The 72,089-nt window shown below is 47.0% G+C and overlaps 1 protein-coding gene across 2 annotated transcripts; it reads left to right on the top strand.

The window, feature by feature from the left end:
• The first annotated feature begins 25,796 nt into the window (after nucleotides 1-25,796).
• Nucleotides 25,797-69,907, top strand: LOC138248896 (zinc finger protein 850-like). Of its 2 annotated transcripts, XM_069202873.1 has the most exons (3): nucleotides 25,816-25,885; nucleotides 39,128-39,253; nucleotides 64,507-69,907. In XM_069202873.1, the coding sequence occupies exon 3, from the start codon at nucleotides 65,179-65,181 to the stop codon at nucleotides 67,681-67,683; it is 2,505 nt and encodes an 834-aa protein (XP_069058974.1). In that variant the 5' UTR covers nucleotides 25,816-25,885; nucleotides 39,128-39,253; nucleotides 64,507-65,178; the 3' UTR covers nucleotides 67,684-69,907. The 2 variants fall into 2 exon arrangements, with proteins under 2 accessions (XP_069058973.1, XP_069058974.1); XM_069202872.1 differs by lacking the exon at nucleotides 39,128-39,253 and having other exon boundaries at nucleotides 25,797-25,885.
• Nucleotides 69,908-72,089: the final 2,182 nt, after the last annotated feature.

Genomic DNA, 72,089 nt, shown 5'->3' with positions numbered 1-72,089 from the left:
ACTTCATAAACACATCAGTACTTGGACTTTATTCCTGTCTTGGTTATCATTTCTTTTGCACTGTTTAGGTTCGCTATTATATACCAGCACACAAAGATATATATTACACCCAGTGTTTTTCGATCAATATTTTTAAACTATAAAGTAGTTCATGCAACATATTTTACTGCAAACACCCTTGTTTGTATAACCAAAACACAAAAACAAGCATTGGCAATGCCAGTAGGTGTGGCTTTAAAAGAATGGTATATGGTGATGTGAAGCATTACAAGTAGATTACATAGGATTGGTGTAGAAGCAAAGAATTGTAGAATAATATTGGTGTAGGTTAAAAAGGTCAGGTAACAGTCAAACTGTCAAGCCAGACCTAAAAATCCATGTAATTTAAGGACTGCTCCCCTCCCATCTCTGCTGCTGTCAGAGAAAAACACCATAAAGCAGTGGTTCCCAACCTGTGGTCCCGGGTCCCCTGGGGGTCCACAAAGCCTCCGCGACTGCTCAGAAAATTAAGTAATATTAACAGATTAGGTCCCCAGCTTTCAGTAATGCCTCAGTAGGGGGGGCCCGGGTTTCCAGTAAGGATAAAGTGGGGGTCCACGGAAGTCAAAAGGTTGGGAACCACTGCCATAAAGTATCTAGGACCAGATGTATCAAAGTATTTTGCATTCGCAAACAGTGTGAATCACAAAATTCCACTGCTTGCAAATGCAAAATAGCCTTTCCAAATTTATGAAAGGCATTTCCAGGGCAATTTTAAGGAATTGCAAATTGCTATTCGCACATAGGTAACCGCAAAATCAATGTATGTACCATTTGCAGTTTCGAGGATTTTGGATGTGCAATTATCACCAACTCAAATCAGGTGGTAAACAGGTGCAACCTATATAAAGAGGCCCAGAGTGCATCAGCCCTTTTCAACAATGGCTACACTCTATGTCATGGCGAGGAGGATGAGGATCCTGGCAGGTTTGAAGAGAGGGAGGAGGAGACAGAAGTGCATTTTCAGAGTGCGCATAACATTGTTTGACCAAATAGAGGAGAAGATATATGAGAAGTATAGGTTGAATTCTGCCATGATACTAGATCTAATAGCAGATTTGCAACCACAACTGCAGCGACACACACACACACACACAGAACAAATGCCATACCCACTCATGTTTAGGTGTTATGCTCCCTGCACCTCTTAGCCTCAGGAAGCTCTCAGGGGGTAGTAGCAGCAGCTGGAGGTGTGTCCCAAAGTGCACACTCACGCTTCTTCCATGCATTCCTGAATACAATGTTAACTAAAATCAATGAGCACATCAAATTCCCAAAACCCCACAGGACTTGCAGCTCACAAAATTAAAATTCTATTAGGTAGCCCAATTCCCACATGTGATTGGCTGCATTGATGGGACACATGTCACAATCTGTCCACCATCTGACAATGAGTACATCTACAGAAATAGGTAATCTAGCAATTCTATGAATATACAGGTCATATGTGTAACGAAATGCCTCCTTGGCATGGTTACCCCCTGACTTTTTGCCTTTGCTGATGCCAAGTTATGATTTGAAAGTGTGCTGAGGCCTGCTAACCAGGCCCCAGCACCAGTGTTCTTTCCCTAAAACTGTAACTTTGTTTCCACAATTGCCACACCCTGGCATCCTGGTAAGTCCCTTGTAACTGGTACCCCTGGTACCAAGGGCCCTGATGCCAGGGAAGGTCTCTAAGGGCTGCAGCATGTCTTATGCCACCCTGGGGACCCCTCACTCAGCACAGACACACTGCTTGCCAGCTTCTGTGTGTTGGTGGGGAGAAAATGACTAAGTCAACATGGCACTCCCCTCAGGGTGCCATGCCAACCTCACAATGCCAATGGTATAGATAAGTCATCCCTCTAGCAGGCCTTACAGCCCTAAGGCAGGGTGCACTATACCTTAGGTGAGGGCATAGGTGCATGAGTACTATGCCCCTACAGTGTCTAAGCAAAACCGTAGACATTGTAAGTGCAGGGTAGCCATAAGAGTATATGGTCTGGGAGTCTGTCATACACGAACTCCACAGCACCATAATGGCTACACTGAAAACTGGGAAGTTTGGTATCAAACTTCTCAGCACAATAAATGCACACTGATGCCAGTGTACATTTTATTGTGAAATACACCCCAGAGGGCATCTTAGAGATGCCCCCTGAAAACATACCCGACTCCCAGTGTGGGCTGACTAGTTTTGCCAGCCTGCCACACACCAGACAGGTTGCTGGCCACATGGGGAGAGTGCCTTTGTCACTCTGTGGCTAGTAACAAAGCCTGTACTGGGTGGAGGCGCTTCTCATCTCCCCCTGCAGGAACTGTAACACCTGGCGGTGAGCCTCAAAGGCTCACCCCCTTTGTTACAGTGCCACAGGGCATTCCAGCTAGTGGAGATGCCCGCCCCCTCCGGCCACGGCCCCACTTTTGGCGGCAAGGCTGGAGGAGATAATGAGAAAAACAAGGAGGAGTCACTGGCCAGTCAGGACAACCCCTAAGGTGTCCTGAGCTGACGTGACTCTGACTTTAAGAAATCCTCCATCTTGCAGATGGAGGATTCCCCCAATAGGATTAGGGATGTGCCCCCCTCCCCTCAGGGAGGAGGCACAAAGAGGATGTAGCCACCCTCAGGGCTAGTAGCCATTGGCTACTAACCCCCCAGACCTAAACACACCCCTAAATTGAGTATTTAGGGCCCCCCAGAACCTAGGAAAACAGATTCCTGCAACCTAAGACGAAGAAGGACTGCTGACCTGAAGCCCTGCAGAGAAGACGGAGACACCAACTGCTTTGGCCTCATCCCTACCGGCCTGTCTCCCCACTTCGAGAAAAACTGCAACAGCGACGCGTCCCCCAGGGTCCAGCGACCTCTGAAGCCTCGGAGGACTACCCTGCATCTAAAAGGACCAAGAACTCCTGCGGACAGCGGCCCTGTTCCAAAGAAACTGCAACTTTGCAACAAAGAAGCAACTTTTAAAGACCACACGTTTCCCGCAGGAAGCGTGAGACTTTCCACTCTGCACCCGACGCCCCCGGCTCGACCTGCGGAGAACCAACACTACAGGGAGGACTCCCCGGCAACTGCGACCCTGTGAGTAGCCAGAGTTGACCCCCCTGAACCACCCCAGGGACGCCTGCAGAGGGAATCCGAGGCTCCCCCTGACCGCGACTGCCTGCTTCAAAGAACCCGACGCCTGGGAAAGACACTGCACCCGCAGCCCCCAGGACCTGAAGGATCCGACCTCCAGTGCAGAAGCGACCCCCAGGTGGCCCTCTCCCTTGCCCAGGTGGTGGCTACCCCGAAGAGCCCCCCCCTCCTTGCCTGCCTGCTTTGCTGAAGATTAAAACCTATTGCAAACCCGACGCCTGTTTGCACTCTGCACCCGGCCGCCCCCGTGCCGCTGAGGGTGTACTTTTTGTGCTGACTTGTGTCCCCCCCGGAGCCCTACAAAACCCCCCTGGTCTGCCCTCCGAGGACGCAGGTACTTACCTTCTGGCAGACTGGAACCGGGGCACCCCCTTCTCCATTGAAGCCTATGCATTTTGGGCACCACTCTGACCTCTGCACCTGACCGGCCCTGAGCTGCTGGTGTGGTAACTTTGGGGTTGCCCTGAACCACCAACGGTGGGCTACCTTGGACCCAACTTTGAACCCTGTAGGTGGTTTACTTACCTGCAAAACTAACCAATACTTACCTCCCCCAGGAACTGTTGAAAGTTGCACTGTCTAGTTTTAAAGTAGCTTATTGCCATTTTTGCCAAAACTGTACATGCTATTTTGCTGATTCGAAGTTCCTATGATACCTGAGTGAAGTACCTTTCATTTAAAGTATTGATTGTAAAATTTGAACCTGTGGTTCTTAAAATAAACTAAGAAAATATATTTTTCTATATAAAAACCTATTGGCCTGGAATTGTCTTTGAGTGTGTGTTCCTCATGTATTGCCTGTGTGTGTACAACAAATGCTTAACACTACCCTCTGATAAGCCTACTGCTCGACCACACTACCACAAAATAGAGCATTAGAATTATCTCTTTTTGCCACTATCTTACTTCTAACGGGAACCCTTGGACTCTGTGCATGCTATTTCTTACTTTGAAATAGTACATACAGAGCCAACTTCCTACATTGGCGGATCAGCGGTGGGGTACAAGACTTTGCATTTGCTGGACTACTCAGCCAATACCTGATCACACGACTAAATTCCAAAAATTGTCATTAGAAACTGATTTTTGAAATTTGAGCTATTTTTCTACATTTTTAAAAGTCCTGCTAGGGCCTTGTGTTAGTCCCTGTTAGCATTTATTTTAGAGTTTAAAAGTTTTGTAAAAGTTTGAATTAAGTTCTAGAGATAGTTTTAGATTCTTAAAAAGTATTCCAACTTTTAGAAACATAATGTCTGCTGCAGAAGAGATAGTGATGGAACTCAACCTCACCCCTTACCTGCATCTTAGGATGTCAGAGTTAAGGTCTCTCTGCAAAATCAAAAAGATAAAAACTGGTTCAAACCCTACCAAAGTACAGCTCCAGGAGCTTTTGGCAGAGTTTGCTAAAAACAACCCCTCTGATGAGGGCCTCACAGAGGGGGACACTAGTGAGTTGGAGGAAATCCCACCTCCAGTCCTAGATAGGGAGACCAGGGTTTCTCCAACCCTGACTCCAAATGTGATAGTCAGAGATGCCGCTTCTCTCACAGGAGAGTCCAGCAACTCTGGAAGCATTGAGGAAAGCCTCAATGAAGATGACCTCCTGCTAGCCAGGTTGGCCAAAAGATTGGCTTTGGAAAGACAGATCCTAGCCATAGAAAGGGAAAGACAAGAGATGGGCTTAGGTCCCATCAATGGTGGCAGCAACATAAATAGGGTCAGATATTCTCCTGACATGGTAAAAATCCCTAAAGGGATTGTAACTAAATATGAGGATGATGATGACATCACCAAATGGTTCACAGCTTTTGAGAGGGCTTGTGCAACCAGAAAAGTAAACAAGTCTCAATGGGGTACTCTCCTTTGGGAAATGTTCACTGGAAAGTGTAGGGATAGACTCCTCACACTCTCTGGAAAAGATGCAGAATCCTATGACCTCATGAAAGCTACCCTGATTGAGGGCTTTGGATTCTCAATTGAGTAGTACAGGATTAGGTTCAGGGGGGCTCAAAAATCCTCGAGCCAGACCTGGGTTGATTTTGTTGACTACGCAGTTAAAACACTGGATGGTTGGATTCATGGCAGTGGTGTAAATGATTATGACGGGCTGTACAATTTATTTGTGAAAGAAAACCTGTTAAGTAATTGTTTCAGTGATAAACTGCATCAGCATCTGTTAGACCTAGGACCAATTTTTCCCCAAGAATTGGGAAAGAAGGCGGACCATTGGGTCAAGACTAGGGTGACCAAGACATCCACAGGGGGTGACCAAAAGAAAGGGGTCACAAAAACTCCCCAGGGGAAGAGTGTTGAGACATCCAAGGGAAAAAGTAAAGAGTCTTCTATAGGGCCCCAAAAACCTGCTCAGGAGGGAGGGTACAAAGCCTCTTCACAATCCAATTTTGGGTACAAGGGTAAAAATATTGATCCCAAAAAGGCCTGGTGTCGTAGCTGTAATCAGCAGGGACGCCAAACTGGAGACAAGGCCTGTCCCAAGAAAGGTTCCACTTCTAACTCTACTCCAGCTAACCCTGGAATGGCCAGTCTCCAAGTGGGATCAACAGTGTGCCCAGAGCAAATCAGGGTTCACACTGAAACTACATTAGTTTCTAAGGGTGGGGTGGACTTAGCCACACTGGCTGCCTGGCCCCCTAATATGCAAAAATACAGGCAGCAACTCTTAATAAATGGGACTAGTGTAGAAGGCCTGAGGGATACAGGTGCCAGTGTCACCTTGGTGACAGAGAAACTGGTTTCCCCTGGTCAATACCTGGCTGGACAAACTTATCCAGTCACCAACGCTGACAATCAGACTAAAGTACATCCCATGGCTATAGTAACTTTAGAGTTGGGAGGGGTCAATGGCCTGAAACAGGTGGTGGTCTCCTCAAATATCCCTGTAGACTGTTTGCTTGGAAACGACCTGGAGTCCTCAGCATGGGCTGAGGTAGAACTCAAAACCCATGCAGCCATGCTGGGTATCCCTGAACTGGTGTGTGTCAAGACAAGGGCACAGTGCAAGGCTCAGGGTGAAAAAGTGGTGTTGGAGCCTGGAAAAAGGGCCCAACCCTTCAAGAGAAAAGGAAAGAAGGCTTGGGAACCAGCTTCAACACAACAAGAGAAAGAGAACCTCTCTTCACAGGAAGAAGTTCTGCCCTCTGAGGGAACTGAGCCCATGGAGTTGGAACCTTATCAGGTTGAACTCTTCGGCCCCCGGGTGGACCCACAAGGGAACAGTTGTGTAAGGGGCAAGAAACATGTCCCTCTCTTGAAGGCATTAGGCAGCAAGCTGCTGAAGAGACCAAAGGAAAAATCACTGGAACACATAGAGTCTATTGGGAAGATGGACTCCTCTACACTGAGGCAAGAGATCCCCACCCTGGTATCACTAGGAGAGTGGTAGTGCCTCAGGAGTTTAGGGAGTTCATTCTAACCTTAGCTCATGATATTCCACTTGCCGGGCATTTGGGACAAACCAAGACTTGGGAAAGGTTAGTTAACCATTTCTATTGGCCCAACATGTCCCAGAAGGTAAAGGAGTTTTGTGTCTCCTGTGCCACCTGTCAAGCCAGTGGTAAGACAGGTAGACACCCAAAGGCCCCCCTCATTACACTTCCAGTGGTGGGGGTCCCCTTTGAAAGAGTGGGTGTGGACATAGTGGGTCCACTTGAACCTCCCACAGCCTCAGGGAACCAGTATATCCTAGTGGTAGTGGATCATGCCACTAGGTACCCTGAAGCAATTCCCCTTAGGTCCACTACTGCCCCTGCAGTAGCTAAAGCACTAATTGGTATCTTTACCAGAGTGGGATTTTCTAAGGAGGTGGTGTCTGACAGAGGTACCAACTTCATGCCAGCATACCTGAAGCATATGTGGAATGAGTGTGGGGTGACTTACAAATTCCACACCATACCATCCACAAACCAATGGTCTCGTAGAAAGATTTAACAAGACAATGAAAGGCATGATCATGGGGCTCCCTGAAAAGCCCAAAAGGAGATGGGATGTCCTCTTGCCATGTCTGCTTTTCGCCTATAGAGAGGTGCCTCAGAAGGGAGTAGGGTTTTCCCCCTTTTAACTTCTGTTTGGCCATCCATCCTGTCAGGGGACCACTAGCTCTTGTAAAAGAAGGCTGGGAGAGACCTCTTCATGAGCCTAAACAAGATATAGTGGACTATGTACTAGGCCTACGTTCCAGGATGGCAGAGTACATGGAAAAGGCAAGTAAAAACCTTGAGGCCAGCCACCAACTCCAGAAGATGTGGTATGACCAAAAGGCTGCTATGGTTGAGTTTCAGCCAGGGCAGAAAGTCTGGGTTCTAAAGCCTGTGGCTCCCAGGGCACTTCAGGACAGATGGAGTGGCCCTTACCCAGAGCTAGAGAGAAAGAGTCAGGTCACCTACCTGGTAGACCTAGGCATTAGCAGGACCCCCAAAAGGGTGATCCATGTGAACCGTCTCAAACTCTTTCATGACAGGGCAGATGTGAATCTGTTGATGGTAACAGATGAGGAACAGGAAGCTGAGAGTGAAGCTCTCCCTGATCACCTCTCCACAGACCCTAAATATGGCTCAGTAGATGGAGTGATCTATTCACACACTCTCTCTGGCCAACAGCAATCTGACTGTAAGAAAGTCTTGCAATAGTTTGCTGAGCTCTTTCCCCTAACCCCTGGTCAGACACACCTGTGTAACCATGATGTGGACACAGGAGACAGCATGCCTATCAAAAACACAATTTTCAGACAGTCTGACCAAGTTAAGGAAAGCATCAAAGTGGAAGTTCACTAGATGCTGGAATTAGGAGTCATTGAGCACTCTGACAGCCCCTGGGCTAGCCCAGTGGTCTTAGTCCCCAAACCTCAAACCAAAGATGGAAAGAGAGAGATGAGGTTTTGTGTGGACTACAGAGGACTTAATTCTGTCACCAAGACAGATGCCCATCCCATTCCAAGGGCAGATGAATTAATTGACCTACTAGGTGCTGCCAGATACTTAAGTACCTTTGACTTGACAGCAGGGTACTGGCAAATCAAAATGGCACCCGGAGCAAAAGAAAAGACAGCGTTTTCCACACCTGATGGGCACTATCAGTTTACTCTTTTGCCCTTTGGTTTAAAGAATGCCCCTGCCACCTTCCAAAGGTTGGTGAATCAAGTCCTTGCTGGCCTGGAGTCCTTTAGTGCAGCTTATCTTGACAATATTGCTGTCTTTAGCTCCAGCTGGCAGGATCACCTGGTCCACCTGAAGAAGGTTTTGAAGGCACTGCAGGCAGCAGACCTCTCTATCAAGGCATCCAAATGTCAGATAGGGCAGGGAACTGTGGTTTACTTGGGACATCTTGTAGGTGGAGGCCAAGTTCAGCCACTCCAAACCAAGATCCGGACTATTCTGGATTGGGTAGCTCCAAAAACCCAGACTCAAGTCAGGGCATTCCTTGGCTTGACTGGGTACAACAGGAGGTTTGTGAAGGGATATGGATCAATAGTGACACCCCTTACAGAACTTACCTCCAAGAAAATGCCAAAGAAGGTAAACTGGACTGTAGAATGCCAACAGGCCTTTGACACCCTGAAACAAGCTATGTGCACAGCACCAGTTCTAAAAGCTCCAGATTACTCCAAGCAGTTCATTGTGCAGACTGATGCCTCTGAACATGGGATATGGGCAGTTTTGTCCCAAACAAATGATGATGGCCTTGACCAGCCTGTTGCTTTCATTAGCAGGAGGTTACTCCCCAGGGAGCAGCGTTGGAGTGCCATTGAGAGGGAGGCCTTTGCTGTGGTTTGGTCCCTGAAGAAGACCATACCTCTTTGGTACTCACTTTGTAGTTCAAACTGACCACATACCTCTCAGATGGCTAATGCAAATGAAAAGTGAAAATCCAAAACTGTTGAGGTGGTCCATCTCCCTACAGGGAATGGACTTTATAGTGAAACACAGACCTGGGACTGCACATGCCAATGCAGATGGCCTTTCCAGGTTCTTCCACTTAGAAAATGAAGACTCTCTTGGGAAAGGTTAGTCTCATCCTCTTTCGTTTGGGGGGGTGGGGTGGTTGTGTAAGGAAATGCCTCCTTGGCATGGTTACCCCCTGACTTTTTGCCTTTGCTGATGCCAAGTTATGATTTGAAAGTGTGCTGAGGCGTGCTAACCAGGCCCCAGCACCAGTGTTCTTTCCCTAAAACTGTACCTTTGTTTTGACAATTGGCACACCCTGGCATCCAGGTAAGTCCCTTGTAACTGGTACCCCTGGTACCAAGGGCCCTGATGCCAGGGAAGGTCTCCAAGGGCTGCAGCATGTCTTATGTCACCCTGGGAACCCCTCACTCAGCACAAACACACTGCTTGCCAGCTTGTGTGTGCTGGTGGGGAGAAAATGACAAAGTCGACATGGCACTCCCCTCAGGGTGCCATGCCAACCTCACACTGCCCATGGTATAGATAAGTCACCCCTCTAGCAGGCCTTACAGCCCTAAGGCAGGGTGCACTATACCATAGGAGAGGGCATAGGTGCATGAGCACTATGCCCCTATAGTGTCTAAGCAAAACCTTAGACATTGTAAGTGCAGGGTAGCCATAAGAGTATATGGTCTGGGAGTCTGTCATACACAAACTCCACAGCACCATAGTGGCTACACTGAAAACTGGGAAGTTTGGTATCAAACTTCTCAGCACAATAAATACACACTGATGCCAGTGTACATTTTATTGTGAAATACACCCGAAAGGGCATCTTAGAGATGCCCCCTGAAAACATACCCGACTCCCAGTGTGGGCTGACTAGTTTGCCAACCTGCCACACACCAGACAGGTTGCTGGCCACATGGGGAGAGTGCCTTTGTCACTCTGTGGCTGGTAACAAAGCCTGTACTGGGTGGAGGTGCTTCTCACGTCCCCCTGCAGGAACTGTAACACCTGGCGGTGAGCCTCAAAGGCTCACCCCCTTTGTTACAACGCCACAGGGCATTCCAGCTAGTGGAGATGCCCGCCCCCTCCGGCCACGGCTCCACTTTTGGCGGCAAGGGCGGAGGAGATAATGAGAAAAACAAAGAGGAGTCACTGGCCAGTCAGGACAACCCCTAAGGTGTCCTGAGCTGAGGTGACTCTGAATTTTAGAAATCCTCCATCTTGCAGATGGAGGATTCCCCCAATAGGATTAGGGATGTTCCCCCCTCCCCTCAGGGAGGAGGCACAAAGAGGGTGTAGCCACCCTCAGGGCTAGTAGCCATTGGCTACTAACCCCCCAGACCTAAACACACCCCTAAATTGAGTATTTAGGGGCCCCCAGAACCTGGAAAAACAGATTCCTGCAACCTAAGACGAAGAAGGACTGCTGATCTGGAGCCCTGCAGAGAAGACGGAGACACCAACTGCTTTGGCCCCATCCCTACCGGCCTGTCTCCCCACTTCGAGAAAAACTGCAACAGCGACGCGTCCCCCAGGGTCCAGTGACCTCTGAAGCCTCAGAGGACTACCCTGCATCTAAAAGGACCAAGAATTCCTGAGGACAGCGGCCCTGTTCCAAAGAAACTGCAACTTTGCAACAAAGAAGCAACTTTTAAAGACCACACGTTTCCCGCCGGAGGCGTGAGACTTTCCACTCTGCACCCGACGCCCCCTGCTCGACCTGCGGAGAACCGACACTCCCCGGCGACTGGGAACCTGTGAGTAGCCAGAGTTGACCCCCCTCCGCTCCCCCAGCGACGCCTGCAGAGGGAATCCAGAGGCTCCCCCTGACTGCGACTGCCTGCTTCAAAGAACCCGATGCCTGGTAAAGACACTGCACCCGCAGCCCCCAGGACCTGAAGGATCCGACCTCCAGTGCAGAAGCGACCCCCCAGGTGGCCCTCTCCCTTGCCCAGGTGGTGGCTACCCCGAGGAGCCCCCCCCTTGTCTGCCTGCTTCGCTGAAGAGACCCCTGGGTCTCCCATTAAAACCTATTGCAAACCCGACGCCTGTTTGCACTCTGCACCCGGCCGCCCCCGTGCTGCTGAGGGTGTACTTTTTGTGCTGACTTGTGTCCCCCCGGTGCCCTACAAAAACCCCCCTGGTCTGCCCTCCGAACACGCGGGTACTTACCTGCTGGCCGACTGGAACCGGGGCATCCCCTTCTCCATTGAAGCCTATGCGTTTTGGGCACCACTTTGACCTCTGCACCTGACCGACCCTGAGCTGCTGGTGTGGTAACTTTGGGGTTGCCCTGAACCCCCAATGGTGGGCTACCTTGGACCCAACTTTGAACCCTGTAGGTGGTTTACTTACCTGCAAAACTAACCAATACTTACCTCCCCCAGGAACTGTTGAAATTTGCACTGTCTAGTTTTAAAATAGCTTTTTGCCATTTTTGCCAAAACTGTACATGTTATTTTGATGATTCAAAGTTCCTATGAAACCTGAGTGAAGTACCTTTCATTTAAAGTATTGATTGTAAATTTTGCACCTGTGGTTCTTAAAATTAACTAAGAAAATATATTTTTCTATATAAAAACCTATTGGCCTGGAATTGTCTTTGAGTGAGTGTTCCTCATTTATTGCCTGTGTGTGTACAACAAATGCTTAACAGTACCCTCTGATAAGCCTACTGCTAGACCACACTACCACAAAATAGAGCATTAGAATTATCTCTTTTTGCCACTATCTTACCTCTAAGGGGAACCCTTGGACTCTGTGCATGCTATTTCTTACTTTGAAATAGTACATACAGAGCCAACTTCCTACAATATGCAATGCCTCACACATCATCACAGATTTAGTGGCCAGATTCCCTGGTAGCACACATGACTCCTACATATTCAGGCAAAGTGGAATCTACACACAACTACTTTGTGGAGAGTTTGGAGAAGGATACCTACTTGGTAATTTAACACAGAACAATGTAGCATAGTGTACAGGTGTGGTGTAGTGATGATAATGACTCAAAATTCACTTCTGTCATTGTAGGAGACGGTGCATATGCAGTGCGGTCCTTCATCCTCACACCATACCTCAATCCAACTACACCAAGTGAACGGCGTTACAGTGATGCACATAGGTGGATGCAAAGTGTTATTCAGAGGACCTTTGGTCTACTGAATAGTCGCTTTTGATGCCTGCACAAAAGTAGCGGGCACTACAATACAGTCCAGATTTTGGCTACATGTGCTATGTTAGACAACATTGCAACATCAAGAGGCATACCTCTGGAACCCTCAAATACAGAGTCTGGTGAGAATGACGACCCATTCGCACCCCGTCACCCAGCAGATCGATCAAGAGCAGCAGAAGGCAGACAAAGACGTGCAGAGATTACGCAGAATTATTTTTACTGTATGTAATGAAGAGACCATGTATTGTTCCTTATTGCTACAGGTATCACATTTATTGCCTTAACTTCAGGTCAAATATGTGGCCTTACAACATAGGTAGTACAAAAGCACTATCTGTACTTAAATCAAATGCTTCACCATAAACATGATATGAGTAGTGCAATGTCACAAAATAACAAGCCCAGGGACATGTACCCATTACTTTTTGCGTCCACACACTCCACTGGAACGGTCACTGGGCTCAGCAGAATCTCTTGTAGAGGCTTCTGAGACAGCACTGTGTCTGGAACTGCAATGCCCATACTCCATTATAGGGGCAGTCACACTACTGAGGTTAGAGAGCTCCTCACTATCCCCGCCATCTATGTCACTGTTCCCAGCGATACAGGCTGTATGTTCTCCAATGCATTTGTAACCTGCACCAATCCCCGTGCAACATCTCCATTTCAATGTGCCATCTCCACTTGCATGCCCGTGGCACGTTGTGACAGTAAAGCAGTTGCATTTGTGAGGCAATGGACAAATCTGCTAAACCCATCCAATCTACCCATCAGTTGGTGATGGCGCCTACTGTGGATGACATGGTCCTGCTGCATTACTGTGCAAAGTTCCTTAATGGCATTCATCATCGGCCTTAAGTTTTCTGCTGTTGCTTTCTGTCCTTCCAACACTGTTGCATTCAGCTGGCACATGTTGTGATTGAGAGACACCAACTGCCTGTGCATTGATTTCATGTGCTTACATTGTAGGCGCTGAACCTTCAACATTGATGCTTCCAGACCTCCAAACATAGATGAGCCTGCACCTTCCTCTGAGCTCTGTCTGACATTTGCTCTACATCTCCTGAGGGGAGTGTATTGGCTCTGGGAAAGGGACTGGTGTCTGTGGGTGTGTCTATCCTCGGAAAGTGGTGTATGCACATTTTCTGTCAAGTCATCTGACTCCAGATTAAACTCGGGGAGTGGTTCCACTGTTGCCCTGCCTCTGGGATATGGACACAACGTTGTCGACCTTAACTATGGCTGGCTTTCCTCATTCCCCCCAGTTTCTGTTTCTGCTGCATGAGGTGCAGGGGCATCTGCAACATCAATATGCAGTATTTCAGTCACATATTACTTTTGCATGTCTCAGTTCACAGTTTAACTTTTAAGTAAACAGTTCCCTTGACATAGTGTTTCTGCTTGTCATTTGTCTTGTCTATCTTTGTGGTGATGCACAATGCTACAATGTTTGTTTTGGGTTCACAGAGTGTGAACTACCACTCCCATAAGGCACTGTTGGGCTGAATGGAATGTCTGGCATGGACTATTTTGATCAGTGAGTGCTAACATTGATTTTCTCTAGGGGACAATTTTGCCTGCACATATGGTAATTCAAATAGTTGTTGTCCTTACCTTTGCTGGTGCCTGGTGTGGCTGAGGTGTCAATGTCGGTGACCCCAACTATGGCTTCAGGCTGCAGAGTTGCCTCCACCATGTCCTCCAAGGGGGTGGATGGTGCCTGGGTGGATCGTCCTCTGCCAGTGCTCCTTGCCTTCTTAAGCCTGGTTGCTACCAATCAATCAATCAATCAATCAGTGTATTTGTAGAGCGCACTACCACCTGTGAGGGTCTCAAGGCGCTGAGGGGAGAGGTGGTACTGCTACTGCTCAAATAGCCAGGTTTTGAGCCGCTTCCTGAAAGTCAGCAGGTCTTCGGTCTGTCATAGGGGCAAGGGAAGGGTGTTCCAGGTCTTGGCGGCGAGGTGGGAGAAGGATCTGCCTCCGGTAGTCGCTCTTTGGATGCGGGGGACGGTGGCGAGGGCGAGGGCGGCTGAGCGAAGTTGGCGGGACGGGGTGTTGAAGGTGAGTCGTCTGTTGAGGTAGGCTGGACCGGTGTTGTGGAGCACCTTGTGTGCGTGGGTAAGGAGCTTGAAGGTTATCCTTTTATTGACAGGGAGCCAGTGTAGGTTTCTCAGAAGCGGGGTGATGTGGCTGTGGCGGAGTGCGTAGAGGATCAGGCGTGCGGAGGTGTTTTGTATGCGTTGCAGTCATTTGAGGAGTTTGGCTGGGGCTCTGGCGTAGAGGGCGTTTCCGTAGTCAAGTTTGCTGCTGACGAGGGCATGGGTTACTGTCCTTCTTGTCTCTCCTTTGCACGTTTACTTACATCGTACCAGCACTTGCATATCTCCACAATGGAGCACTGCGCCACACCCACTGCGCTGATCTTCTCCTGGATGTCACACCATAATTTGTGCATCTCACTCTCCGGGACATGGAGTGAGGTTTTTACTGGAGAGCTTGAAGGTGAGCTTCTCCTTTCTGCCTCCAGTATCCTTGGCATTTCCCTCAGTGGCCATGGTGTATTTGGGTCCTGCCTGACACTCCTGACTGGCCCTCTGATGCTCATCTCACTGTGTCTGCCTCTTCCTGTGGCTCAGGCTTCTGGCAACAGCATGGACTGACCCACTTCCTGGTTGTGAGGTCATCAAGCTGCTCCAGAATGCAAAAATCGCAAATTGCGATTCGCTATTTTACTGAATTGCTATTAGATAATCTTCATTTGGGATTGTAAATTTTAGGTCATCGCAACATATTTTGCGATTACGTTGTTACATCGCATTTAGCAAATTCTAAATAGCGATTCGGTAAAAATCATTATTTGGTCATCGTTAATGAGGTGCTTCATTCCTATGGCCTTTAGTTATCTAAGACAATTTAATAGCATGTGTGTGCCCTTGAAAGTTCAACCTCAGGCAGCTGGATAAATAAACAAAATGAACATAGCTGTATGGAGAGCAAGCTTTTTTTTGTGGAAGTGCACAAATGTTGCCTAATGAAAACATGTACTCCTGGCTCCCAACATGTGTGCAGAGCCAAAGCCCCTCTCCTGGAGTTCTCACATAATTATCTGGCGACAGCTGCATTGTCAAGCCAAACTATAAAAAATAGGCAGGATTTGAGACACTGCTGTTTAAAGCAACTCTCGTGCTGGCATTCTTTGTGGTATTCCGAGTTAGTGAGCTAGTGTCACCATTTACACAAGCTGATAAGAAGGCCTGTTTGCAGGACGTAGATGTGTGCAAATAGCCGTCGCCAGCTTATTTAAAAGACCCACGGTACTGCTTGAGTCACTTATTCACAGCTTTAGTTGACATGAGCCCAGATGGAAGTCAAACATTCCTGAGACATGCAGGTGGATCACCTTTAATTAGGTTCCAGTTTCAGGTTGTTCTGTGCAAGAGACTATACAGGCTTGAGGCCACTCGCTAAGGACTATATTTAAGATTGGGAAGCACCAACCGGTGCCCTAGAAGAGGTGCATTAGTGGGACATCATGAGAAAAATGGGAGTGAAATAATAACAGAATTTGTGCTTGTCATAATTTCAGGTCCATGCAGTGAGAATTCTGACAATGAAGACTGTCTTTTAACTTATTGGGGAACACCATGGGCCATTTACATAAATTGCCCCAGGGGCGCAACGGGCATTTGCGCCTGCTTTGCTTGCCCCCGGGGCACTGTGATATTACAGAAGGGGCAGCAGACACCTGTGCGCCCTTTCTGTAATACCGATGCTGCTGGCACACATATACTGCCGGCGTTCTCACCAGAGGGTGTTCCTTCATTTGCATGGGGGTGTGGCCTTTGGGGGACGGGGAGAAAAAGGGTCCCATGGCTTCCTCGGACGTCCCCTTGCACGTGGGTGCAGTCACTCACTGCACCTGCATGTAAGGGGATCTCTAATCCCCCTTAAACCTGCAGGTGGGGTGCCGCCTGCACAGAGAAACACAGAGCAGCTTTTGAACAGCTGCTCTATATTTCTCTTAATTTGCACTGCCCCCAGGACAGCACATTCACTATAATATGGCACATTCTCCTTGTTTGCACTGGGTGCACCTTTTAAAAGGTGTGCCCGGCGCAAACAAGAAGAGTGCACCGTATTCTGTAATACAGCCCCAGGTGGCATTGATGTCAGCAATACCTTCCTGGCAAGGACATGGCAGAGGGTGAACTTACCTGATTTTTTTCTTATGAGCATGTCACCCTGCAAGGTTTTCCAGGTCCATGCATGACTAGCTGTCCTAGTCTAGGTATTTTGTTTGCAATATTGGACTGGTAGTCTTTTTATATCTTTATAAAACCAGAACTACAATCCTCGGACAAGAAAGAAGCTATGAGAGCTGATCTCACAGTGACATCAGAAACTTGGCAGCTATACAGGGTGGTGAGTTGGGAAGCCCCTGATTATCTGCGAACAGTTTCTCCAACAGTAATGCGGTTACTTACAGCATAGCCAGACAAATTAACGAATAATCTCAAGGGCAACAACTTCACTATTGGACTGTGGAACAGCCATACATGGATATGACAAAGGCATCCATAACCATGGCACGATTACTGGTCCCAGCATGAATACTAATGCCTGGACTCGTTGAACTGCAAAATTTGGTGGTGTTGGAGTAGAGTTGTTACATGATGGGGGTGAATAAAAGGGACAGCTTGTACGGGTTTTGCCTGCATGTGTGCTGCTTTTCTGAGTGTCCAGTGCTCTTGTGGGGCACCTCTCATGATCAGGGCTTTTAAGGCAAGAATGGGGAAGCTATTTGTGTCCTGTTCACCTTCATGTTGTGAATTCCTGCACACACCTAACAGTTTGTTTGCGCTCAGAGTAGGCAGTCCAGAAGGAAAAAATGCTTTCTTCTCTGAAAGAAAGCTGGAGATGAGCTCTGAGGGTTAATGCACATGGCATAAAGATTTGTGTCTGACCTACAAGACATAAGGTCAACTCCCTCTAAGATAGTCTTGTTGTTTTTAACTTGGTTGTAACATCTTGTGTGGGCACATATCTCAAATCACCCTCAGTGGCATAATAAAACTAAAGGGCCCGCCTCCAGGCTTACTGAGGAGCTCTCAGGCCAGTGTGCTGTGCTGAGGGGGCCTCCTGGAGCTCCCTCTGCCCCGCACCACAGGGGCTGTCGGAGCCTTTGGTACGCCACTGCTCACCCTCATTTGGTTGCTGATACCCTCCGTTTCCACTTATTTCCACCTTCCAAACAAGTGAAATGCCTCCCATAGACTTAAGTGGAATCACTACATTAGTTTTCAAAGATTTAGCCTCCAGGACCTCTCAAACTTGTCCACCTTAGGGACTAAAGAGTGCTATCAGTGGCTTGTACTTTGGTACTTCACATCTCTCTGCTCATGGCCTTTCATAGGTGGCTTGTCCTAGGGGTCCCCACACACACCCAGGAGCTAGCCTCTCTTCTCCACTCCTCTTGTTGCTTTGCGTTACATACTGTTACGGTATTACTGAAGCTCTGGTGCTGACTATTGCCTATTGGCTGAGATTATAGTTCATAGAGTCCTATCGTACGTTTTTCATACCAACACAGGTATAAAAATATCACTGAAATCCTGTACTCTTTTTGATATAAAGTTATTGCAACAAATATAAACTCAGCCATAGAATCCTAACACAGGTCAATCTTGATATACTTTTAAAGTAAACAAGCGGGAAGGGCGTGGCCAAGATGACAGAGTTGAGATGAGTTGTCCGCTCTCTCCCCCGTGCCCAACCGAGTGATAACGCTCCCCATCTTGCCCATCCACGCTAAAGGACTCTAGCGGGCACTTTTGACTATTGCAGGTGACCCATTCGTGCCGGCAGCCGGAGCCACATCGCCACTGTTCGGCCCCGCAGCACCAGCAAGAAGAGTCTGAGTCACCATGGGCAGAAGTTGGTGGCAGGCTGAAGGAATCGACAGGCCTACACCAGCTCTGGGCCCTCCTAGCTCCTGCTGCAGAAAACCACATATTGTCAGCTGGCGGCCCCAAGAGCGCAGCTGAGCGACCCCCATTGGAAGTCGATAATTTGCATACCACCACACTCTGCACTACTTGTATATACCACCATCACTCACTTGCACCTCAGCACTTTCACTGTTTTTTTAGGAGCACCTACCCAAACAAATGTAAATTACATGTTATGACAGGATTTATACTGTTAATCGTCTGAATCAACATGATATGAAATATATGTGGATAATAAATCTTGCTTGTTTTACATTTATAGTACATTGAGATTGTTTCAAATTCTTTTTAAGTTGATTACATGCCGTGAAAGTCTAGGTTACTTTCCGCTTGCACTGACCTTAAAGACTATTACATGCAATGAGAGCAGTACTGCCTACCACCCTTCCTAAGCTTGATGACATCTGATAAAAATAGATTACACATCCTGTCTCTGAATGTAAATGGGCTGAATAATCCACTTAAACGGTAAGCTGTGTTGTCATTATTGGAAAAGTCTGGGGTGGACGTTTGTCTCTTACAGGAAACGCATTTGATGCTCATGGACTGGCACCTCCTGTACTCCATATTCTTCTCCCAACAATTCCATTCCTCGAACCCTAAGAAGAAAGCTGGGGTTGCCATTTTGGTAGCACACTTCTTTCAAGGGACGATCGGCCTTTAAGTAGTGGAAATAAAGGGCTGCTTGATAGCCTACTGAATCCATACAAGGGGTCACACACTAATATTAGGCTCCCTATACGCCCCTAATGAAAGACAGGAGCCCTTCATTAGACAGGCAGTGGCAGAGATAATAGCCACTCAGGGCCGGTTTATATTGCTGGTGAGTGCAAGCCCTGGCTGAGTGAGATTGGGACTAAGAGACCTTTGGAGGGAAACGCACACAAACACTCGCAACTATACCTTTTATTCCCACTGGCATAAAACGTATGCACGCCTGGACCATTTTTTGGGGACCAGAGAAATCTTAAATATGGCTTCCAATAGAGACATAGGTGCCAGATCTCCACCAGACCATGCCGACATCATAACTGACAGTTCCACCAAAGCCATACACATATCAACCTTGGCGTCTTTGTGAAACTCTCTTACACAGACCCTAGGTTGTCCAACAAATCACTACCTCTCTAAATAATCTTCTTGCAACTGATGAAATACCTGACAGTCCCATATCCCTTTTCTGGGACATGATAAAAGGGGTGATTAGAGGAGAACTTATTGTCATTTCAGCCACAGACAACAAAATAGGAAAGACTAACATGAAGCTCTTTGGTACCAGGTGAGGGAGCTGAGCCGCATAAGCCGCATCCATCAGCATACAGGCGCACCCTGTGTCTGGAGACAGCTAGAAGCAGCACGGAAACAACTGGGGGGACTGGATATGGATAGGGTGGAATACGTGTTGTTACCTCTAAAGCACATTTTCTACATTGGGGTAGACAAGTGCGGCCACCTTCTCACAACAAGACTAAGAGCACAAACACAGTCCACAGGGGTGGGGACCCTGGCGGGGGAGGACAGGACAGAGGTTAAAGAGGATCACCTCATTGCAAAACAGTTCTGCAATTTCTACGCGGACCTCTACACGGCACAACCCCTTTCACCTCTGCAGTCTAGTCAGTATCTGCAGGGCGTCACCCTTACAACACTCACTGCTGAACAAGCGCAAGACTTAGATGCGCCCATTCGCATCAATGAAGTAATTGCAGCCATTTCCAGACAGAAGCCCCATAAGTCACTGGGCCCAGATGGGTACCTGACTTTGTTTTACAAAACTTTTTGCACAGTCCTGGCGCCACTCCTCACCAGACTTTTTAATTCTTTCACTGGCCCAGACACAATCCACCACTCCATGCTGGAAGCCTCAGTTAGCGTAATTCCCAAACCTGGGAAGGATAGACTCCTCTGTGGGTCTTACCACCCAATCTCCCTGTTAAATAATGATGCAAAGCTTTTTACAAGCATTCTGTCGGCCCTCCTCAATCCCTTGATACCGGGTCTCACTGGACCTGCTCAGGCCGGCTTTATACCCTTGAGACAATGTAGCGATAACACAAAGCGGATGCTCCATATTGTAGATAAAGCATCCCAGTCGCAGAGACTGATCATGTTCCTCTCTGTCGATGCCGGAAAGGCATCTGATCAGGTGCACTGGCCGTATATGGAAAAGGTACTGATTAGCTTTGGCTTCGGGGAGTGCTTCCATTCCTGAATCCAATTATGGACAACCGAGGGCCACGGTCCGCATGAATGGCATAACATCTGCCCCTTTTACCATCGGGAGAGGGACCAGACAGGGATGCTCCCTCTCACCTATCTTGTTTGCACTATACATTGAACCTTTTGCACAAAGAGTGTGTGACAACCTCCCCATTCCAGGAGTTAGTTTGGGTGGTGAGGAACATCTGAATAGCCTGTATGTGGACAATGTCAATGTTGCTCTAGATAATCAGCTACTAGCCTTGAAAGCGTTCCTCACAGAAGTTGAGGCATTCGGGGCAGCATCGGGTTTCTCTATAAACATGAGTAAATCACAGGCCCTCAACCTCTCAGTTCCTCCAGGTATGCAGTTGCACCTAGCCAAATGCTTCCCAATCCAATGGGCAAAGGAATCTATCTCTTATCTTGGCATACAGCTGACCACTGCAGCTCAAACCACAGCTCTCATTAACTATTCGAAAGCCATGCAACGCATCACTAGGGATCTGACCACATGGCGCCTATATCGTCTTTCTTGGCTGAGCAGAATTGCTGCAGTCAAGATGACGATCCTACCAAAGATACTTTACCTGTTTCAGACACTGCCCCTCCAGGACATTCAAGTCGCTTCAAGCTGCCATCCATGACTTTATATGGACCCGGTAAATGACCCAGAATGAGCAGGGACAGGAGCTATTGCTCCCCCCCCCCAGAGTAGGGAGGGTTGGGTGTACCCCAGCTACAGAGCTACTTCCAGGCAGCACAGCTTCGCTATCTACTAGAATGGTCTCAACCGGAGTTAGAGAAGCCCTGGCTCTTTATGGATCGGGCCATAGTGGCTCCCATTTGTGGAAAATCCTGTTTCCTAAATGAGCACAGCGAACATGGGGCCTTTACTCATCCCCGACCACAGGTGTTACATTGAAAGTGTGGAACGCAGTAGTGGTGTGTAAACAACTGACATCTTTTCCAACACCTTTGACGCCAATGGTGGAGAATTCTGATTTCTCCCCCAGCAGGGACCACAGCGCTTTCCACCTCTGACAGGAGGCAAAATGCCACTCAGTCTGGCTCCTGTTCACTGAGGAGGGCCTTATCCCATTTGACCAGCTGAGGTGCATATACGGCTTGCCTGAAACCAAAAGGCTACACTACCTACAGGTCAGACACTGGCTTACCCACCACTCTAGGCAGATGGGAGCAAGCTGCCCCCTGACAAGGTTCGAGAAATGACTTGTGACATAAACTGGTGATCGCTGACATCTACTGTTTCCTTCTGTCGATGCCTCTCCTAGACAGGGCCCCCAGCCAGCTCCGTTGGGAAAGGGGGATAGGCAGACTGCTCACATTGGAGGAGTGGGGGGACCTGATAGTGTGTGGGCTTCATTAGCAGAGATGCTACTGCTGTGCTTGCCGATAATTTGATTGTTTGTACTTTGTAATAATTCACCCTTGCACACATTAGGCTTCTGCCAGAGCGCATTATTTCTTTATTCCTAGTGAGTCCGTTAGGTCATGGTGTCCGGCCTGTGGTGGAAGTTTTAAGGATGAAGGGAGTCAGGTTGATCAGTTACTTGGACAGTATCCTCTATATGGATCAATCACGTACCCACCTGTTGTTGCATTTGAACACAACTATTGCACTCCTTCAGGACTTGGGATTTGTCATCAATGGTCAGAAATCTGAACTAACACTGGCGCAGAACATGACCTTCTTGGGTTTCCTCATAGACTCTAGGTCAGCCACTCTGAGCCTGCCAGAGTTGAAGATTTCCAAGATCAAGAAGGAATTGATCAAGTTTCTCAGAAGGGACAGGATTTCCCTCAGGTATTTGGCCAGGATAGTTGGCTTGTTGTCATCGTCGATACAGGCCATCTTCCTGGGCCCCCAACACCACAGAGCACTGTGGCGCCTGAAGGCATCTCATCTCAGGAGGGCCCTTACCTACCCAGAACTAATCTCACTGACTACGGAGGCCAGGACAGAACTGCAGTGGTGGATAGGCCACATGGAGGCATCGAACTCCAGGACGATCTTTGTATCATATCCATGTCTGATCATAGTGTTGGATGCCAGCCGCAGGGATGGGGGTGGTGAGACCTCCATGGAAGGCAGATGGATAGAGGAGTTGGACCTGCACATCAACTCCTAGAACTCCTTGCAGGCTCATTTGCAGTTCAATATCTTACCCAGTACAAAGTTTCATGCTGTATCTTCCTGAGGATGGACAATACGTCAGTGGTACAGTACATCAGCCGCTGGGGGATACGCGCTCAAAGGCATTGGCAGAGTTGGCAAAGGCCTTTTGGCATTACTGCATCCAACGCCAGATTTCAGTGAGGGTAGAGTACTTTCCAGGAACCTAGAACACAGGCAGACTAGAACTCCAGACACATCAGGGATTCCAGAAACTGGCAACTAGATCGAACAGTATTCCAAGCTCTGATGGACCGATGGGGTCCTTGCAGCGTGGACGTGCTTGCCTCCAGACTGAACGCTCAACTCCCACAGTATGTCAGCTGGCGACCGGACCCGGGTGCCATGGCAGCTGATGCATTCCTACAGGACTGGACGACAGGTCAGCCCTATGCATTCCCACCAATCTTACTGATTCCCAGAGTGGCGGCTCAAGTCTGACGTCATAGGGCTTCAATGGTACTCATATCTGAAAAACACAGGCATTTTTCCCCACTCTGTTGAAATTATCTTGGGAAGCGCCAAAAAACTTCCATCATTTCCAGCGATCCTTCAGAATCCCCTCTGTCATCCACATCCCTTGGTATTGTAGGGTTACCTCAGCTTCATGGCTTGGAGGAGTTCAGCGATGTCTGGAAGACAGCAGACCTTTGGACAATGCTGAGAAACTCATTCAACAAGCTTGGGCCTCCGAGACAGTCAAACGGTATAGATCAGCCTCGAAAAGATGGGTTTGTTGGTGTGTGGAGAGACATGTGGATGCGGAGATTACAGACATCTTTAATTTTCTTGCAGAACTGGCTAGTTCAGGCTTAGCTTATTGCACCTTAAATTTGTTCATATCGTCGATTTCAGCGGGACATCAGCCCATCAAAAATATCCTTTTTGGGAACACCTGTGGGTTTGTAAACTCCTAAAGGGCATCAGAATGTCTCGACCCGCCTGAACCCAGATATTCTGGGTTATGGGATGTCAGTTTGGTCCTACGTCTTTTATTAGGCTCGCAGGTTAACCAATACTTTTCTAGGAAGGAAATTTCAGCAAAACTGGCCATGCTGCTCTGCCTGATTTCTTGTAAGAGAGTTTTCAATGTCTGAGCATTGGATATCATGCAGAGTTTTCACCCCCAGAGGCTTTTATCTTCACTATCTCTTGAAGGACTAAAACAAATATCAGGTCAGTAAACTACCCGGCTTTTGAGAGTTTACCCAATGTTTGTGTGGTTAGATGCATTAAGGCCTATGAGGGAATGACGGCGGACATCAGACCGCCGGGTAAGAGACAACTTTTGATTGGTATAAAAAAAAAAAAAAACATTCAAAGCGGTTTAATCTCCTTCCATTGCTAGGTGCCTAAAGTGGATTATGGCGGAGACCGGAGTTGATATACGCTAATTTGGGGCTCACTCCACAAAGCGGGGGCATGGCATCTAAGGACATTCAGGTAGGTGGCAGATTGGAGGACATAATGAATGCGGCAGACTGGTCTTCAAACCTATTTATGATGCTGCATCATTGGTGGTAAATAAGCTTTAAACATGCATAATCCACGCCTCCTGTCCTGACATAGAATGAAAAATTTCCTATCTGATGTGAAGGGAAGTTAAGGACACAGAGGCGAGAATTATCCCTCTCAGTGCATATTTACATTATGACTTTTCCCGCCCACTAATTTAGGTTAACAGGAAGTATTCCATAATTTTATGCTGTGAATTTATGTATAATTGCTCTCTTTAAGTATCTATGCTGTGAATTGCCCTTATTTCCAGGATATTATATATATATGCATTTATCATCTTATCAGTTTTGTTTTGTTCTGGACCTTTGATGGTTCTGACATGGTCAACATTTACCAGGATTTGATATTAGGTCATGTTTGTACAGGATGTGTTAGTTATGATATTATTATGCTTCAGGATTGATTTAACAGAGATCAATTTGTCCATAGGTTCTCACTCCAAGGCTGTTTGAAGCTGCTTGAACATTAGCTTCATACAGTGAAGAAGAGGAAGGACAACCAACAACATAAAAAACTATAGACATACAAACTATGCCGGGATTGGTTAATGGTTGCTATGGACCCTTATTCCCCATGGTTCATGGATTATGTAGAGTTTGTTTTTCTCTTCTATTTTTTGAAACTGTTGTAATAAAAAGTGAAGAAAGAAATGCATAATCCTTGCTTCCGTGTATTCAATAGAATTGAAACTTTGCTCTACGTTAACATGTATGTTGCCTAATTGTAACTTAGTTTCTAAAAGAGCTCACATGTAAGAAACTAGAAAATACTGAGTGTAGCCTAAAAAGCCTTACTAGAGTCCTGTCACTCCAACTTGACCCAGGACATCTGCCATCCAGGTCTGGGGCCCGGGCCTGCACTAGGCAGTCTACTACCTTCCATGCTTTCCTTAGTGCCCCACTGCAGGCCTCGCCCTGATATCCACCTCCCAGTGCTTAGACCCCACTCAAGGCTTGACATCACAACTTGCTGACCTCCGAGGTGCCAGTCCCCAGCCCAGATCATTGCAGAGCACACAGAAACAGGACAGTAATTCAAGTACAGCTTACTGAGCATGCACAGAAAAGCGGCCCAGGACTACGGTGCATGCGGATACAAGACCGGTCACTTGCTTCCCGGAAGTATGAGCAAGAATAAGACAGCGCTCATTGGTGCATGCGCACATAGGTGGTCTGCGCATGTGCTTAAGAGAGACACCACACCCCACAACATATCCAGTAACTGCATCTAATGCAGTGTCCCGTTTCTGCGCATGTGCTAGTGAGCTGTAGGTCCGCTTTATTGTGGTCTGCGCATGTGCTTAAGAGAGACACCGCACCCCACAACATATCCAGTAACTGCATCTAATGCAGTGTCCCGTTTCTGCGCATGTGCTAGTGAGCTGTAGGGCCGCAATATTGTGGTCTGCGCATGTGCTTAAGAGAGACACCACACCCCACAACATATCCAGTAACTGCATCTAATGCAGTGTCCCGTTTCTGCGCATGTGCTAGTGAGCTGTAGGGCCGATATATTGTGGTCTGCGCATGTGCTTAAGAGAGACACCGCACCCCACAACATATCCAGTAACTGCATCTAATGCAGTGTCCCGTTTCTGCGCATGTGCTAGTGAGCTGTAGGGCCGCTATATTGTCTGTCACCGTCACTGCCCTGTCATAGCCGGATGGTCGAGTCTCTCGTTTGCACAGCGCAACCAGGCATATGTCTGCAGGTAAGGTACATACATCTTCATGCTGTTGATGTGACGCAGTGGGCAGAAGTTTGGCACGGTTATGCCTAATGTGTGACACCTTGAGCTACCCCTTAGCACCACCTGTTCAAAGCAACTCCACCTTTGTAAGTTCCAGAATTGTACCCTGTTTTATGTTGAGCCTACCAAAGAGAAATACTGTGAACGCACAATCATCTTCAGCCACCCCACTGCTTATCATTGGTTGTTTTCCCTTTAAATTCCGATACTTTTCTTCTTTTAAAATTGTGTGCAGAGTTTCCTGAGTCAAAAACATTTGAAAAATATACCATGATCTTCATGCAGATTGAACACATTGAAGTCAATGTATAGTTCTGCGTTATCGTAAGATATGTTTGTTTTTCCTTCAGTATTTTGTTTTTTTTCCTTTTACTTTTTAAAGCCACCTTTTTCAGACAACAGCTCAGCACTCATAAAGGGGGGACCTACTGACTTTGCTTGTTAACACTGTCATGACCTAGGGAGACCAGTAATCCAGTCGCAGCTAGCCATATTTGAATGTGTGGGGGGTAAATAAATGCCTTGTGCAACTATTTAAAAGAGAAATTAAAGGTATTTTCCACCACTAACATTTTCAAAACACTGGGACAAATGGTGAATTTATAAGCACAATTTCTTCATAAATTGCCTAAGACCCAGAGGCTGTGATGATGCACTAATGAGATATTCCAATATTTTCATGCTGCGGCAGAAAGACCTTACGCAAACCATTGATTTTCAGGGGGTTCATCCTCCCAAAGAAAGCTTTCAAATAATTGTGGCAAAGCAGTGCATTTCATCACAATTTCTGCTACACTGGCTACACATCCTACATCAGTGTGTGGTGCATGTCATGAGAATGATTTACTTCATACTTCCATGAAAGTAGAGCGACAAAAATACTTTCACGTATGTGCTCAAAACATTAACTAAACCTGCACTACTAATGATTCTACTCAGATATAAAAACAAACTGCAGTCTGTGACAGGCTAGGGCATGAAGGTTCCCGAATTCATTAGCACTGAAATCACTGCAAACAAACAAGGAGGTGTACACATGTCCAGAAAGTAGAGCAATATGGGCGCAGGATCAAAACATCTTAGTTCAGTTTTACTGTTATTGTGAATGTTTTTTTTTTTTTTTAACTTATCAGTTTTCATTGTTTATTTCAAAACATAGACATATAACATATAAAAAAGACAATGCAGCAAAATTGACATCCAGGGCAGGTGAGCATTGGAAGATATGTGAGATGTAGTGTAGGCTCCCTCACAACCTGAGAGTGGAGGGGGGAGAGGGAGGGGAAAGGGGCCACCGATCCAATCAGTGCGACAGTACAGATCACAATGGTACAAGTTCTGGAGATGGATGGGGGGCCTGAGGGTGGGAGCAGAGGAAGTGACTCATACACAAACCCCTGGCTCCCATCATCAGGACTTGTTGGTTGCTTTTACAGGAAGTGTGGGAATATTCCTTACATGCATTCAGTCATAAGTGGGCCTCGGGGAAGCCGATGATCGGCCCCGGGACGGAATCGGTGTGGTCCGGGGGGTCCCGGCCATCTCACCCATAATCTCCACCATTGACCTCCAGGTCTTTCTCTGCGTTCGCATCTGTGCACACGGCACTGCCTACCCTCCTCCACATTTGACCGTTCATTCAGATCTTCTAACCATTTTTTCCAGAGTGGGGGACCAGTGTCTATCCAGTGGATCACTATGTAGCACCGGGCTAACACCATGCCTAATAACGCAAACTGGTATGCCATCTTCCGCCACCCTCCTGGGAGAAGCAAAAGACCAAGCAGACAGTGTTGTTCAGACATACTACACAGGGTAACCATCATTACCTCCCTTATCGTCCGTAATACCTTGGCCCAGTAGTCTACCACATGTGGGCATAGCCATGTCATGTGGAGGAAATCAGCTAGGGAATTTACACATCTAGGCCAATCGGTTGACTGGCCAGTAAAGATCTGGCAAAGTGTCTGTGGCGTGAGATACGTTCGGTGGAGATAGTAAAATTGTGTGAGTTTGAAACAAGCATTACTAGCTGTGTCCTTTGCCTGGGCCAGGGACCATCTCCACTACGAATCAGTTAGGGGATCATCCAGATCCCCCAACCATTTTTCACGGATGTAAGCAATTTCTATGTGCCTGTCATACTTCAGCGCCCCATATATCCGGGAAATTAGACCGTCGCTATTACCAGGGTCCAACAGTATCATGAGCATGCTGGATTCCTTTGGTTCTTCCAAGAAAGATGGCCAAATCCCCCGTATTGTGCGGGAGAGTTTTGCTAACTGAAGGAACTGCTCCAGTGGAACTCCAAACAAGACATCAATGTAAGTCCTAGTGACAAAGTTGCCTTTTAAGTATAGGTCGCCTGCTGTCTTACAGCCACCTGCAACCACTGCCTCAAGTCCATCAGAGATTTAATGTGCAGTTTTATGTGCATCTGTATTTTTCCTGTGTGGTATGTCTCCCATTGGCATTGTTCTGCCTGTCACAGTCTGGTGTGGCAATAGGCCATGGACAGAGGAGGGATCATTCCTAAGGGCAAATAATGCCAGGGGCAAACAGTATAGCCAATTTCTGTTCAGAGTTACTGATATCCTCCTTACTTTATCTTTTAGAGTACTATTCAGGCGTTCCACCAACCCATTACTTTGGAGGTGATAGGCAGAGACAAGGGTGTTCTGTATTCCAAGCATTTGGGTAATGCATTCAAAGAGCTTGTAAACAAAGTGTGTGGCATTGTCCCGAGTGAATGACTTTGGGAATGTCCCATCTTGTTACTACTTCTTTTATTAGGAATGTAGCCGTGCTTTTTGCGTCCGCAGCCTGGCATGGGCCTGCTTCTATCCACCTAGAAAAAGAACAAACTACCACTAACGTGTACCTCATGGTGTTACATCTGTTGACCATATCTATAAAGTCAATGTGTAATTCTTGGAAAGGACTCTCTGGCCTAGGTGTGGATGATGGTGGTAATAATGGTAGTCTGGATGAGCTATATTGTTTACATATAAGACATTGATGTATAAAACAATCAGTTAGTTTCGGAAGATGTGGAACAAACCAGTCTGCTGATATGGTGTCTAACAATGAATTAATAAATACTTTTTTATTGTATGATTATTTAAAATCTTTACAAAGAAATTGTTCTCAATAAAAGCATATACAATAGTTTGTTATTAATATTGAGCTAAGCCTGAATCGAGGCAGCAATGTTCGCTTAAAGTTCAGGCATCAATCAATCAATCAATCAGTGTTTGTAAAGCGCAACTACTCACCCGTTAGGGTCTCAAGGCACTGGGGGAAGGAGTAGCGTATACCGGTGAGGTGGTTATTAGAAAAGCCATGTCTTCACTTCCTTTGTGAAGCTGAGGAGGGAGGTAGTTTGTCTGATGTGGAGAGGAAGGGCGTTCCAGGCAGGGGCTGCAAGGTAGGAAAAGGAGCGCCCTCCTGTTCTGGTTTTCCTGATGCGGGGTACTTCTATGAGAGAGAGCTGGGCTGAGCGTAGGGCCCTGTGGGATATGTGGAGGTTGAGTTGCTTGTTCAGGTATGCTGGTCCGGTGTTGTGGAGGGCTTTGTGTGCGTGGGTGGGGATCTTGAAGGTGATTCTTTTTTCTGTGGGAAGCCGGTGCAGTGTATGCAGGTGTTGCGAGATGTAGCAGTGTTGAGGTAGGTCGAGGATCAGTCTGGCGGCAGCGTTCTGGATGTTTTGTAGCTTGCAGGTGAGTTTCTTGTTGATTCCGGCGTAGAGTGCGTTGCCGTAGTCCAGTCTGCTAGTGATCAGGGCATGTGTGACGGTCTTTCTATGCCCGAGGGGAATCCACTTGAAGGACTTGCGTATGAGACGGAGGGTGCGGAAGCAGTTGGAGGTGGCTGAGTTGATTTGCTGGTTCATGCTGAGGTTGGAGTCCAGGATGATTCTGAGGTTACAGGCTTGGCTGGTGGGGGTGGGCGGTTTTCCGAGGGTGGGTGGCCACCAGTAGTCGTTCCTCGTGTTGGGTTGAGGGCCCATGACGAGTACGTCTGTATTGTTTGCATTGAGTTGAAGGCAGCCGTTTCTCATCCAGTTGGCGACTGCTTTCATATCTTCGTGGAAGTTGTGTCTGGCTTTGTCAAGTTCGTTGGAGAGGGAGAGGATGAGTTGGGGATCGTCGGCGTAGGAGATGATGTTGATTCTGTAGCTTCTGACGAGGGTGGCTAGTGGGGCTATGTAGACGTTATACAGTGTGTGGCTGAGGGAGGATCCCTGGGGCTCTCCGCAGGTGGTGGGTGTGGGGGTCTGTGAGGAAGGGACCGAGTCTTACTCGTTGAGTTCTGCCGGTGATGAAGGATTGGATCCAGTCGAGGGCCTTGTCTCTGATGCCGGCTTCGTGGAGTCTTACTATCAGGGTGTGAAGGGAGACTGTCGAAGGAAGCCGAGAGGTCTAGTAGGATGAGTGCTGCCGTCTCTCCCCTGTCCAGCAGGGAGCGGATGTCGTCTGTTGCAGCCAGGAGGGCTATTTCTGTGTTATGGTTTTTCCTGAATCCGGATTGGGGGAGTGAGGATGTTGTGGTCTTCTATAAATGTGGCGAGTTGGCTGTTGACTGCTTTTTCGATGACTGTTGCAGGAAATGGGAGTAGGGAGATGGGCCTGAATTTTTTTAGGTCGTTGGTGTCTGCTGAGGGTTTCTTGAGGAGGGGGTTGATCTTGGCGTGTTTCCAGTCGTCGGGGAAGGTGGCGGCAGCTAGTGAGCAGTTGATGGTGAGGCGGAGCTTGGGGGCGATGGTGTCTGGACTCTGTTAAAAATGTGGTGGGGCATGGGTCTGTGGGGGCCCCGGAGTGTTTGGATCTCATTGTTCTCAGCATATCTTTCGTGGTAAGGGGAGTCCAGGTGGTGATTGTTGGTTTGTTGGTGTCAGGTTTTGGTAGAGGGGGTTCTGTGCGTAGGTTGTCCTTGCTGAAACTGTCGTAGATGGTCTTGATTTTGTGGTGGAAGTAGGTGTTGAGTCTGTCACAGAGGTCCTGTGAGGGTGGGATGTCCGTTGTTTCACTGTTGGTTTGGGCGAACTCCTTGATGATGCTGAAGAGTTCCATGCTGTTGTGTGCGTGTGAGGAGATTCTGTCTTGTATAGCTTTCTTTCTGGTGTTTCTGATGAGTTGGTGGTGTGCGGTGGTGGGGGAGGGGGGAGAGCGAGAGAGATGAGAGAGAGCAGAGTGAGGGGGAAAAAACGAGGAAAAGAGAGAGAAAGCACAGAAAGCGAAAGGCACAAAAGAAACAGCACACAAAAGAATAAAAACGAGGACAAAAGAGAAAAGAGGCATAGGGCAGCCTAGCAGAAGAGCAGAGCTCTCCCACTAGACACCAGGGATGAGGCGCAGGCAAAAGCCTGTGGGTGGAGGAGGGCCTCGAACTACTGACAGAGGTCAGAGTTCAAGGAACAGAAGGGCTTCACTTGCCGGTGGAGCTACGCGGTGGCAGAGCAGTTCACTGACCAGGTCAGTGAGATTGTGTTAACATTTTAATTAAGGAAATCTTCCACAATTAAAAGAGAAAAGCATATATGCAATGTTTCATAATTACTATTGAGCTAAAGCTGAAAGGCACAGCAGTGCAAATCGTCAACAACTTATGTAATTATTTTCTGACAGTACAGTTAGTCCCCAAAGAGGGGGCCTATGCGGACAGTGCAAGCAAAAAGCGCAAAATCCAGCATACAAGCAGACAAGGCAGCTTTGGTGAGGAGGTAGGGAAGACGAATTGCTAACAGCCATTTGATAACATATGAAGGTTGTAGATTAAATGCTGCTACCCTCTTCGACTTTAATAGAGAGTAATCTGGCCAGTCTTAATGCTTTTGTCCAGCTGCTTTTGTAGCTGGTAGATGTACTTTCCAAATTTGGCCAGGTCAGATGGCTCCTTCAGGGTGAGCACAGGATTCCTAGCCTCCTTGCAAGTTCTTACACCATGGCTGAAAAAGAGAGGTGTTAACAGAGCGCAACGCACATTAGTCAGTGCCTGGCAGCAGCATAACAGATCATTAAATGCCTCAGTTTTGTATCCACAAAGCCTACAATTGACAATCATGGAAAGGGAGTGCAATTTTGGATTAATCTCCTTGATTCAAAGGACTAACAACAGCCATGATTTGTGTCAAGCAGGCTTTCCCAATCGTGCACTTTAAATATAGCTGTGGCATAAGATGATGCCACAGCCGCTAACAAAGGTGTGCTGTTCAGTCTTGCCAGATCAGTTGTCATAGAGCGTGCTTTTATCTGTCCCTTCAGCACAGATTTGAAGGCGGTGTGAGAAAGCACCAGCTTATTTTATTCTGCCTGGTCTATTTGAAGGGAGTCAAGTTATTTGGTTAAGTACGGCGGTCAAAGGGTTCATTTTTAAGTCAAAGATGGGGTGAAGGGATGATTTCAGTGTGTTGGGTGGAGCCTTGGCAATCCTATAATAGCATTTCAAATAAGAGCCATGTGGACCAACTTCTCTCCTTCCAGGCCAAGTTCCAATATTATCAGACACCTTTATGTATTGAGTCAGCTTGAACACTCTTTTCTAGGCTTTGACTTGAAGTTTTTCTACTGATTTAGTGGGTTGGTCTGTGAAGGCTTCGTGGCCGTAGTTTAGTGCCTGTAGGAAGGATGCCCTGAGTACTCGTTGGATAGGCACTAAGGAGGACTTTCCACTAAATTGTTGAGCTGGCATACTCTTGTAATTATGAGTTCGGCCTTTGCTTTGATATGGCACAGATGAATTTTAGAGTTTCTGTTCACGTTCAGCCACACTCCAAAGCAGTTACATGATTTAGTCCTGCTGATCTTAAGGGGACCCATATTTCAGTGATAATTCAGTTTTTATGGCATCCCCCGAAAGTTATTACTTTAGTCTTACATGCAGTTGCCTTCAACTTTTTTGCCACGTTATAATCATGGAGGGCAGTTAGCTCTTTTAGGAACCCAATTCTTGAGTGATCCAGCAAAACAATATCATCTGCATATTGAAGCAGCGTGATTTTGAGATTCCTGATTTTTGGCAGAATCAAGTTGGCGCGACTTAAGGCCAGGGACATGTCTGTTGTGTACAAGTTAAATAGGAGTGGGGCAAGGACACACCCTTGCTTTAGACCCCAATAGCTGTGGGAATGTTCCTGCTAACAGCAGTTTGTGACAACTTTACCCTCACCCAGGTTGATGTGTAGAGTGAGACTATCTCCCTTAACCGATTATTCGGTATGCCCCAGCCTTTTAGCTTCCTCCATTAATAATTTCTATCCACTGCATTGAAAGCGGCAGAATAGTCCACAAAGCAGGCATAAAGAGGAGGTGACTTCTTATTGGATGCCTGATGTATTAGGTGGGAGAGGGCCACTATTATCTGTAGGCGACTATCCCGTTGGCTTTCACTCAATTTTCCAACTGTTTTAGAAGGATGGAAGCAAAAACCTTAGCTTCTATGTCGAACGGCTATGAGGTGGTAATTAGCTAGGTTCTGCCTATCCCCTTTCTTATTTATTGGGTGTAGGATAGAGCCCTTCCATCCATTGGGTACCTCCTGAGTCTCTAGACATGTGCAGTACATTGTTGAAAGAATCGTTGATCACAACTCAGTATCATCCTTGAAGATTTGTACCATTGGGGCCTGGGGCCCTGTAGCCCTAATACTAAGCAGGATTGTGGAGATTTCCCTGGTGGTGGGGGCTAGCTTATGTTCCATTTGTATATCTTGCATGCAGGATTTGTCCCAGAAACCGGCAAAGGTGAGATTTCTGGCTACGTATAATGTATTCACGATTTACCCAGTTACGTTCACTGATCGCTTTAGTTCGGAGGCCTTCTTGACTAATCTTATTTTTAATGTACCTCCATAACTCGGCCTGGTTGGGTCTACCCAACAATGAGAAGATGTGAAGCCACTTTTTCTCTACCTGTTTACGTTTTAGGGACCAGATCAATTACTTGTGTTGTCTAAATTGAACCCGCAACTTTAACAGTAGCTCCGATTTGATTAAGGGATTTCTTATATTGTGGCACAACGTCTGCAACCTACGGATTCTCCACTTTCTCTCCATTATGGGGTGCACCTGAGGGGATGATGTGGGGCCTGGGCTCTGGAGGCCACCTTAATGGTTTCTGGCCAGTTCCTCTGCAGATGTTCACCTGCCAGGGACAGCAAAGAGGAGCCACTGGAGGCTTGACCAGATTTTTTGTTTTTTGGAAATGATTGGCCCCCATTTTATCCGCTTAATTAGCTGTAGATTTCCATCACCTTGTGAAGTCCCCAGTGTCTTCTGGGTATCCAGGCAGTTAAAGTGCATATTCAAACTTATGATAAGAGGTAAGTGGTTGCTGGCTTCTTTTTGGTGAAGTTCAAAAGTCTCCACACGCTTGATGACTACATCCGAAGCAAAGATGTAGTCAAGAGTGCTTTTCCCCTGAAAGAGTTTTGGATATTTTTGTGCTGGAAAGTTCTTTTCAAACATATGCTGGATAGATGCGAGGCCATCTTTAGCGAACAGGAATGGAAGCAGCGTAGTTGCTGGGCATACTGGATGGGAGTCCTCCAACCCTGTCCACAGCTACCTGGGGTTAAAGTCTCCGCAGATGATAATGTTATATCTGGTGTGATCACATAGCACTTCATCTAAAGTTTCAACTAACTGAGACATCCTCTCAGCCTTCCCGGGGTCGAAGGAGTTGAAATAAAGGTTGATTAATAAGGACTTTGTCCAGCGGTCTTTAGATTTTAAGCCCTCCAGCGTAATTAATTGTGACATGCCATCCTAGGCAGCAACTTTATTTACTTTTAAGTCCAAGCCTATGTTTAAATGTATTAAAAGACCGCCAGATGGCCTCCCAAAGATGTTTCTTTTTTGATTGAGTCACTTCATGAAACCCGGGGATTGCCAAAGGATTTATTAGCCAAGTTTCTTGGAAGCATAGTACGTGAGCAACCCTAAAAAACTGGTGAACTGAATCATCTTTGTGGAGTCTAGTCAGCCCAGCAACATTCCATGACAAGATTTGTAGCTAACATTTCTTCTCAAGTGCTTGATTGCTAAAGCTGGGAGCAAGTCTGTGAGTTGCTGGATAAGGCAGATGGTAACCATGCCCAATCTGATATGCTATGTGACTTGCCGGGTTCTAAAGCGACTCTCCTGGTTGGATCTGTTGTGCAGAAGTAAGGTCGAGATATAGACATTTTGTTGTTCGATCAGGTTGGTTTAAGATGCCCTACCCCCTTGAGAATTATATAGGAGCAAACCTTCAAGTTTGAGGGTTCATTTTGTTTTGTTAATGGGAAAGGGTATTTGGGCGTCCTTGTTTTAAAAATCTCTATGCCCCACTCCTCCAAGGTCGACTTATTTGCTAAAATTTGATCAGCCAATGTCAGAGTTCTAAATGACAGTACTGTTGATTCTCGATCTTTATTATGTTCTGGTAGTATTTTAATACCGCACTTAAAATATCATCAGGTTTTATTTTGATCGGATTTGGTAGTGCCTTAAAAAAGCGTAGCAAGTTTGACCGATTCAGGATGTTGTGGTTGCCTTCTGTTTGATAGTGCGGTGTAAGTACGAGCTTAGTGAGCATTGTCTTATTCCTCAGTTCATTCGGCGCGTCAAGATTGTTTGTATGAGTGACTTTCGGTTGCTCAGGGATAAACCCCTCTGCACTGTTATGATTGCCTCCAGTGAAGGCTGAAACTTCAAATGTATGTAATCTGGACATTTGGGGTCTAGCTAGAGGGCTAGTTAGCTTGGGTGATATTGACTGGAGGGTATCAGAGTGTTTGCGAGTTGGTATAGAAGTTACTGAAGTATGGTGACCTGGGGGCACACTGAGCTTCGGGGGTACGGTGCCAGTGTTATGTGCATTGGTCTAATCTAACTTGTGGTCTCTCATGGTGCTCAGTGCGAGCTGAGGTTCTGGCAGTTGACACTTTTTGGCTTTCCAAATGCTTCTTGCCAGTCTTCCTATTCTTGAAGATGGAATGTAAGTTAGCTTCATTGTGGTCTACCTTAGTTCCTTTCAGTAATGAATTTGCAGTTGTTCTTTTGCAGCCTTGATCTTCGCCTTTTATAGTCCCTTTTTAGCTCTCTTAGATGGAGCCCTTGACCAGTGCATGTCTGGATTGTTTATATTACCTTAGTATTACAATCAGAGTCTGTTTTTGCTTCCATACTGTGTGGAGTTTCGGTGGAAACTTGTTGCACAGTGACGTGGGCCTCAATATGGGTGTCCTCCCGGGGGTGGGGGGGGGGGGGGGGAGGAATTAGGGTAATTAAATATTTTGTCCTGCTGGGGAGGGGCGAACCCCCATAAGGGTAATTGGCGTTGAGAGTGCGAGTCCTCCCAAGCTTCCTGCAGGTTTAATCGGGCAGTTGCTGCTTGACAATTCCGAAATCATGGAAGTCAATACTTCCGTCAGAGTAGATAATCTGTCAACAATTGGGAGGCATGCACAAGTTGGTGTGCTGCTACTGACTGTGCTGAGGCTGGTGGTAAACCCTCTTTATTCCAGAGCGGTGAGTTTTGCCTCCATCTTAGTAATAGAGGTAGCTAAGGCTTGTATGAGATCCGGTTGCACCTCTAACTTGTCCGATTGCCAGGTGAGGGTGTTTATCGTGGCGACCAGGGTAGCATTAATCAAAGCCAGCAGGTTACTCTGGTTGCAGTCAGGTTGAGGTACTGATAGATCTGTTCTCTGCTGGTCTCTTGAGTAGTCCATATAATTGAGATCCTGGGCAGGATGTGACTGTTCTTGGAAAGGATCTATGCTGTTTTCGTCGCTAGAGTCCACCTCGCCACATTTCACAATAGTGAAGATGGCCTGCGTTTAGGCTTGAGGCCCCATTAGGTCCTCCCTGCAACTGTAAGTCAGGCAAAGAGGCCAGAAGACTAGGAGTGCCAGTCATACTGAAGCTGTCTGTGCCGTTTTGTAGCCGTTCCTCACAATTTGATTTGGGGTCAAGCGAGAGCTCAGCTATTATGCTGTCTGAGAGCCTTTTTGATGGTATTTCTATGATTGTATTATCCCTTGGCTGTATGGCACCATTATTGTTTGCTCAAATAGAATTAGTGATGGTGAATTACTGACCTTCTTGTCACTTGAGATGACTGCAAAATCAGCAGGGAGTTGTCGCGGTGCCAGATCTAAGGGTGCAGTCACCTTCTTCCTAAAAAAGTCCAAGACTGATGTTAGTGTTGGCACGGCTTTTGTTGGTTTGCCATTTTTACAGATTTTACTGGGCTTGTTACCAAGCTCTGTAATAGATGGCCGCACAGACTGGGATCTGCTGCACAGAGAGCACCTTTGGGCTGCTTGTGGGCCTGAGGGGCCATCCTCGAGGTGCTTACGACCCTTAAGTACTGAGCCGTTTGAGGCCATAAAAACGTGGCCCGTGTGATCCCTTGATCTGCTTTTGCCTTTGTGGTGCTGGAAGACCATATGCTGGTAAGGTGCCCTCTCCTCCTTGTCATTGTCTTGAGTCACAGGCGAAAAGATAGTGTGTAGAATTTCCTCCACTCCGCAGGACGTGCACTTGATGTATTTGGGAAGGTTGTTGACTTCTATACTCTATTCTCCAGGCCTTTGGATGCTGCTGTTATTGGACCAGAGGCCACAGACCCACCACGGGTGGGTCGAGATGGTGCTGTAGACATCTGTGGGATAATGTTAGTGGGCATCAGTAAATGAGTGTTCTTTTGCTGGCCTCAATAGGGTGCCTTCAACAGCACAGTTCACAGGTAGTTAGGCAATTGCAAGTGGAGAGATGCCGGTTCTTACAAGAGAAAGAAGGGGTAGAGACCAAGTAAAAGCTGGAGCGAGGCTTGCCAGTCCCCCGCAAGCTTCACCCAGCACTAGCTGGGCTGCTTCTGCGGGGCCCTGGGGCACACTCTTAGCAGGGGGGGGTGGGGGGTAGTGGCTACTGGCTTCAGGAACTCCAAAGTGTTTCCGAAGGCTGCAGGGGGCGCTACGGGAGATGAGGGCACAATACACCCCGTGCGCCACATCACACCTCACTTTGTCCCACAATGCCCTTCCCCAGGGCCCTCGAGATGCCACGCCGCCTCACCTCCCCAGGAGTTGATCAACTCCTGCTCCTGTGTTTGTTACTTTCTCAGCCAGGCAGGAGCCAGCCGCAAGGCCAACGGCAAACTGTGGCGAACTGCTGGCAGCTTGGTAGGGGCACTCAGCTGTCTGCAGGCCTCCGATAGCTCCCTCCCGCAGAGGTCCCCTATGCAGAGGCTCTGGTATTGGTGCTAGTGTCGGTTCGTCTGGCTCCGCTCCACGGCTCACTCTCTTAGCTCCGCCTCCAATATCAAGTGTCTCCAACTCCCGCGCATCACTTCTTCATAATCTGTTGTTAATTTTATTTTTTAAAATACCTCTACAATGCTGCATGGTCCCACTGAAAATAGTTGATAATTTAAGCAAATTCCCAACTGAAGTGATGTCCTAGCATGTTAAGGACGGTGGTTTATGATCCCCAGTAACAGAAAGATTTCTTCACACTCCAAAGTGATCATCTGTGAGGTCTACCACCAGAGGATGTAGAGAAACCTCTTTGATTGGAACACTGACACGAAGTCTCAAATTCACAAACCCCAAAATGCAAAGTCAAGAACCCATATGTTCTTTGCAGTGTGCGTTTACAAACTGATTATCTTCATTAGTTTAGCCGCAGCCACAGAGGAAAAGCGGGCCCCATTCGTCACAATGCACAAACTACGCAGTCTAACAATGTCTTTTTAGGGACATGTGCTGTTAAGCGTAATTGTGTTAATGCTAAATGGAGAAGTCTCCGGGGCATCACTAGTTTGCCTATATTTATGTCTGTACAGAAAATCAGTGGATATACTACATCCTCTCTAGTCCCAAACCTCCTTTTCCACACAAGGTGATAATTCTTGTATGTCCTGAAGGTGGTATGCTGCTAATATCATATAGGGGACATCACCCCCCCCCCCCCAATTTCACATATCTGCACTGTACATATGGTATTAGCCCTCTACCTAGTCCCCTTTGCTGTCTGGTTGGCTATGTTGTTGCCCTGTAACACACCATCCATGCCCCCTGTGTGCGCTTGCCATTTTACCCGTGCTTTATTCTCCCCTCTTCGCAGTCCTAATATTAGTTTTTGTAGGAGGGGGTCATGAGCTACTGGGGCACCATCACTCTTCTGAAAACCTCTTCTCTGCCACCTTGTTATTCCAGAATGGACAGTAGAGGCTACATATGCTGAGTCAGTTTATATTATAACATCATCTGGCTACACCAATTGTAATGTCTGTACCAGAGCGTGCGATTCTGCTGCTTGGGCCGAGAAACGTGAAGGCTTTGGTAAGTACTGCCTGCATCACATTAGGTAAGGTACCTGTCTGTTCCACTATGGCTGCTCCTGTGTGTCTAATTCCTGTCGCCTGATCTATCATAGAGGATCCATCGGTATATAGTACTCTGTTTCCCTCGATTGGTGTCTCTTGTGCTAGGGCAACATGTTGTTCCTCATGTGTTGCACAATCATGGTCTGTGTCTTTTAAGGGTTCTACCAGAAATTGTGTGGTGCTGACAGAGTGAATACACACAATTTTAATAGCAGCATTGGAGTGCTCTCAGCTTTCTGTAAAACTGCAAAAGAGGCATGTTTGACATACAGTGTGGATGAGCTACCAGCTGTTATTGCTGATGGCGTCTCTACAGCAAAGGCTGCTGCTGCTAGGGACTGCTCACAGGGAAAATGTCCTCTCTGGATGTAAAAGGCCACACCATAAAAAGCATTTTTCAAGTCTATGACCGAAAAATACTTAGCATCCTTGGGTTAGTTTGTAAGGATAACTGAGGAATCAGGAAACACAGGAAATTCCTGCACCACAATCGTGTTACAAAGGTTGGAAATCCTGGACCATCCACAAAGGAATTCCCATTGGCTTTGCACACAGGAAAAAATCGATGTATTACATGGTGAAGAAGAGGGATACAAAACCCCTTGACTAGCCAAGGCTTGTATAATTATGCCTATTCCTTCCTGGACTTCACTAGAGAGACGGTACTCTCTTACTGTAGGTAATTGCACATTATCTTTTAGTTTTATTTTAAACGGTTCTGCACTTAATATCAGTCCTACATCATTCAGATCCAAGGACCATAGCTGGGATGGTACGCCAGCGAGACGGGCATTCACATCCTCTACTGTGGTCCTTGGCAATTCGGGGGGCTGTCTCCACCTGTATTTCTGTGTCTTCTTTGAACACAATCTTCCTGAATCTCAAATCATTATTAAGCAATTTGTCATCTGTTATATCTGGTACTCTTGAACCTGGGAGGGTGAAAATTATAGCTGACCGTCTCCTCTGAGATTGGTCTACTGCTTTCAATAACCCATATTTGCTTGTCATCCTTATGCTTTTCAATGAGAATACTAGGTATTCTGATCTGAACAGACTTTTGGATGGTATCTCTAACCACTTGCCTGTCAATATTGGTTCAGTCATTGTAAAATGTTCTATCCCTGCTTGAATAAGGGACATATTCAATGGGTCCCCCCTTTTATTTATGGGTCCCATATCTCCGGTGCTGTTCTGAGGCTCATGCATTTTAATGGTACCTCAGGAGTAGAACAAAGCAATGATCCATCTGGACAAAATGTTATTGTCGCACTACATTTATGTAACAGGTCACCTCCCAATACAATTGCAGGGGCCTGAGGAGCATATAACAATGATTCAGAAATTATTGTATCCCCAATTTGGACTGGAATGTTACAGGTATATGGTACTGTCATTATTTCACCTGAGAACCCCTGCACAGCCATAGATTTATTTGAAAGCTGCAATCCTCGATCTCTGGTGCATGATTTTGTAGCCCCTTTGTCAATCAAAAACTTGTACTTTTTCCCCAATATACATATTTGGGCTGTTGGTAATTGGAAGTTCTAGATACAACGGGGCACATTAGGGTCTCAGGTCCCGACAGTCAGTGTGTACCTAGAAATGGATTGCCTCCTTGAACAGTCGGACCTCCCATCATTTGTTTGGGAATATATCTTCTCTAGTCAATCCTCTTGTTGGTAGGCACTCGCCTCCCAATCCCATGGTATTCATACCTTCCCCAAATGTCATGAAAGGTAGGGCCAGTCCGTCTCCATCAAAGTGAGTGTCTCCCCTATATCCTCACATTATTGGAGAGGACCCCAATGGTTTATGGGTGGCCCCCAACCTGGGCCCTTGTTGTGTCGAATATGGGGGACAAGTAATATAACATGACATGGAATCCTGCACCTGAGTGTTATTCATCTTGTAAAGGTGTGTAAAACTTGATGTGACTGTCTGTGACTGCGATTCAAATTCTCTGTTGCGGTCATCAAATTTTAAAGTGAATGTGGCATTAACATGTCATGTATATTTCTTCAATTATCCATCATCCTCCTCTTGATCAGACCCCTGTTTTGTGTGCTGTCTGGTTTTTACAGAAAGGTTGTCCAACACTACTCGCGCTGTCTCGCATGAAAGGCGTGGGGGAAGAAATGTTTCTTCTATAGTAAACCTCGGGGGCCCTGCTTCCTCCCCTAAAATGTGCATGCCCACTACTGCTTTCTTCAATAGGCGCTTTATCTCCTTATATAGGTTTTTACACCTTTTATGTGTCCAGATAAGGGGGAGGTGCTGTAGGAGGAGGGGACCATGAATCTTCCGACCTCTGTTCCACTTGATCAGGCTCAAATTCCTGCCTCGTATTTAAAGTCACAATCCGTTTCCTTAATTTTCTACTCTTGTAGGATTCATAAAGGTATATTTGTAAGTGACTAAGTGTCACTGAATCAAATGTTTCCTCCTTTGGCCGCCATGGGTGTGAACTGTTACGTGTACCCTGAAAGTATTCCTCACAGTTTTTAGCAATTCTCTTTGAGTCCTCTATGAATACTTTTGACACATGTTGTAAAGAAGAAGACATTGTGATTATTTGTCTCAAAAACTATATGTACTAAATACATTAAATATTCATTCACTTATAATACAACATATTTTCACTACGGCCACCACTGCTAGCGGCACTTCATTCCTGCCGAACCGCAATGTCTTGAAATGGTTTACTTTCTACTGTTAAACTTAATGCAGACACTTGATGTTTCTGATCAAAACAAGTATGACTAGACTTGTAGTTGGCCTCACAATCCGTACCTTTTGTACCTTCTAAGTCCCTCAAGAGGCAAGGGAAAATAAGGGCAATTATAATTCTTCTGAGATCGCCCTGGGCTCACCTGTCTATCTGTGCCTTGGGTTCCTGCACCCCCTCTCTAGTGGCAGATTTTGCATAAACACTGACATCTGCTCACCTATGTGCGTGCTGATCACTGGATGGAGATGACAGTAGGGCCCCCCCGGCCCAGAGGGTCCAACCGCTGGAGCTCTCTTCCCTGGCTTCGCCAGTGTCAACTCTGGACTATTTTCATCCCTATGCCCTTAAAAATTATCATAGCCTTCTGTCTTGGGTTCTCGCAATAAACTTAATTTAACGGCCGAGAGGACCACTGTAGTGCTGCATGCAAAGTCACGTACAAGGAAGAGTCTCAAAGATAATCTGACTGAATCCAGTATTTATACACTTCAGCAGGTATTGAGTACAATAGCTGGTGCATATGTTACAACCTGGCAAGCACATCTATTAGTCATGTGAGTTCTCTCTCAGCCTCTATCTTTTTTGTAAGTGACACCCTACACTCCCTGGGCTGGGGGTGTTCTACTTGTTCTAGATAAGATAAACCATTCTATTTCTTGGAACTCTTTGTGTTACTTCTCTGCCTATGCCTTGTGTCTAGCTATGTTCTGAAACTCAGGGCCTAGCACTTACTTTGTAGGTTTTTCCTCTGCAGGCTCACTTGGTTGAGTGGCACAAAATGGAGTCTGTCTACAAGACGGAGTTAAGGTTTTGTTTCCTATCGTCAGAGGCGCAGGTCCAGAAGACCAAGCTCGCCCTCAACAAGGTCCATTTTTAGGGCATCTAGTTTCACCTGGCTCCTCTTGCCCACCCTCACCAAAGACACCAGTAGACTATTCAGTTCTGAAAACACATTCTCGGGGAGATCACAAAAGGAGTTCTGCATCATATATAGACAACATGGAGGCAATACCATCTTACTTTAGGTTACTATGCTCATCACCGAGACGGGAAGTGTGTTCCTGAACCTCAAGTACTCACGCAGCCCGGCCAGCACTTGACTCATGTTCAGGTCATGTTGAGGTACTTCCTCAGGAACAATTTGCATTCCTAGATACCGGAACTTCTCCAGTTCTCCAAACACTAGGAGCTGCTCCCTGGGGAGTCTCACCGGCCCTGCCAAGGAAACATCACTGTCTGAAGGTGGTTGATTCTCAGCCCCAAGGCGCTTGCAAAGTCATCCAGCAGTGTCATCAGCTTATGGCTTTGTCCATGGCCCCAAGTCTTCCACCCCCGCTGCAAGTTCGGCAATTTGTCCTTAGCCTGAGGCAGCTCTTTTTCCAAGCAGCGTCTAGTACCACACACCCAGGAGAGGCTCTCTCCTCTTATTACCACTTTCAAGGAGCCGCTGCAGGGTGGAGTGCCAATTGTTGGCAGAATATCCCTGAAGCACGTGTTTTGTCTCTTCCCAGTGCCTCAGGGTGGAGATGCCACAAGAGGATCCTAGGGCGCGAGCGACCTACTCCATACTCTATCAACAGCGGTGCACGGTCTGCTAAGAAATTCACCAAATATTGGGATCCAATCATGCAGTCCCGCTTTCATTGGTTTCCAAAAATCTGTCCAATCAACTATACACACAATGAGCGGGGGTGAAGCAGGAGAACTTCTGCATCCCAGGGTGAAGTACGTGCCACACATCCTTACAGGCTAACCTCTCCATCAATTTCCACAGGCCAGCCATTATGCGGGGCTTCATCCCTTCTCGGGCGAGGAGAATCGGTTTCAATGCATAATAATAATGGCGCTGCGCTACAACGTTGTGGACATATGGTCCTTACCCATCTGTAAGGTGGGACGGATGGCTTTATACTCGGTCTTTTTTTCCTACGTGCAGGCCATAGTCACTAGGTAAATTTGGGGCAGTAAACTAGCAAGGGTCTCATAAAAGTACACTGTGACTATATGTGATGCGGCTGGGAGGTCCATGCTTTAAGCCTTTACTACTCGACAGTGCAGGTGATCGTATTAGAGACTGGTTGTTCAGGGATAGGGAAGACCCGGCATTGCACCTTGAAATCAACACCTCAGAACAGCATGGCACCTTACACTTCCTATAAAGCTGCCCCCCACCCCGCCTCCTCCCTTCTCCCCCTCATATATCTCATTTTCCCTTGCTATGCTATGCTGGTATGAGGCACTGAAGCACAATAACTGGCTGGGCAAAGGAACACATTTGACTTTTCTATGGTATGGGACTCAGTTGCGTCAGGTCACAAGACGGGGGATCTCATTGAGATATCTCACTAGTGAGGTGTAATAAAATTACTGTATAAAATCTGTTGAGCAACTTGCACAACCTACCCTGATCCCAGTTTTTCAGATACCTCCAGCTCCACCACACCCTCTGTGAACATAATGAGGATCTGAAGAATATCCCTGAGTTTAACTCTCTGGAGGCCAAATTAGTGCTTGAACCCCTGGGATGCAAGGGCATTTCTAGACTGTATATGTCCCTACTCTAACTTCACATGTGGGCAAGACAAGGGCAGTTTGAGAGCAAACCCCAGGTGAGCTGGATGACAAGGATTGCCAGGAGGCAGAGGGGCAGAGCCAAGATGGCGGCCTAGTAAGCTGCACTGTTTGGAGCTCCGTGGCCCTCAGCAACAGCAGCAATAATCCTGCCTCTCTGTCTCTTGTGGCAAATACACCAGCGGAGGCCCCCCTAATTCTGGCGGAACAGATGGAAGGGATTGCTCCCCCTGTCCGGAGAACTTACCGCGTCTGCGGTGCTGTATCTGCCGCCGATCGGCCCTGGCGGCTCCTGGGGAATTGGACGTGGTGGAGATCAAGGCATGCCTGCGACCGTAAGGCCCTTCGCTGGGCATCAGCCGGAGGTGCCATGGGACATGTCCGACCCTGGAGAGGAGTGGGGTCTGCAGAGACTCTAGCAGCCGAATATGGAGATGCAGCGCACAGGGTTGAGGGGGAGAACCGGTAGACGCACGGAGGATCTGGTTCCTTAACTTCCCACGTGTTAAAGACTGAGAGAGGTTTTCTCATGGCCCCACGGACCCTGGCCCACCCTGACAGCCTGGGGCCCACCTGGTGGGACAGAGAACTGGTGAGGCTGCTAGCCTTGGAACTAGATCTGGCCCCCTCCCATGCCCCGGGGGTGACACTGGAGCCTTGCAGCAGTACCCCCCAATAGCCTGAATCTTTCTAACCCAGAGAATATCCCTCAGAGGGGAACCTACACCTGGGCTGCGTAAGACGAGGTACCCCTGTCTTGTTCTGCAGCCTTTTCTCTCCTCCAGATGGTGCCTTGTACATTCAGGCCTAGGCTGGGAGAAGTGCTGGACACTTATGCTCCTCGTCGCCTACCTGATATCGGCCATGCCAATGCTCCTGGGGCCACACCTCCCCCAGCATAGTACAACACCAATCTGGCCCCCACCGGATGTGCATTTCTCTTGATCTGCTGTGCCCGCACCTCGCTCAAACTGCTCCCACTTGTTGTTTGCCACAACTACTGCTAACACAGCATACAACATGTAGAACTTGTGTTCAAAGAGGAGCTACACTCTAGTCTGGGTCCCCGAGTGCATACAATGCACAGTGAAAGTGAGGACACTTTCTTACAACAATGGCCCCTTTCCATTGTGTTTTTGCGGGCATTTAAGACTCAGTATCTCTCCCGCAGCCCGGCTGGACAAGGCTGTGCCAGCAGTCCCTGGTACCACTTGCAACCTACCTGATGGAGGCTCCCGGTGCTGTACCTGAGGGTCACTTGAGAAGAAGCTAGCTGCACACTCCAGTAGACATTAAATCCACTCTGGAACCAAAAATTGGTGCTCCCAGAATAGACATGGGTCTGCTACATAAAGACCATAAAAACCTGAAAGACCAAGTTGAAAATGTGGAGTCCAACTTGGCTTTCATGAGACCTACAGTCTCCGACACCACTGCCCACATCAAAGCCTTGCAGGAAGAGGTAGACTTTCTTCGGAAATGTGTAGAAGACCAGGAAGGTAGATCTCAGCGAAAGGATGTTCGACTAGTGGGCCTTCCGGAGGGAAGCGAGGGCCCCAGCATGGAACTCTATCTCGAAGAATGGTTTGCAAAGACGATCCTAAAAGGTAAACAGTTGACCTTTTTCTCTGTGGAGTGAGCCATAGGGTTCCGAGCCAATTCCCCCACCCCCTACTCAGGTGCCCCTCCGCGGCCAATAGTCACCCGCCTTTTCCAATATAGAGACAGAGATCACATCCTACAGGTCACCCGGACGAGAGGCCCCTGTCTGGTAGACAACGCCCAAGTCAATATCTACCCTGACTTCACCATGGAAGTGCAGCGGAAGGAATCCTCTTTTCTTGAGGTAAAGCGATCCCTTTGTGAACATGACATCAAATATGCCTTCCGACCACTCTTTGGATTACCCACAATGGCATCTCTCACTTTTGCGTGACACCAGACGCGGCGTAGGCTTGGTTGGAAGATAGGAGCATCAGTACCTCACATCAGACGACACTAGAATATCCTTCCCAATGGAAAAGCTATAAACTACACCATCCTTGTGGACCGTGCCCAGTTGGCCCTTCGAGGGAGCAGGCAGCCAAGGAAAGAGCACGGGCGGTTGCAGGGGGTGGAAATCAGAGTGCCGACTCCCACATCTCCTGTTCCAGAGTCAAGCAGCCCTGATGTGGGTACACCGGTCATTCCTCGTTTGTTGCTGGATTCATTGCTTTGGGTAGGGGGGTGAAGAACGACTGGTCACCCCGCAGACAGAGGAGGAGGTGTTATGAACACAATGGATCTTTAGAACCAGCAATATGTTTGTTTCTCCTTGGAGACCATGAAATGAGTAGGCTGGGAGATCTGGCCCAACAGTGTTGTGTCTGGGGATCAGAAGAACTTCCTCTCTTGTGTGCCACCAATACCCTGTTGGCGTTACCTGTCCCCTCAAACTTAACGATACACTCTTGACTGGTTCAGTGTCTCACGTTATACCATTGTAGTGCTGATGGCGGGACACCTGTTGGTGTGCTGACCTGGGATGAGGTGTTCTAGATTCAACGTGAGCTCACCGTTTGAGTTGTTATTCATGCTTAATTTGTTTCTGTTTGTTTACTTAGCACAATGTAAAAATGGCATGTGGGTCATAAGATGGGGGTTTGAATGGGGCTGGAGGGGCGGGGCAGGTTAGGGGTTGTCATTCATTACCATATGCAGGACACTATGGCCCTCCTTACAACCCTGGCGGTTGGTGATAAAGCGGCGGTAATATCGTCAACAGACTGGCGGTAACCAAAATAAAATCATGACCACGGCGGAAACCGCCCAGACAGACAGACCGTTTAACATACCAACTGCCATGGCGGTAGCAACAAGCACCACGGCGGTAACCGCCAACAGCCAGGCAGAAGACCATGTGCCCACCGTATCACAACAGGCCTATCCGCCACCTTTTCCGGGGCGGTACGAATGACATCAAAAGCACGGCGGAACCAGTACACAGAAGGCAAACGACTCACCTCTGGAGACTCAAGGAAGAACCACAACGCCATGGAGCCCGAGTTGCACATCGTTCCCATGCTGCTATACCTCTATGTGTATCACTAGCACCAATGCCGGCGAAGACGACGACAGTGAGTACAGCCGCCTACCACACAAGGGAGGTAGGGGGAGGAAAAAGAGAGTGATACACACACGTAACACACCTCCCCCTACCGCCCACACCATACACACAAGCAGATGCAGTAACATCACATATCCACCCCGTACCCCTTAGGAATAATGCAAGGACAAAATGAAGCGATTCAAGTGAGTGTAATAAGATCAAATTGTAGAAAATCGAGATAAAAAATACAAACAGTACATACAGATATATACAAATGGAGGGACACTTCCCAGTCCGTAATGTCCGTGGGCCACAGGGCCACATCACAGAGGCCAAGGAACCAACTCACTCCTGCAACACATGGAGAGAACACTGCAGGGGCATAAGGTTGAAAATACACAGGCACCTCAGGGAGACAGGGAACTGGGGGGCACCTCAGTCGGAAGATGGTACAACACCACTGGTCCTGGAGGGGGCAACATGCCCTGTGCGATGTCTTGGGGAGTGCAAAGCCACAGTCTCTCTAGTGGGTGGTTTGCCCACTGCTTGGTCCTGGGGAGTGCAAAGCCACAGTCTCAAGTGGGTGGTTTGCCCACTGCTTGGTCCTGGGGAGTGCAACGCCACAGTCTAAAGTGGGTGGTTTGACCACTGCTTGGTCCTGGGAGTGCAAAGCCACAGTCTCTCTAGTGGGTGGTTTGCCCACTGCTTGGTCCTGGGGAGTGCAAAGCCACAGTCTCTCTAGTGGGTGGTTTGCCCACTTCTTGGTCCTGGGGAGTGCAAAGCCACAGTATCTCTAGTGGGTGGTTTGCCCACTGTTTGGTCCTGGGGAGTGAAAAGCCACACAGTCTCTCAAGTGGGTGGTTTGTCCACTGCTTGGTCCTGGGAAATGCAAAGCCACAGTCTCACAAGTGGGTGGTTTGCCCACTGCTTGGTCCTGGGGAGTGCATAGCCACAGTCTCACAAGTGGATGGCCTCTCCACTGGTTCTGGAGGGGGCCTTGTGCCCAGTTTGCTTCATCCTGGCAAGGATGGTGTGAGTGGATGGCTTCTTCACTGCTTCCGGAGGGGGCCGTGTGCCCAGTGTGCTTCATCCTGGCAAGGATGGGGGGAGTGGATGTCTTCTCCACTGATTCCGGAGCGGGCCTTGTGCCCAGTGTACTTTATCCTGGCAAGGATGGGGTGAGTAGATGTCTTCTCCACTGCTTCTGGAGGGGGCCTTGTGCTCAGTGATGCAGCACTTGGTGTGTGCAAGGTCACAGTCTCTCACCTGTGAGTCACACAAACAGGATTTGCAGGTTCCAGGACGCACGACAGCCCATGTAGGCAGGACTACACAGTGCCTGCCAGCGGTGACGGCTGCTCAGTGGTGGCTGGGGCAGTGCTGGTGTCTGGGATGCCAGTGGTGGGGGGATGTTCCATCCCTTCTCCTGCAGCCTGGTCAGGCTGTCCACTGGGGCTGCCGCTGCTGGTGGCGGTGCTGGCTGCGGTGTGGGGAGGCTCCAGCCCTTCTCCTGCAGCCTGGTCAGGCTGTCCACTGGGGCTGCTGCTGCTGGAGGCAGTGTGTGGGGGCTCCAGCCCTTCTCCTGCAGCCTGGTCAGGCTGTCCACTGTGGCTGCCGCTGCTGGTGGGGGTGCTGGCGGCGGTGTGGGGAGGTTCCAGCCCTTCTCCTGCAGCCTGGTCAGGCTGAAGCGCCATGGTTGGTGTTGGGGTTTCAGGATCAGTACCAGCACCAGGCCTCCTGTCCTTCCTGCCTGAAGGTGCAGGTCCCTTGCCCTTCCCCTTTGCCGCTGGTGGTGTAGCCTCCTTGCCCTTCCCCTTTACCGCTGGTGGTGCAGCCTCCTTGCCCTTCCCCTTCGCCGCTGGTGGTGCAGCCTCCTTGCCCTTCCCCTTAGCTGTCGGTGGTGCAGCCTCTGTGCCATTCCCCTTCACTGCTGGTCGTGCAGCCTCCTTACCCTTCCGCATCGCAGCTGGTGGTGTAGCTGCAGACACTGCTGTGGCCGTGGACTGGGTGGCCGAGGTGCGTGCCTGGGTTTTTACCACCCTGGCTTGACGTAAGGGATGAGGGGAGGGGTAGGGAAGAGGTCAAAGGTGGATAGGAAAACCTTCTTAGGGACAGTGGGGCGGGAAGATGGAGATGGTTTGAGAGTGGAGGAAGAGGTAGTGGTTGTAAGAGGTGTCAGTCTGCTGTGTTTGGGTGCTGGTGCATGTGCTGGATGCTGTTGTGAGGTGGATGGCTTTTGGGTGCTTGCGTTTGTGTTCTTTGGGAGGAGGGGGCACAGACACAGTAGGAGAGAACACAGGGGACGTGTGCATGGATGTGGGGGTGGTGACTGCCAGTGAGGGGCGTGTACTGATAGGTGTGCTGGTGATGGAGGTAGTAGATGAGGATGTAGTGCATGCAGGTGTCAGTGGAGATGCTTCTGGGATGGAGGTGTACGACGAGGAGGAGGGGGTCACAGTGGAGGCAGTGGATGTTGGCATGTCTGCATCTGGATGGTGTTTGTGTGAGTACCTGTGGGATGATGTGTGGTGCTTGTGTTTGCCTGAGCCAATCCTGTATGTTGTCATGGGTGCATGCTGGTCTGTAAATGTGCTTGGGATAGGTTGGGGTTGTGGGGAATGGGACTGGGTAGTGGAAGTTGGAGGGGGGAGGGTAGAGACAGGGACAATGGCTGCCATCAGAGAGGAGGCCAGAGCCTGGATTGATCTCTGTTGGGCCGCCATGCCAGAGTGAATGCCCTCCAGGAATGCATTTGTTTGTTGTAAATGGTCTGCCAGCCCCTGGATAGCATTCACTATGGTTGACTGCCCAGCAGAGATGGATCGCAGGAGGTCAATAGCCTCCTCACTCAGGGCAGTGGGGCTGACTGGGGCAGAGTCTGAGGTGCCTGGGGCGAAGGAGATGCCCACCCTCCTGGGTGAGCGGGCACGGGAACTATGCTGAGGGGCTGCTGGGAGGGCGGTGCTGGTACGGGGGTAGTGGCTGTACTTGTAGTTGGGGGGGCACAGAGGTGCCCGCAGCCACCAGGGAGCTTCCATCGGAGGAGGTATCACTGTCAGTGCTGTCCCCTCCTGTGTCTGCCGTGGTGCTCCCCTTGGCCCTCCATCCCACTGGTGCCCTCACCATTGGTGGATCAGCCCCATGGACCCTGTGGGATGCAGCTTCCTCTATCGCCGGTGCCTCTGCTCCTCCGCCAGATGATGCTAATGCACAGAAGGACAGGGTGACAAAAAGGGGGGGAAGAGACAAAAAACACACACACACACACACACGCCCTGCACACTAGGCAGCACACTACCAGTCACAATGCTAGTCACCAGGCCATGGACAGGAATACTTAACGCCAATAGCAGCATACCTGACACCCACAGAACCCTGCCCAGTAGTGGATGCCTACTAGCTTGGTAGGAGGTGGTGTTCATCAGCCCCTGCCCAACATGGGACGTACCCTGCAATGTCCGGCCTGGTCTAGGGGCACCCACAGGCCCACCTCCCCCACCCGGAGACCACCCCACCATGCACAAGTGGTATATTGTGACCCAGTACTCACCCCCCTGTGGCTGCTGCGATGCCCTCAAGCGCCCATCCAGCTCCGGCTAGGCCACCGCCAGTATGCGGGCCATCAGGGGGGTCAGGGTTCGACGGGCACCCCTTCCTCATTGGGAGGCCATCCCCAGCTGGACCTCCGCCGTCTTCCTTGCCCAGAGTCTCGGGTCCTCCCACTGTTTGCAACAGTAGGTGCTCTGCCTGCCATAAACCCCCAGGGTCTGAACGTCCTTGACGATGGCACACCATATACCCTTTTTCTGATGGGCGCTGACCTACAGGAAAAAAAAGACATAGAAAAAGGTATCAGTCATACCGTCCGGCCTGTGGCACTCATGGCCCACCTTTGCCCTCCCATCCCCTTATGCACAGAAATTGCCCACCACACATGCAGCACGCTGCCCAGAACTCTTCCACCAACCCCCTCTACACGAGGCCCTCACACACAGCACTCCATGCATCCATGCCCCTTGCATCGTGCTCACAGTGTACTCACCTGTTGCTCTGGAGGCCATACAGCATTTGGTACTGGGGTAGGACCCCATCCTCCAGTCCTTCCAACTCCGCAGCGTTAAAGGCAGGGGCCCTTTCCCCAGTGACACGAGCCATCGCTGCTTCCAGACACAGGTCACAGCAGCACCTGCAGTGTAGGTCCTCTCCTGTTGAAGGTCAGGTAGCAAGTGAGTGAACAGATAGAAAATTGTGCTGACGTCCGCCGGCGGTCATCACCATTGGCCACTGTAACCCATAGGGCCCAATGACAACCAATGAGGAGTTGCACGGCGGTACTCACCCTCCTTCCGCAACGGCGCACAACGTCAGCTGCATTACCTCATTTCCACATGTCCACCCACACAGGACAGGCAGACGCCATTTCAGGGGGGGGGGGGGAAGGCCATGGCACCTGACTGCGTCACAGTTTACATAGCCACCATTTGGGCCTATCCAACGACTTACTGTTACAGTCACAACATGCCATGCAGTGTAGTGTTATTGAATCTGTAATACTGACCAGCTGCTCCCCATTTTGCCTCCTAGGTTACAACCACTGCGGATGAATAGGAGATGGAGACATACCCCTGTGTACAGACCCCTGGTGGACAGGCACATTATACTCACCTAAAGACTGGACAGGGCCACAATCACAGAGCTGTGTGCCCAATTGGAGCCTGATCTGATATCTGATATCCGTCAGCCCACTGGGATCCCCCTTCTAGTGCAAGTCCTATTTGTGCTCCATTTCTTGGCAACTGGCTCCTTCCAAGTGACAGTGGGCTTGGCAGCAGGAATGTCTCAGGCAATGTTCTTAATTGTGCTGACCAGAGTGTTGGCCGCCCTGATGAAACACTTGCCCAGCTACATTGTTTTCCCCCAGGTGGAGGAATTGGCCACAGTGAAAGCTGAATTCTATGCAATGGGACATATCCCCAACATCATTGGGGCTATTGATGGGACACATGTTGCATTTGTTCCCCCCCCCACCTCCCCCGGAGGAATGAACAGGTGTTCAGAAATCGAAAGAGCTTTCACTCTATGAATGTGCAGATGGTGTGCCTGGCGGACCAGTACATCTCCCATGTGAATGCTAAGTATCCTGGGTCTGAGCATGATGCCTTTATCATGAGGAATAGCGGCATCCCAAATGTGATGGCTCAACTCCAGAGACACCGTGTGTGGCTAATAGGTGGGACCATGTTTCCCACCCAGTATATGTTGGTGTATGGTTATGGTGTATGCCCTAAGGGTTAGTGTTTGGCTAACAGGTATCCCTCGATATTTGCAGGTGACTCTGGTTACCCCAACCTCTCCTGGCTTCTGACCCCTATGAGGAATCCCAGGACAAGGGCAGAGGAACATTACAATGAGGCACATGGGCGTACAAGAAGGATAATAGAAAGGACATTCGGCCTCCTGAAGGCCAGGTTTCGTTGCATCCATATGACAAGTGGATCCCTGTACTACTCACCCAAGAAGGTGTGCCAGATCATCGTGGCATGCTGCATATTGCACAATCTTGATTGAGACGCCAGGTGCCTTTTCTGCAGGAGGATGAGGCTGGAGATGGGCGTGTGGCAGTAGTGGACCCTGTGGACAGTAAAGATGAGGAGGCTGAGGATGAGGACAACAGAACAGCTATTATATGACAGTATTTCCAGTGACACGCAGGTAGGACACTGTAACTTCACTTTGCATTGACAGTGTTGTATTCGACATTGTACATGGCAGTCAGATTCTCCCAATTCGATGGCCACTTACTGTACCCTTTGGCATCTCTATTTTCAGATATCTGTGCCCCACTCTGGCACCTTGTGTGTTGTCTACAGCCAACTACAGGTCAATTATAAGTATACATTACTGTATAGTTGTATTGCAATGTTTAAACCTTGATAAACTAATACATACTTAAATCATTGGTCATACTCCATACCTGTATTTTTTTTCAAGGGTGTTTATTTCAGTGCTAATAACTAGAGGGGTATGTGCAATGGGCTGGGGTGATGATGGAGGAAAGTCCAGGTTAGAGTCCAGTCTATTCGTCTCACAGGTGCATTCTCCAAGGGGGCATAGGAAGGGGAGCAATGGCAGTTCAAGGTGGATAGGGTGATGGAGTGGGACACAAGGGTGACAATCAGGAGAGTCTTATTTCCTGGCGGTGGGCTTGGCAAGTGTATCTGGCTTTTGCCTGGATCGCAGGGACCTTTTGCGGGGTGGTTCTCCTTCTGCGGGGGGCGCGGGGTGTTGGTGGCCTGTTGTTCCTGTGGTGGGGCCTTCTGTCCACTAGCGGCAGAGGAGGTGGAGGGCTGTTCTGTGTCCTGGCTAGTGTCAGGGACCAGCTGGTGTGCCACTGCCTCCCTCATGGTGTTGGCCATTTCTGCCAGCACCCCTGCAATGGTGACCAGGGTGGTGTGAATGTCCTTGAGGTCCTCCCTGATCCCCAGGTACTGTCCCTCCTGCAGCCGCTGGGTCTCCTGCAACTTGTCCATTATCTGGCCCATCGTGTCCTGGGAATGTTGGTATGCTCCCAGGTTGTTGGTGAGTGCCTCCTGGAGAGTGTGTTCCCTAGGCATGTCCTTCCCTTGTCGCACAGCAGTCCTCCCAGTGCCCCTGTTGGCCTGTGCCTCTGTCCCCTGGCCACTACCACTGACCCCAGGTCCCTGATTGTCCTGGGTTTGTGGTGTGCCCTGGGGTCCCTGTAGTGGTGGACACACTGCTGATTGACATGTTCTAGGGGTAGAGGCATGGGCTCGCTGGGTGGGTGCTGTGCTGGTGTTTCCTGAGGGAGGAGGCTCTGTGGTGGTGTGAGTGTGGGCCTGGGAAGCAGACTGTCCGGAGATCCCTGCTGGGCCAGGTTGGTCATCCAGATCCAGGGAAGCCGAGCTGCTGTCATCACTGAGGGCCTCTTAGGAGGGGGGTGGTGGGGACTGGATGCTGCTGGGACCTCTTCACCCGTGACATTGGCGGAGTTACCTGTAGGGATGTAAAAGCAGTGTTATTGTTTGTGTGTGTGTGCCATCTTGTGCATGGGTGGGTTGCCCTGTATGGTGGTTGTTGCCCTGGCAGCTTGGCCTTGTGTGAGTTGTTATTTGATGGGCTGGCTGGTTCTCTCTAGGGCGCATGCTGTGGTGATAGGTGTCCATGCAGGTCTGTGAGGGGTGTCCATGCATTGGTGTTGCATGCAGGGCTTGGCATTGGGATGAGTGGGTTTGTGAGGGTGGGGTGTGTGGGAGGTAGTGGGGTGATGGGAGTGAGGGTGAGGGAATGCGATGGCATGCAGGTAAAGGGGGTAAGTAGCAAAGAGTTGTCTTACCAGAGTCCATTCCTCCCGCTACTCCTACCAGGCCCTCAGGATGCAGGATTGCCAGTACTTGCTCCTCCCATGTTGTTAGTAGTGGGGGGGGAGCTGTGGGTCCACTGCCAGTCCTGTGTACAGCAAGCTGGTGCCTTGCTGCAATGGCACGTACCTTCCCCCGTAGGTCGTGCCACCTCTTCCTGATGTCATCCCTCATTCTGGGGTGCTGTCCCACAGCGTTGACCCTGTCCTCGATCCTCTGCCATAGCGCCATCTTCCTAGCAATGGAAATCTGCTGCACCTGTGATCCGAATAGCTGTGGCTCTACCCAGATGATTTCCTCCACCATGACCCTTAGCTCCTCCTCTGCAAATCTGGGGTGTCTTTGCGGTACCATGGGTGTTGTGTGAGTTGTGTAGATGAGGGTGTGTGGGGTGATGGGTTTGGGTGTGTGAGGTGGGGTGCGTGGGTGGTGTATAGGTGTAGGTAGTGTGTGGCTCTGCTTCAGTCTGTGGTTGTGGTTATGTCTCGTGCCAATGGTTTGTATTCGTAAAGGGTTGTGGGTAATGTGGGTGTGTGTTTTATAGTGGGGTGTGTGTGTGTGGGTGTGGTATGTGTATTGGTGTCAGGTGTGTGGCTTTTTAATTGTCCAATGTGGTGATGTTTTGTATATGGGTGTGTATTTTGAGCATGGCGGTATGTCCCGCCAATGGTTTAGCGCCATGGGGATTCATGTGTCATGATATGGTGGGTGTTGTTCTGTTGTCGTAACGGTCTTGGTTTTGGTACCAACAGTTTATCACAGACCTTTGGGCTGTCGAATTTGTTTGTGTGTCTGTATTGTGTCAGAATGATGTGTGTGTGTCATGATACGGTTGTCGGATTTCTGCTGCGGCGGCAGTATATTTTCGGCCGACATCCCGGCGGTAAAAGGCATTTATCGCCAATGTTGTAATGAGAGCCTATATGAGCACACATCGCAATAGCCTAGAGACAACATATATGCTACTGACTTAAAATGTGCAGGGATTGGCCCGTTATATGAAACGATATAAGGTAAATAGATACCTGTGCAGATGCAGAATCCACATTGCGCTGCTGCAGGAGACTCATCTTACGACCCCAGACCTAGTAGGCATGCGCAAGTGCGGTACACTGGTGCTGACCGCATACTCGTGGTACACCAGGGGTGCAGTTATTTGGGTGCCACCAGAAGGTAGAAATGTAATTCTGGAAGGGGTCCTGGATGGTTTCCCTGTATCCGTTGTTTCCCTATATGCCCCCAATGCATATCACGTGCATTTCTTTCACTCCCCCACCCAGCATTGATCCAAAATATAACGGTACCCTGTTACTGGGGGGTAGACTTTAACTGTGTCCTGGATCTTAGCTATGACTGCTCCCGCCCGCAGTTCCAGGAGCATACTCAGTGGCCCTCACTCAACACCTCCAGCGCTGGGCCTCAATTACCCAGACCCGTGGCGCAGCCTAAACCCTCTAATCTGTGAGTATACTTTTTACTATGGATTACATGGCCTTCATACGAGAATTGATGTGGTTTACTGTAGCTTAGAAGCCCTCACAAATGTTACCCGGGCTGAATACTTAGATCGAACCACATCAGACCACTGCCCATTACAAGTACAATTAACCTGGGGTCACGGACGTCTCTGCATACCTACCTTGTGCCTCCCCTCCAATGCTTTATCTGATGCATCTTTTCGAGAAACTTTATTTACTTTAATCACCTTATATGACACTGATAATGAATGCACAGCCTATATTCCTGGTAATGAATGGGGCGCATTTAAAGTGGTACTGCGCAGACATGCAATCAAAGCAATATATGGCTCCCGTACAATCCCTGCTAAGGGAATTACACATGTTGAAAACAGAAATCTGCAGACTTAGTGCCGACTGACCCAACAAGATTTCCCGCCCTGTCACAGGTCAGGATAGCATATATGACCACACTGGAGCGACTGAGAAAACTGGACTTCCACAGAGGACAACAAGGTGGTAGACTTTTAGCCTGGTTGTTACGCTCAAACTCCCCTAGAGTACCCATCACGGCCATCTGAGTCGAGACCGGCACAATATTTAACACCCAAAGGCCATCCGTGAGGCTTTCTGCACCTACACTAAATTATACACAACCCCACTTCCCACAGATGTAACACAAGCCTTCACACTCCTGGAAGCAGTGAACATACCACAACTCCATATATCACAAAGAGAGGCCCTCAAAGCCCTTGTGTCCACAGACGAGATTATGGAAGCCATCAAACAGATGGTACGTGGTAAAACTCCAGGAGCATATGGCTGGCCGGTGGATTTTTATGCAGCTTTTCAGTCCAAACTTTCTCCATGCCTATTAAAGGTCTATGTAGATGCCTTTAACACAGGAATACTCCCATCCTCCCTTCAGGAGGCAGTGCTGATAATACTTCCGAAACCTGACAGGGGTGCATTATTATTGTCGTCTTACCGACCCCTCTCACTACTGAATACTGATTACAAAATTTTAGGAAAGATACTAGCAAACCGTCTGGTCCCTATAGGCCAGTCCCTTGTACACCTAGACCAAAACTAGTTTATACCAGGCAGAAATACATTCCTGAATTTACTTGTTTATTCATGTTGATGGACTGGGCGTGGTGAACTGGTGCCAACCCATGGGTGGCATCGCTGGACATAGAAAAAGCGTTTGACACCCTAGGTTGGGACTATCTAAGAGAATTATTACAAAGATTTGGTTGCAACTCAGGTTTCTTAAGTGCTTAGACCTGCTTTACAACAGGCGTCTAGCACGGGTAAATGCAGGACATACAATCACTGATCTGTTTACTATAGGACATGGCCCCGACAGGGTTGCGCTTTATCCCCGATAATATTTGTGTTAGCAATGGAGTCCCTTGTCTGCGCACACCGACTGGGTGATCCGTGCCAGGAGATGCTGGCACATGATCTCACTGCACGCAGATGATGCCTTAATGTGCCTGCGTAACGTTGCCACCATACTCCCTCTCCTTATGTCATTGCTGGCACGCTTTGGCTTGGCATCTGGCCTAAAGTACATTTGGATAAATCAGTTACTCCCACTGACGGCTCTAATGACCCCCCCACTGAAATGACCTTCCAAGTACCCTGCCCCCCTGGTCATTTGACTCTATTAAGTACTTAGGAGTCACGATATATCGTTCGGATACGGACTTAATAGAGGGCAATAAATGCAAAGCTCCTACCAATGCGAGCTCCTCTGTACTGTTTTGGCTGTAGCTGCCACTTTCACTACTAGGCAGGGTGGCTATCTCAAAAATGTTAATCCTTCCCAGACTTGTATGCTTCTTTTCTGCATCTGTTGCAATTACCCGCTAGGATGTTCGCAGATATGCGATCAGTCTTATCAGCACTCATATGGGGCAAGGGCAGGCATTGAGTGGCGCTTGCTGACCTATATGCCCCCTTAGATCGGGGGATGGGTGCCCTTAGTTACAAATACTACTATGCAGCAGTGGCTGCTGGGTTCATATCCCATGGCACTAGTTAGGGGCACTGGTTAGGGAGGACCGCGCACTTATATGCATAGCTAGGATGTGTTGTGCTGCATACCTGACAAAAAAAAACTACTTGTATACTGCATGCGCCTGAGTTGTCTTTGTGGGCATTATCTGGATGCCAAGGGTTACAAATGTGACCGGATGTGGCTGGCCTGTTGGAATGGGGTGACTTGTTTACAGATAAGACACTCAATACATTTGAATCCCTGATGGTCGATTATGGTATCCCACAGCAGTCATCCCTCACATATGCCACCTTCACCCGCTAACTGTGCGTAACATGGCAGAAAACACACGATGAACCTGAGACTGCCCAACTGATACAGGCTTTGTTCACATTTGGGAGCGCCTGCAAGGCTGTCACCCACCTCTTCAACTCCATACGCATGGTTAATTAAATCCCTGTAGGGCAGAGGTCTTCAAACTGGGGGGCAGGCCCCCCTAAGGGGGCCTCAAGTGATCCCAGGGGGCGCAACAAACTCTGTCCAAAAGAAATATTATACAGATAACATGACTTTGTTTTAAGCAGAAGCATGTTAGTGCAGTTTTAAAAAGGTAACAGTACTTAACTGCAATCTTTAAATAGGTGTAGACATATTTAAACATTGCCATCTTTCTAAAATAATAGTGACAAATTCTGAGCAAAGATTTTTATTTTTCAACTGGAGGGGCGCGGCATTAAAAAGTTTGAAGACCACTGCTGTAGGGGCTCTTTATACGTACTGGGACACCGCTCTCACTGTCGCGCTCACAGATCAACAATGGACCCAGTGCCTTGAGGCACCAAAATTGATCTCCATGAACGCTGGATTGAAGTACACACAGTTCAGTTACTTGCATCACACATATCTTTCACCAGAACAACTATCGCAAATGTACCCAGACGCCTCTGCTGCTCGCCCGTGCTGTCACATGAGCCCAGCAGATTTTATATATTTATGGTGTGGCACTGCCCCAAATTACCCCCTACTGGGACAAGGTCGTTGCGGTGACCTCGGATGTCACAGGTGTCACCTTGAGGAGAGAAGGCAGTCATGCCTTCTGGTAATTACCTCTTGCTCGTCCGCGTGTAAGCCGATCAATACATTTGTAGATAACGCTTACGTGCGCGAAAAAAAGATGCCTAGCCATGTGCTGGAAGTCCTCTATGCCACCTCCTATTCGGTTATGGCTCTCCGACCTGCGCACGACTATTCCAGCAGAACAACATGCACAGCTCGCGGGCATACCAGGTAGAACGGTGTCACAGTGTCCACTACACCTCCGGACTGGCACACGTATCTAAAGAAGGTGGAGGCCAAATCGGTCACCTGTCCACCAGAGATTATTGTTACACAAACCCGACATCTGACGTGGCCTCCGCACTACTAGACGTGTCCTCTTAATGCTCACAACCAACTGGATACATCAGGGCACACTCCTGGCGTCTCCCCCTGGCCACCTTCCCCCCAGTCCCCCCCCCCCCCCCCCAAAAAAAACAATCATACCTTTAAGCACATCCATCCCATCCCAGTACACACACCCTCATAACAAATATACTGTGACTCCGTGCTAGTGTTGGTATTATTACCTATAAATCTTGATAATTACTTCAGTGGTTGTATCCATGATCTCATGTATATACAGCAGTCAATTCCAAATGCATTATGTTGGTGTTACATGCTCCTCGATATACAGTTGCCTTCTAATTAACACGAGGTGTAACACACTATAACCTGTACCACAGATACTGTACTACGTGAGATAAGTGCTGTCAGTGTTGTCTGTCTTGTTTTTTTCTCTGTTTGTTAAAACAATAAAAAGAAACATGATAAAACAAGCTTTTGCAATGCAATGGGTCTCGCGTTTACTCAAGTCAGAGATATTAGCGTTGTAAATTCCTAACTGGACTTTTCTTGCCACATAAATTGCAAATGAAAAGTAAAACAGTTGACATAAGGAAGGCAATTCAAAGCGCCACGGCCGCCATGAGCGCAAAGGAGAGACACAACAAGAAAAAGAAGTTCACTTGCAGTCAAAAGTATCGGCAAACATGCAATTATGCATGTAACAGGGTCAGTGGCCAAGGCAGTAACAAAACCGCCCCAAGGAGGGACAAGCGTAAAGCATTTACCAATGATGATAAAGGATTTTTGAAAGGCAATCCCATGAACGAGTGATGGGCGTGCGGTGGGCAAGGTTAAAAGCCCACAGATAGATTACAACACTTCAGAGCGCTTGCGCGCTCGACCTAAAAAAAGATCGTCAGGAGCAAACATGGCAGCACAGTCGCAGGCCATCCCCCTCAAATCGCAGAGTAATACAGTGCAATTTCTGCACAGGACATCCTACAGCCCCTATCAGGTGTGGAGGATGGGCAGCAGCAGTAGCCCTACTTTCACCTGCTACAAACGCCCCCGCCCCAGGTACATTTTACAATGTGATCTGAGATTGTCCATGTATACCTTAGCCAGAATCGCACATAAGCCACGTAACCTTGAACCAAAATTTGTCGCTCTGGCCATAAGGGAGCCTGGTCCTCTTCTAGGGCGCAAAGATCACATGCGGGCTAGGATTCTTGATAGACAAGCATGATATTGCACACCACTGATGTCAGGCTGAACCTCCCTCTGCAGATGAATGGCAGAGCGGCATGACCTATTTTGCGCCCACACAACAGGCAGTTTATATTAGAGACTCTGCAAAAAGAAATAAAAGAAGATCTGGAGTACATGGACTTCTCGTCATGGTTTGACATCATTTTACCTGTGGCCCTTTGGTTCTCCTGTACACTTTATTTGTATATCAACACAATTCATGAGATATGTAATTGCAAGGCGGGTCCCTTTCCCTCGGTTTAACTTTACTTAAGTTTTTGTAATGTATTGCTATTAAAACCAATAACAAGTAATATGAAAAATGCAAACGAGTTGCGCTGTATGTAATAATACAAGTGTAAGAGAATATGAAGGTTGAGAATTTTGGGTACAGAATGTGTAAGCATTTTAGGAAAAAATAATACATCAACTACCGTCCATGTCTGATTGAAAATTACATTACTCGGGGGCTTATGAAACAGAGAGGCATCACATTTTTTCCAGTTTCCGGTAGGTTTAGGACAGGAACAGTAATATTATTTGCGAAGGATGGGAGATGACTTCAAATGTAACCGTAAAATGATTTTGGTAGTCTGTACTGAAAAGGGGAACCAGAAAACGACCATCTTAATGTGAGGGTTTTTGAGACTGAAGTTTAAGTCTGTCTATATTGAGAGTGGAGTAGAAGATTTCAGACAGATGTGAAGGGTTTTCAAGCTACAAATAAGTCCTGAAGCACAATAATATTGTCTTGATTGATGGTTAATTTGCAAAGGAAGACTTGTAAATCATGGAGCTTGGATTTAGCAAAGTTTAGTTGGTATGGGGGTATAGTCAATGGAGAATGGAAATAACAAAGTTTAGTTGGTATGGGGGTATAGTCAATGGAGAATGGAAATAACAAACTTTAGTTGGTGGTATGGCAGAATTTGTTGCACAGGCTTATGGTTCCAGTGTAATGCACTTGCCAGGCCTTCCTGAAGTAGAGAGTCTAGGTATGAGGAGGGCAGGATTTGAAGGTCAGAATGGTGGGTAAGGGCAACCCGTGCCTTCCATATGATCTATTGGTTATTGTGATTTTACAATTTTCTAGTATGCAGATAGTTTATTAGTGTTAGATTTTGTGACAGATGGTGAGGAAAGTAAATGGGACACAGTCATCTAAGAATGAGAGCGGACAGGGGCGGCGGTTGCCAATAAATGTTGCTGCTCATACAAGTAAGTAAGGAAAAACCAGCTCACCGCATAAGAAAGAGGCAGCATTTCATGCGATGACTAGGTCCTACAAGCACAGACAGGCTTGCCTTTGGCACACCGGAGGCACTCCCAAGTATCCGATGGCCTTATATGTGTTGAGGGCCTTCTGCACATGCTTAATACATCGTTTAGCTCCCTTTAATGATATTCTTGTGATATATTAGAGGAATTGCAGAGAAGTGAGTCATTACTGGTTTTAACATGAGCAGCATTTCATTTTAGAGCCTAAAGTGTGACACCTTTAAAAATACTAAGCATATTGCTCCAAACCCAAGGAAGAAATACAATTATGGATCCCTCAGAGGGTTGCAGTATGTAATAAAAGTTTCTTTGGAGACAACTACTAAGGATCTGCTTTTTTGTTAATTTGTGCATTGTTACTTAATTTGTTGATGTTAGACTTAAATGTGTGCTAATGTGATTACGGCTGGTATATCATTCATACAACTATGAATAAATCTAATTTAAAATCAGTTTCTGTGCCACAGAGTCATTAGATTCTTGGGTTAAGATTAATTGCTGTTAACACAGTGATTGCATTACAGATATCTTGGTGTCTATGTAATTCAGTTCAGTTCACATTTGATCACATGTATCTTATGGCCCGATTTAGAGTTTGATGGGGAGAGGGTATTTAGTCACAAAAGTGGTGGTGAATACTTTACCCCAAATCAACTGTCCTCCCACCCTATTTAGTCAGAAGAATTGGCAACTTTCTGTGAACAAAACCCCGTTAGTTCTGTTGACAGAAAGCGCTCTTACGCAGCACAACTGAGTAGGAGCCGTCTGTCGAAGGGCATAGCACCACTCACCTTATTTAGGGTAAACAGTGTGAAGTTGTTTTTGCTCTCTGTTACCTGGCAGTATATGATGGAGGTGAGAGAATGAAAAAAACACACATAGTGACACCCATGCTGAGGAGAAAAAACTCCCTGGATGTGGCGGTGAATAGTTTTTTATTTTCAATAGCAAACTCCCACTTTTTGAAAAAGTGCACAAACGTTTGGTGAATGACTGTCAGAGCCAAAATAGCTGTCCACCAAACCTTTAGTACCTTGATAGTAACTGCATAGCTGACAGTGACCTCTAAATTGATGAATCGTAGTGCGTCTGCCAAACATTGGATCAGGCCCTTAGTTTATGTGTTAATTAAAGCTCTGTGATCAATGGATTGGAAGATATTTTTGTTTTTGGCATATCCATGCTCTGCTAATTAGATCACTTGTATTTTTGTATGAGTTTTAAACTGTGCCTTTAGCACCTTTGGACCTGTTACACAAATATACATGGAAACATTCAAGGAGTTCTTTTGTTTGTACTCTCAGACCTGAACTCTTCGTTCCTCTTCAGCCTTTTTCATTGGAAATCCCAGAAAAGTGGGCATGCCTTTTCGTCGCTGTTGCCAGACTGTGGAATTTTCTTCCTTTTTATCTCTGATCGATGCCCGATAACATTTTTCATTCAAAGCTTCTAAAAACGTAGCTATTTGTTCAAGAAAATCTTAACCTCTGGCTGCAGCTCTCTCTCCTTTAGCACCAGAAAACTATAATTGGTTTTGCTGTGCTCCTCAAATAACGGAGATAAATAAATGTCCTAGAAGCTTTCTTATTCATCTCAATACATGCTGTGGATATCACCATTTAATGATAGATGTATTTATGTCAGTGTCAATTCATGCTGTAATCATTGTATTACACATCCAGGTTTATGTTTAATCCGTGTTGTCAGCAGAGTCATGTTTACCAGTTTTCCCTATGTTTCTTGCTATGTGTTTGGTCATTGGATTACATTTATCTAGGTTTACATTATAATTTGTGTTGTGAACATTGTTAGTGGACGACTAACAATGTGCTCTGGATCTCGTTACAAGGTTGCAGATGTTTTTGTTCATATATGAATAAAATACTGTGGTCACTAGATTATGTTTATACTATTTCTATGCTAATGCGCTGTGACTGTCACAGTTGCGTTCCTGGCTTTTGTTACTTCATTTCCATATATGAAAACAAATAGATTTTTTTTGTAATGCTAATATATGCATTTTGTGGCTTATAAAATGCTAATGCTTATATTTTTTCTTGACCCATAAGTGAATGAAATCCAGAATATAAGCAGTGGTCAGAGGAATATCATGGACACCAAGAATTGCTATTCAGTTTTTGAGACACTAACCACCTGAAAAGTATGAAACAATTTTGTGGAGTCTTTATTCCACGAAAGAAGCTCTACAATTGTTACTGATGTGCGCTCCTTGTGCAAAAAGGACAGAATTGGTAGCAGATACCAATGGAATGCTGTGTGTCTGATAAATGTGACATAGTACCAAAGGAGTATCTCATGAATATGACTGCATATTACGATTCCAGGGAACTCTACTCAATCAAGTGACCTACAAAGGAGGAAGGCCACACAAATGTATAGAATGTAATACATCTTTCCAGGCTAAAGTAATTAGGATAACAACTTTGTACTTCTAATACTAGTGCTAAGAATTTAGAATGTAGAGAGGTTATGTTTCATTTATATCTGTAAATAAAATGTACCTAACTTGAAAGTACTAACCTGGACAGACACAAGAGAAGCGACATACATTTACTCAGTGTCTCTAGGATTTGTTTACAAGGATGTCATTATTTAAACACAACGTGTGCAAAATGGTGAGGCACACAAATCCTCTAAATGTGACAGAGATTTCTACATAAATACCCATCTGGAAAAAAAATCAAGGAGATCTCAACATATGAAGACAAGATAAATCTACAATGTTTACCAAGACTTCTATTAGAAAAAGCCATTTGACTGTTGTCAGACAAAACCCCCCTGAAGAAACAACATTTCAATGTCACAAATGTAAAGGTTTTATCACAAAGGGCTCTCTCATTGGACAAAAGTCAGGCTACACTGAACCAAGACCATATAAATGCAAGGAGTGTGACCAGACGTTCATTCCAAAGGCACAGCTGATGATAGATCCACAAACTCGTATTGGTGAGAAACAATGTAAAAGTTCTAAATGCAACAAAGCTTTCAATCAAAAGGGCGAACTAGTACTACATCACAGAAATCACACTGGTGAGAAACCTTATAAATGTTCTGAATGTGACAAAACTTTCAAGGAAAAGAGTAATTTATCATCACATGAGAGAATTCACACTGAAGAACAAACATATAGATGTTCTGAATGTAATAAGGCTTTCCGTCAAAAAGCAAATCTGATAAGACATCAGAGATCACGCAAGAAACCATGTAAATGTTCTGAGTGTGACAAGGTTTTCATCACAAAGGGTCAGCGAATATTGCATCAAAGAAATCACAACAGGGAGAAACCACATAAATGTTCTGAATTTGAGAAGACTTTTAGTACAAAGCCACTGCTGATAATTCATCAGAGAGTTCACACTGGGACAAAACCTTATGGATGTTCTGAATGTGAGAAGGTTTTCATTACAAAAGGACAATTTAGGAGACATCACATGTCTCACAGAGGTAAGCCTCCACACAAATGTTCTGAGTGTGGCAAGGGTTTTAAAACCAGACTTCATCTAATGCAACATCAGAGAGATCACACTAAAGAGAAACCATATAAATGCTCTGAATGTCACAAGGCTTTCATGGTGAAGCCTGAACTATTACTACATCAGAGGTATCACACTGGAGAGAAACCCTACAAATGTTCTAAATGTGACAAGTCATTCGTTATTAAGCAAAAGCTGACAATACATCAGAGAACTCACCCTGGAGCGAAACCTTATAAATGTTGTGAATGTGATAAGGCTTTCAGGCGAAATCATCATCTGCACGCACATCAGAGAATCCACACTGGGGAGACACCGTATAAATGTACTGAATGTGAGAAAGCTTTCAATCAAAAGAGTAGTCTTTCAGTTCATCAGAAAATCCACACTGGGGAGAAACCATATAAATGTTCTGAATGTGAGAAGGCTTTCAGTACAAAGGCACAGCTGATAATACATCAGAGAGTTCACACTGGGACAAAACCTTATGGATGTTCTGAATGTGTAAAGGCTTTTACTACAAAAGGACAGTTAAGGATACATCACATGTCTCACAGCGGTGAGACTCCATACAAATGTTCTGAGTGTGGCAAGGGTTTCAAAACTAAACTTCATCTAATGCGACATCAGAATGATCACACTGGTGAGAAACCATATAAATGCTCTGAATGTGACAAGGCTTTCAAACAAAAGGGTGATTTATCATCACATGAGAGAATTCACACTGGGGAGAAGCTACATAGATGTTCTGAATGTAATAAGGCTTTCTGTGTAAAAACACATCTGATAAGGCATCAGAGAACACACACTGGCGAGAAACCACATAAATGTTCTGAGTGTGACAAGTGTTTCATCACAAAGGGCCAGCTGATAATGCATCAAAGAATTCATACCGGCGAGAAACCATATAAATGTTCTGAATGTCAAAAACATTTTAACAGAACAGGTGACCTATCCCTACATCAGAGAACTCACACCGGTGAGAAACCTTATAAATGTTCTGAATGTGAGAAGGCTTTCAGTACAAAGTCATCGCTCATAATACATCAAAGAATTCACACAAGGACAAAACCTTACGGATGTTCTGAATGTGAGAAGGCTTTCATTACAAAAGCACAGTTAAGGATACATCACATGTCCCATAGCGGTGAGACTCCGTACAAATGTTCTGAGTGTGGCAAGGGTTTCAAAACCAAACATTATCTAATGCGACATCAGAAGGATCACACTGGAGAGAAACCATATACATGCTCTGAATGTGACAAGGCTTTCAGCCTGAAGGCTGAACTGTTAGTACATCAGAGATATCACACTGGAGAAAAACCCTACAGATGTTCTGTATGTGACAAGTCATACGTTGTAAAGCAAAGGCTGACAATACATCAGAGAACTCACACTGGAGAGAAACCTTTTAAATGTTCTGAATGTGATAAGACTTTCACGCGAAATGATCATCTGTGCGTACATCAGAGAATCCACACAGGGGAGACACCATATAAATGTACTGAATGTGACAAGACTTTCAAGCAAAAGTGTAGTCTTTTAGTTCATCAGAAAATCCACACAGGGGAGAAACCATATAAATGTTCTGAATGTGACAAGGCTTTCATTACAAAGAGAACGCTGATGATACATCAGAGGATTCACACCGGTGAGAAACCATATAAATGCCCTGAATGTTATAAAGCTTTCAGCCAAAAAGGTAACCTGTTGTATCATCTGAGAAGCCACTCATCTTTACTACATGAGTAGATCCAGTGAAAAATGAGATAATTTACAGAGAAATCCTGTACATTTACTTAATGTGACAACGCTTTCAAGGAAAAGGATCATCTATCCCTCCATCTGAGAAGCGATCCAGGAAATAAATAATTTTAATGTACTAAGGGTGTGATTATGAGTTGAGGCATTTATCGCCCCTGATACATAACAATACTACGTGGTATGTTATTTTTCAGGTGCAATAAGCAACACCTATTAAGAGTTTATGGAGAATACCATGCAAAGTTTGGTTTTTAATGCACCACAACACCAAAATCTGCATGATCTGGTAAACACTGTGTTTTCCCCTGTTAACTTTCACGGGGTTTGACCTGCCGACTTTTAACAAAGGTTGAGTTATTTAACACATCCGGTAAATATCGGATGTGTTAAATACCTTCAAACTCGTAATTCCGAACCATGCATAAACAGGGGTTAACGCATGGGTCAGAAAATTACAAGCAACTGGTACACACTCTTTAAGTGTAAAAAGTCTTTATCTACATAAGGTGATCATATGACAGTCACCATTGAATGAAATCATGTAAATATTCTGAAGGCGGCAAAATATTCATAATAGAGATATCACTAATAATACATGAGAACTCACACTAGTGTGAAACCGAATGCATGTTCTTAATGTGACAAGACATTTAAGTAAAAAAGTCCTCTCTCATGGCATTGAAAGTCCACACCAGGGTAATAAGTAGATCTTCTAATTATTTTGCATTTTAACAATAATTCAATTGAAAAATTATACCTGATACTGAGAGGATGGAGAGTCAAGTATTAAGGAATCTTGCATGGCTACAGTAAACCATCCTTCGACTAGAGGTACTTGCAACTGCAGCGACCTAAGTGTTCAGGATACTTTACGGCATGGGGAGATGAGAGTAAATGCTGATTTAATCATTAAATGTGGCCATTCAATGTACATTTCAAAACTGTTATAGAAAACGCCCAGTACACAAAGATAAATCATGAATATACACAGAATAACTGAATAACTCTTTAAGCAACAAAGTAAAGAGAAGGAAACTAGACAATTTGGCGGAACTTAACATGTAGTGAAAAGTACAAGGTACTACAGAAACATGCTAATTTAAATCGAGGCACACACGGTTATATGTGGTTATGAAAAAACAAAATGAAACCCAGAAATGATAGATTACTCGTAACATACCAGGTTAGTTGACATTCTATTACATGGTTTAACAAATGTGTACAGAAAATCTGAACAAATAGAAAGATGCAGAATCTGCAATACAGGAACGATACAGCAGACAGTAGCCACTTTATCAGATTTCAGTATCGTCCCATATACAAGATTACGGTATGGCAGAAACACTGGGACCACGACCCAGAGAAAATTATGAAATTACAATTATACCTAAACTGCTTTTTCACCACCACATTCTGCAGGTGAGTGAAATCAAATATATAACATAAAATGCATCTCTGTACCTTAAGAATGCTTGAAACTGAGCTTTTCACTTCAAGGTGCTACATATATATTTGTGAACGTGAATCAATTTTGGAGAAGTTGTTGGATTAACAGAAACCTTTCATTGGATCTGAAAACCAGTAAATACACTGAAGTGATTGTTTGCTTTGCAGGTCCTCGTTTGCATGGCCACTTCAGGGTCTGAGGCACACAGCGAGGAAAGATATCTGGACAAAGAAATCTGAGACAAAGGGACAGATCTGTTCCTGGAAATGTGTTTAAAATGAGTATTTCTCTCCATTGACCCTTCCTGAGTGTGCTTATTGTTATTTATGCATCACTGCATTTTGACAATTGTTTCTTTCAAGATCTGCCATTTGCACAATTGAAAATAGAGCCGATCTCTCTGGAATATTTGTGAGTCGCTGCCTCTAGATGTGGTTAGTGTAAGAAATCGAAGAGCCCATCTCAAGGAGCGTAATGAGGTGGCAGAAATACTTAAAGCAGCCTCAGATGCGTAAAAAGATCCTTGTCTCAATATATTTTGTACTAAATTACAGAGAAGGAGATAGAGAGATACTGAAAACTACAGAATTGTTGCATTATTATTTACTGGGTAGGACAATCTTGGTAATATCACGATTGGATGTAACCAAGGAGGTGAAGGAACATTGTGTTCTTCTGCTGTATAAATATATATGCATTGCAGTTGCCCCTTATGAGAGCGTGGACACCAATAATTCGGCAAAATAATAAAATGTTATTTTATACAACAAAGTTGGTGAAATTTTTGTATTGAACACACATTGAGACACTTCATAGGCAATGAACATTCAAAGAAGATTAACGTATAATTACATTTAGGCACTCCTGCTTACTGACCTCCTTTGGCGTATTTTCTGCAGTGGTTATAAGAAGGATGAATCATTCCTCAAACAGTGGCTAATCTGGTCACGTCATTATTGAACAGAACTGAGGACCATTTGTTTTTAAATAATTTTAGATGTATTTATACTTGAATGTCCTCCAATTTGCCTAGTGACAGAACCAACCATAAATGTAGGATTTTCTCAAAGTTTCCATACACCATTGTAAGCCTCCATTTTTGAGTGAAGCTAATCATGTATAGCCTCCTTTCTTCTGGTGAGTTCACTGACATCCGTGCGTTTCAGCTGCCAGTGATTGCCTGATGTGCTCTTAGCCCTCTAGCTTTCACCCCTCACTGGCCCCTGTAGCCCCACCACACTCACCACACAGTTCTGCACATCTCAACAGGCAAATGTCTCATGCAGGGGACACAAACAGCTCCCCTGCTCTTTGCGTAGCTGGGTCCAGCTGAGGATCTCAAGAAGTCTGCAAATGGGTCCACTGCTCCAGATCACACCGCACAAACCAAAGGAAGGGAATACTCCAAGTGAAGCAGCAGTCCTTGTCATTGTCGTAGACTCCCATTATAGTATCAAGACTGCTAGATTCTGGGCAGCACCACCACCGGGGATGGGAAACTGAGTCTAATCCCACACCGTGGGACAACTGCCTGCCTAACCCTTCCAGCTAGCTAGCAGCACCTCACCCAAACCTGAAAGAAAAGGTGATTTGTGGCAGCCTGAACATGACCCTCAGTGACTTCTCAGGGGATGTTATGTTCGACAAATTGCACCCCTTTCTCTCGTGACCAAAATGTCTCATATACACACTGTTGCACTTGGCCCTTTTTGCAGGGTCATCCACTATCTTTTTGCCTCCTTCCTAATTTTCCAGACCAGTTTTTGATGGCTTTAGCGCTCTGGGCACTTTACCACTGCTAACCAGTGCTAAAGTGCATATGCTCTCTGTGTAAATTGTATTGTTGATTGGTTTATTCCTGATTGGCATATTTGATTTACTAGTAAGTCCCTAATAAAGTGCCCTAGAGGTGCCTATGACCTGTAAATCAAATGCTACTAATGGGTCTGCAGCACTGGTTTTGCCACCCACGTTAGTTGCCCTGTAAACATGGCTCAGACCTGCCAATGCAGTGTCTCTGTGTGCAGTTTTAAACTGCCAATTCGACCGACCTAGCAAGTGTACCCACTTGTCAGGCCCAAACCTTCCCTTTTGGTACATATAAGGCACCCCCCTAAGGTAGGCCCTACGTAACCCCATGGGCAGGGTGCAGTGTATTTAAAAGGTAGGACATGTACTTGTGTGTTTTACATGTCCTAACATTGAAATACTGCCAAATTCATTTTTCATTGTTGCAAGGCCTATTTCCCTTATAGGTTAACATGGGGACTGCCTTTAAATAACTTTGAAGAGCAGATTCTCTTTGGGGGCAGATAGAAATGTGGAGTATAGGGTCTCTGAACTCACAATTTAAAAATACATCTTTTAGTGAAGTTGTTTTTTAGATTGTGAGTTTGAAAATGCCACTTTTAGAAAGTAGGCATTTTCTTGCTTTAACCATTCTGTGACTCTGCCTGTTTGTGGATTCCCTGTCTGGGCCAGTTTGACAGTTGGGCTGTTCACACCTCTCCTCTAGACTGTGACACAAAGGGAGCTGGGGTGTAGCCTGCATATCCTGATGAGCCATCTGGGCTAGAGTGGAGGGAGGATTGGTTACTTACACCTGCAAGGGCTGTGCCTGCCGTCACACAATGCGGTCTCCGACCCAATGGAGTGTGGGGCCAGGCCTGGACAAGGCAGGATCTTGTGAACGACAGAGACTTTCCTTTGAAGTATGCGTACTTCAAAGGCAGAACTGGGTATAAGTAGTGGACCCAAAACCCCAGACTTTTAGAATCTTTCGGGAATCAAGAGGAACCTCTGCCAAGGAGAAGAGCTGGAGAAGGAGTACTGTCCCTTTGCTGTGTTGCTTTGCTTTACTGGTCTGCAGTTGCTGCTTCTGCCTTAAAAGAGAGCAAAGGGTGAACGTTGCTGTGTATCCTGCTCGAGAAAGTTCTCCAGGGGCTTG

This window comes from Pleurodeles waltl, chromosome 8 (assembly GCF_031143425.1).
Source record: "Pleurodeles waltl isolate 20211129_DDA chromosome 8, aPleWal1.hap1.20221129, whole genome shotgun sequence".
NCBI lineage: Eukaryota > Metazoa > Chordata > Amphibia > Caudata > Salamandridae > Pleurodeles > Pleurodeles waltl.
This window is presented reverse-complemented; position numbering and strand designations above follow the sequence as displayed.

What these genes read in the sequence shown, in the direction of transcription:
- LOC138248896 (XM_069202872.1), top strand. Translation starts at nt 65,179, where the DNA reads ATGTTTACCAAGACTTCTATTAGAAAAAGCCATTTGACTGTTGTCAGA.